This window comes from Bombus vancouverensis, chromosome 14 (genome assembly GCF_051014615.1).
Source record: "Bombus vancouverensis nearcticus chromosome 14, iyBomVanc1_principal, whole genome shotgun sequence".
In the NCBI taxonomy this organism is placed as follows: domain Eukaryota; kingdom Metazoa; phylum Arthropoda; class Insecta; order Hymenoptera; family Apidae; genus Bombus; species Bombus vancouverensis.
Genome location: NC_134924.1, coordinates 10,405,728 through 10,477,816, shown reverse-complemented (window position 1 = coordinate 10,477,816; position 72,089 = coordinate 10,405,728). Strand labels below are relative to the sequence as shown.

General features: G+C 34.2%; 6 protein-coding genes across 11 annotated transcripts; 2 read left to right on the top strand and 4 right to left on the bottom strand.

Annotated features, from left to right (window-relative positions):
* The first annotated feature begins 16,278 nt into the window (after window positions 1-16,278).
* pug (pug C-1-tetrahydrofolate synthase, cytoplasmic) lies at window positions 16,279-23,737 on the top strand. 3 transcript variants are annotated; one of them, XM_033343706.2, is made up of 13 exons: window positions 16,279-16,377; window positions 17,468-17,533; window positions 18,426-18,761; window positions 19,297-19,389; window positions 19,582-19,723; window positions 20,085-20,196; window positions 20,637-21,202; window positions 21,568-21,871; window positions 21,945-22,162; window positions 22,243-22,706; window positions 22,788-23,040; window positions 23,123-23,308; window positions 23,375-23,737. In XM_033343706.2, exons 1-13 carry the CDS (start codon window positions 16,352-16,354, stop codon window positions 23,462-23,464), a joined length of 2,856 nt encoding a protein of 951 aa, XP_033199597.1. In that variant the 5' UTR covers window positions 16,279-16,351; the 3' UTR covers window positions 23,465-23,737. The 3 variants fall into 3 exon arrangements, with proteins under 3 accessions (XP_033199597.1, XP_033199662.1, XP_076480622.1); XM_033343771.2 differs by lacking the exon at window positions 16,279-16,377 and adding an exon at window positions 17,247-17,390; XM_076624507.1 differs by lacking the exons at window positions 16,279-16,377; window positions 17,468-17,533 and adding an exon at window positions 19,155-19,236 and having other exon boundaries at window positions 18,631-18,761.
* Window positions 23,626-24,952, bottom strand: LOC143302387 (putative methyltransferase-like protein 15 homolog). Its single transcript, XM_076624510.1, has one exon. The coding sequence runs from the start codon at window positions 24,950-24,952 to the stop codon at window positions 23,795-23,797; it is 1,158 nt and encodes a 385-aa protein (XP_076480625.1). The 3' UTR covers window positions 23,626-23,794.
* LOC143302400 (ubiquinol-cytochrome-c reductase complex assembly factor 2-like) lies at window positions 24,936-25,943 on the bottom strand. Its single transcript, XM_033343954.2, has 2 exons — window positions 25,456-25,943; window positions 24,936-25,239 (listed from the first exon to the last, which is right to left on the bottom strand). Exons 1-2 carry the CDS (start codon window positions 25,521-25,523, stop codon window positions 24,936-24,938), a joined length of 372 nt encoding a protein of 123 aa, XP_033199845.2. The 5' UTR covers window positions 25,524-25,943.
* A 144-nt stretch (window positions 25,944-26,087) lies between these two features.
* Window positions 26,088-30,070, bottom strand: LOC117162030 (uncharacterized). Its single transcript, XM_033343883.2, has 6 exons — window positions 29,894-30,070; window positions 29,209-29,311; window positions 28,435-28,990; window positions 27,358-28,349; window positions 27,046-27,271; window positions 26,088-26,949 (listed from the first exon to the last, which is right to left on the bottom strand). The coding sequence occupies exons 2-6, from the start codon at window positions 29,301-29,303 to the stop codon at window positions 26,170-26,172; spliced, it is 2,649 nt and encodes an 882-aa protein (XP_033199774.2). The 5' UTR covers window positions 29,304-29,311; window positions 29,894-30,070; the 3' UTR covers window positions 26,088-26,169.
* Window positions 30,071-31,901: 1,831 nt separating this feature from the next.
* Window positions 31,902-42,451, bottom strand: Rme-8 (receptor mediated endocytosis 8). 2 transcript variants are annotated; one of them, XM_033330666.2, is made up of 18 exons: window positions 42,063-42,451; window positions 41,286-41,553; window positions 39,395-40,240; window positions 38,586-39,029; window positions 38,082-38,492; window positions 37,419-37,984; window positions 36,380-37,295; window positions 35,949-36,305; window positions 35,676-35,867; window positions 35,084-35,596; window positions 34,415-34,993; window positions 33,912-34,341; window positions 33,559-33,841; window positions 33,270-33,483; window positions 33,016-33,201; window positions 32,800-32,940; window positions 32,485-32,725; window positions 31,902-32,398 (listed from the first exon to the last, which is right to left on the bottom strand). In XM_033330666.2, the coding sequence occupies exons 1-18, from the start codon at window positions 42,128-42,130 to the stop codon at window positions 32,283-32,285; spliced, it is 6,771 nt and encodes a 2,256-aa protein (XP_033186557.1). In that variant the 5' UTR covers window positions 42,131-42,451; the 3' UTR covers window positions 31,902-32,282. The 2 variants fall into 2 exon arrangements, with proteins under 2 accessions (XP_033186557.1, XP_033186567.1); XM_033330676.2 differs by having other exon boundaries at window positions 38,586-38,954.
* Window positions 42,448-68,893, top strand: LOC117155103 (angiogenic factor with G patch and FHA domains 1). 3 transcript variants are annotated; one of them, XM_033330706.2, is made up of 9 exons: window positions 42,448-42,600; window positions 43,188-43,387; window positions 43,463-43,699; window positions 43,774-43,932; window positions 44,131-44,287; window positions 44,532-44,692; window positions 44,789-45,231; window positions 45,452-45,551; window positions 68,259-68,893. In XM_033330706.2, the coding sequence occupies exons 2-9, from the start codon at window positions 43,205-43,207 to the stop codon at window positions 68,406-68,408; spliced, it is 1,590 nt and encodes a 529-aa protein (XP_033186597.1). In that variant the 5' UTR covers window positions 42,448-42,600; window positions 43,188-43,204; the 3' UTR covers window positions 68,409-68,893. The 3 variants fall into 3 exon arrangements, with proteins under 3 accessions (XP_033186597.1, XP_076480624.1, XP_033186578.1); XM_076624509.1 differs by lacking the exon at window positions 44,131-44,287 and adding an exon at window positions 44,010-44,085 and having other exon boundaries at window positions 42,587-42,711; XM_033330687.2 differs by having other exon boundaries at window positions 42,590-42,711.
* The last annotated feature ends 3,196 nt before the right edge of the window (window positions 68,894-72,089 follow it).

The window sequence follows — 72,089 nt, the reverse complement described above, 5'->3', positions numbered from 1 at the left end:
ACAATAATCTGTGAAAAAGAAACGATTATGGAATCCGCGCGAAATTACTGTTATTAAAATAATTGTTTGATGTAGAAATGAATACATATAACGATATATTAATACCGCATAAAGCTATCGGAAAATTGAACATAAGAATGTAAATTATTCACCGAGCTGTTATTTTCGATAATTTGGTGTGCAAGCAATTGAATGAAAGTGGAAATAATTAAAAGTGGCTGTGTCAACGAAAGGGAAATTAACGCTTTAATTGATGGGACGGTTTTAATAATTTTATGAAGCGCGAGTATCTCGTTCATTCAAACAAACTCAATAGCATTAATGAGCGTGTCGTTCTCTTCAGTGGAAGGTAGTAAAATATTTCGTAGCCGCGAATAAACGTGAAATTTTGCGGTGTACACGTTAAACCCATATCATTGTGCAGAAATTACTTGATCAAAAATTAACGTTTACTTCCGATCATGCAAGCTATAAATTATTTTTGCGTAACAAATTTTGGTTTGATTTTATCACCTCATTTTATCTTTCGCATTACAAACATAATACGTAAACTTCGTGATATTCGATATTCACGCAATCTACACAAATAAACCGCATTTTCTTCTTTTAATTTGTTCATATTTTCCAATATAAACTGCCAATCGTTCTGACAAATATTGACATAAAAATAACACGATTGCGAATAACACAATAAATGTTGCGAAAAAAAAAGAAACGTTTATTCAATACCAACTCGATATCCCTTCAAACTATTTGTTACTTCCACTCCAATATTTTGTTATTTTCCACAAATTAAATATTCCGGATACTCTCAAATAATATCTAACATAATATAGTATCGTACGACGATAGAAGTAATATTTCCTACTTTAAATTAACAAAAATAGACTTGTCATGTTTCCAGTATGATATTCCGGATACTCTCAAATAATATCTAACATAATATAGTATCGCACGACGATAGAAGTAATATTTCCTACTTTAAATTAACAAAAATAGACTTGTCATGTTTCCAGTATGATATTCCGGATACTCTCAAATAATATCTAACATAATATAGTATCGTACGACGATAGAAGTAATATTTCCTACTTTAAATTAACAAAAATAGACTTGTCATTTTTCCAGTATGATCTTCAATTAATAAATAGACACGCATGAAAATAATCAAACTATCCAACACAAAGAATTCCGACGATTCAACCCTCTAAATCCATAGTACTTTTCTAAACTCCACAATCGTATGCTAGACAAACTGCAGCTGGACCAACATCTGCCAGACCGGTTGTTGGTCATCTCGCGCCATGTCCAGTCTGCAACGGAATTTCCTATCTCTCTTTCTTTTTTTATTATTCACCAATGACCGGTCCGTGACCGGTCAGCATCCACCAGGATGCTGGAAGAATCCCTGTACAGTTTTCTGTATCGTGACCAGTCCATCCGGTACTGGCTCGATCGTCCAGCCACCCCTCGACAGAGGGAGAGGACTGGTTTTCGAAAGCTGTGTCTTCTTTGAGTGTCGCATCTTCGCGCGGAATCCACGTGAACAGTTCGCATTGTGCTTGTGAATGGGAACGGTGATGAACATTGTTGGCTGAGGTAAGCAAACTATCATTCATAATCTCCTTATCTTTCCCTGAGTATAAGAGCTTGGAAAATGTTGCTTCTTCTTTCACTGCGAATGAAGATCATAGGAAATAAACGTGTCAGGTCCATTTCTGTAAAAAATTTTTTTGAGTGTAAAAAAAAAAATATTTTTTCGTTTGGAATTCACGAAATTTAATAAAAAAGCGAATTCTAATTCGTTTTGACTTCTGGCGGTACAATCGATATCTCTGAAACGTTCACAAGGATATAAATGAAACAAATTTAATTTCAAAACCAACTAAAAAAAAATGTTCTCTGTATCTTAAAATCGTTATTTTATTTCAAGATTACTCTCGTACAGGAAAAAGACGAAAATTTCTTTCTTCTCTTCAAATAATTTATGCATGCTATCGTTGGTATGCTATGATAAAGTATGACTATTACGATGAAAGGGCGATTTAAAGTTTAATAGTTAAACGATCGATTAAATTATTATATTTGTATAAAAAACGGAAATTCAGGATTTAATAAGTTTCGGATTAGAAAAAAGAAAAAAAAACAAACCTGGAGAGAAATTAGGATGTAAAGTGCGTCTGTATGAACGCGATAGTAGAATATATTAATTTTATCAGAATAATATATTAATCAATACAGTGAGCGTGTTGCATATGTGCATAATTACGAAGAATGATGAATTTCATCTATGAGAGAAACATCGCGTATTTACAGTAATAATATTGGTACTAAATATCTAGCTTACAAAATGCATGAAATTCGTGTATTGATTATTTGAAGTTATTAAAGTATGATGATATTCTTTAATCGTTTCAAGCAATTAACCAGCGATTAGCGATTAATTTGTAGCAAGAGAAAACACGTGTCAATTACCGACAAATTTCTTCAGTAACCAGCCCTTTTGGGAATAATAATCGTAGGAACTTGCTGTGTTCTCGCGTAGGTGGCTCTAGTAAGTCATGGGGTTGGTTTGATCAATAATTTACTTACTCCCACGTACAAGATACTGGCAAAATGGCAGCATACGCCATCTCTTAGAAAACCGGTGGACAGTGTGCTGCTGCTCTTGTTTAACCAACAATTGAACTTTATTTCAACGTTATAGATTATAAGAAAAGATCTCTAACAATGGCTATCGTTCATCAAGCAATTTAAACGTATGAATAGTTTTGTCCGGAAGTGGTAAATAGATAACGATTTCTTCATTTTCATCCAGCAATATTTAGTCTGTACAAGCTTTATTTTAACAAATAGCCATGTAAAAATAGTATTTCAAATATATTATAATTTTTCTACACGGTTTACTAAACTAAGATACTTTTTACTGCATATAGACTCTGAAGATAAAGGAGGCTGATATTAACGTTGCTGACAAATTAATTTACAGACTTATATCGTGTTTTACTGAAACTTTTAACTGCTTTACTAACTGCTTGTAAGTAGCTCGTTAATATTCCTTCATCTTGGAACAAATTTCACTGTTTTCAAATTAATATTCAAATTTCTCAAAATGAGCATTTTCGTTCTACATTGTGTATATTCTTAGCGTTTTTTGATGCAGAAATCATTCTACAATTGCTATGAACGTTTGTTCAATTTGTTACTTGTAAATTCGTTCATCGAACCCTGTTACGTATTGCACTGTTTTGTCGCCAAGTGCTTTTTCACGTTTAAACTGTTTAAAGATAAAATAAAAGAATCATCGTCGATATGTTTAATTTTATATATATTTTTTTTCAAGATTTCCTCCAAGCATTAATAGCATTTAATGGCATTTTCAAAACGCCAAATTAAGCCAAATTAAGATACGAGAGTGGAGAAAGTATTTCAGAGTTAAAATAAAATTTGTATCGGTTTCAAAATTTACTAAATTCATCGATGTAAAACCGTGGATCGATATCACTGAATTCCTGAAATTCCTAAACTCTACAAAATAGACTCATAATCCGACGAAAATTTTCTTTCAGCTCTAATTCAGGGAAAGTGGCGTGGCATAGACGTGGAAATTAATTTAGTTGAAGTCGGTCAATCTTAAGGCGACAGCTGCTGCTGAAGGAATCCATTAGTAGGCTTATGGCGTCGGCATCTTTCCTAGGGTGGTCATCACCACCCCCTCAACGCTGCTAGAACTCTGCTTTTGTTCGAGATAATAAGCCACCATTGTTGAGATAGGTGGATCCGTCCAACGACCTTATTGTCCATCGACCCGCTTTGCTTCGAATATTCGCGATAAGAGTCAAATTCTCGTGAAGTCGTGGACTAACGTATACCCCTCTTCTATCTGACCACTGATTTTCGAGCTGTTACCCGCCATGCGATACAGAAAAGATTCTATTGCTGGATCAACGTGATTCTCGAACTTTGAAAGATTAACAGAGGAACGATGAATCTTCGTATACTGAAGAAATTATGACTTTTGGTTCTTCGTAATAATTTTCATGGTATGCATTGTTCGCTTTTAAAGAATGATTGAAATGTGACGGAATATTGGATAACGATCGTTTAGTTTGTATAGTCGTTGTTTGCAGTTTAAATGAGTTTAATTAACTGATCCTTTGAGTGACAGAATTAAATGACAGTATAGAAATGAAATAAAAATAGATTTGAATCAATCTATATCGAAGTACAAAATAGAACGTCTTTTTTTAATTAAAAAAACAATCATGCAATATATTATATATATGTACAATAACTTTCAACAAACGCAGTTTGCATATTCTTAGTAATAGTATTTTGTCTTTTTAAAGATAAATTTACATTTAGCTATATTACTGGAAGAATGCTATCGTTCTCAAAGATACAAGAAAAACATATTCTCTGAACTTTATTAAATGCTGTTGATTTCAATTCATAAGGGAAATAACTATATCTTCGAGGGAAATAACTATATTTTTCGATCGTCAGTACATAGGTACGGTGTGACATGATTGTTCGTGTGAGAGCTGCAATGTCGAGGCAGAGGGACAATAGACTTGAACGCGTATTAACGTACAATTACAGGATTTTCTAGAAACCCAATTAAGCCAGACAGAGGACGGCTTGTTTAGGATTTTCAAGACCACGTGGATTTGCGGGCTATACATTAAGCACTAAACGTGCATCAGCTCGCGTCGAAGAGATCTCGTTAAATCTTGTAAATGTCTAACAGTAACGGCAGAACTCTAGACAATCAAGCAAAATTCCAAATATGTTTTACATCGTTTTCCTAAGAAAATGATTAAACGTCTCTAAAATATCGCAAACGATTATATATTTATTCCAATTATATACTTCTCTCTTTATGAACGAACTACTTAATTGTCTTAAACAGCTGTTCCTCTTTATTCGCGTTTCTATTCACTAATATGGAAATATCACGCGTTCATCCACGCTGATGAAATATATATTATATTCATTCAAACGTATCAAAATTCAATTAAAAAAAAATAGAGATTTTTTTAACGAATTACATTTGTAATAATTTAATCTATACCGCTTGTATAACTTATTTAACAAAAGTTAGTGAAAGGATAATTTAAAGCTTTCAAATCTTCGCAACACGCTTCTTACATTCTATTTGAATAATGAAAAAAGACATAATTCCCTGTAATATCACGATATAATAATCCCTTTGAAATATCACAATTTCGATCAAAATGATTCTAGGTTTAACCAAAAATTGCAAGAACCGCAACGATGTCTATCGCAAAAGTGCAAACGTTCCGCACTGAGAAAAGCCAACGTCATGCGATAGCTACGAGGCAGCCTTGGCTCGTGGAACGGTACTACACCCCCAGGAACAAAGTTATATCGGCTCGTACTAGAAGCGTGGGGTGAAACGAAAAGGGAGGAAAGGGGGTGGGTGATACGACGTGGCCCGTTCCTGAGGGAGCGGCGAAGTTCGGTGATTACCTAGGACTCTCCTAGGAACTGAGAGTTTCGTACTTCGCTCGCGCTAGCTTCAGCAACCTAACAGTCGAGCAAAGTAACTAAGGTTATTCGGAGGTACGCAGGAAGGTGGATAAGGAGAGAGTTCCGGGTCGGGCCTAAGGGATGCACTGTCGATATCGTGGGCGTCTGCATCAAGATATCCTCAGTTGAGTGATCGTGCCCACGAGATTCCTGGCTGCTCCTGATCGAGCATGCAAACCCCAACCACCTCAAGATTTTCATAATTAGAATCGTGGAGAAGATGCACGATCGCTCGTTTCTACCTTACTTTTGTACAATTTCCTTTCGAAATTATATCGAAAAGAAATTGTTCTACCTTTTAAATCGTCTTCAACTATTCGTTAATTTAAAAAGAATTCAACTGAAGAAACAAAGTTTGCCGCGTCTAATTAAATTGTTTTAATATCTTTGTTAATTACCAACTCCAAAAACTATTTCTTTACTCGATGTTCTAAAAAATCATTCAATTTTCGGTATTACTTGAACGAAGTTAAATTAATCGATTAAGTTAATTTTAACATAACATCCTACTGAAAAATATCTATCTGCCTATGTCTAGTCTTGGTCGCCTGTGTGTTAAACGATCCCTAGTAACCTCGAACAAAAAAGACACGCAACTCTCGTGGGTCCAATTTCCGTGAACTTCAAAGGGGTAGGAAATATCGTAAGGACAGGACGTCGTAATAACCATAATTCAATATGGCTGTTAAGATGGTAGGCACTTCGAAACGGTCTGGGCTGGCGGAGTTGTATGGGGTTGGGAATGGGTTGCAAGACCTTCCTACTCATTCTCTTCTGTACCCCGCGTCCTCGATACAGATGCTATCTAAGAAGAGAATCCGGGGTGTACCATTGTTCTCTGTTCAGAGATCTCGATGCTTCAGCCTCAGTGCACCGATACTCCTTAAACTTTGGACAAACTTTGCCTCGCCGCCAAGTCCTCGTTACAATGAGACATAACCGCATATCGGACGATTGATCCTTCTGAATTGCGCACAATCGGCTCTCGCGTAAGTCAGATACGTGCAAATAAATTTTTCATTGAAACGAATCAATAAGTTTTATTCGATATGAATGAATATCTAAAAATATTTTTAATTATCTTGTTTTCTTTTCCTCGTTCTTAGTTTTATAGGTGGGATATGAGTTTAAGGTGGAAATAATTATCATTTTCCTTGTTGTTATTTAACAAGACATTTGGAGGAAATTATAAATGTTTCTTTTTTAAAAATATTTTTGTCAAATAGTATTGATCAAAGAAAGAATAAAGACTAAAAGAGGATACTCAAGTTGCTGTGGTAAAAACAGAGATAGTAGAAGATAACATTTCGCTATTTATAGATTTATAATACCACGGAGAAGTAATGAACGAGCCATACAGAGCATGAAATTATTCTCAGAAATAAATTTCCCGAGATATGTACGGCAATCAACCTATCTTCCATTTACGTATCGTTACATCTCGTCAAGTCTCTTTTATATAATTCTTAATCTCTAATAAGTAGCCAATCCTTTCCCTAATTTTTTTCATTCACAGGTAATCAATGCCCAGTCAACTCACTGCGCGTACACTAATTTCCTCACATTGTACATAATAAACAAAAATCGAACAAATTACACGTAATTTTGTCCGTATTTGCATTAAATTTACAACCTCTCTGATAACTCGGTAATAAATATCATTAGCCGTCATTCACGATAACGATGTATCGAGAAAGTAAACAATCTACGATTCTCCCAGAAAATACTCTCACAAATAACACTTCATTATTCATCGCCAATTGGTCCAATTAAAAATTGCTACCAGTTTTTACAGACTGTTATAAGAAAAGGCAATCACCGTTCTATCAAGTCGTCAATCCTCTAGGACGTTGGATTTGAACCCTTTGAAACCACGTCTGGTCGGCCATATTTTTACGGTGTGGGCAAACTGGAAGGGGGATGAAATCGTTTTGATCGCAGTGAAAGCAAGATGCTGGATGGAGGGTGATGCTCGAGCAGCGAGCAGAGATGGTGAGGGGTCATCCAATCAACCCCCAGCAAGCCGCGTCTTACCCTCTCTATAAAGTTATCTTTCTTGTCCCTGCCCTGAGCAGAGTTAGAGCACCCTCGAAATTCCCAACTATTGACCGAACCACTCCAGACCATTGCTACGATCAATCGACACTTGTGCTGGTAAGAAAGACGCAATATGAATTTCATGTTTCGATTAATTTTCCCTCGCGAGTGAGAGTTACGGATGAAACTGGACAATTCACGAAAGAGAGTTACGAAGATTCGCAATATTCTTCTCCGCCTAAGATGTTTCTTAAATTTTTGTTTTCCATGATTAAAGTATTTAAGAGAAGATTTAAAATATATCGTATAATATTGGACGAGGAATAGTAACCTTTCATAAGTACTTTCGTATAATTCTAGCGTAATGCTTTCGATTACGAAGCTGTCGAATTTCTACGGCTAATCAACAAGAGTACCTAAGCTCGAAACGATAATACTGTTCCCATTCCAGAAGTCGAATGCAAAGTTATCTCATATAAACTTCTACCGCACCTCGCTCCGATGTACCCGTTGCGTTTTATTAATCTCGTTAAACTTTAAAACTTCTACTATACTGTAGTTCTCGAAGTAAAGTTTTCTATCTTATTTTCTATATTATTTTACCGAATTAAAGTTGTTGCAAATTCAACGACTTTCTTTCCAATGAAATTAGTTTAACAATTACAATTATCTCGCAAATCCAAAAATGTAGTAATATTTATTCCCATTATCTCGTAATAATATTTAGAAAGATAGAAACAAAATCTCAAGAAAATATCTTGTATCGTTCTAAACTTAAATAAAGAAAATATTCCACTCCTCGTAATATTATTTTTTAACGTAAAAAAGAATTTAGATATAGAATCATTCTATTCTTTTCCGTAACCTTTACAATTATGAAAATTATCTAACCACAACAGTGTAATTTGAACAAAATAGTAATCCTTAACAGTAGAACTATCAATCTTTACTATGTCCACCTAAATGTACTATATAATAATATAAAATAAATATATGTCATCGTACATGAGTATATGTATTATATTTATTTATTTTCACCAAACCACTTTAAGTAAGTAGTAATTTATGTATACTATAGTAAAGATATTCAGAAACAAAATAATATTAACTTTCTCAAAAGCAGCTGCATGATTACCGTATACGCAATACACAAATATTGACAAGTATTGAGAATTATTGACAAGTTTGGCAATTCTAGCGTTAAATTACTTCAACATACTCCTACTTAGAAAACTCTCATATTTTAATCAAGATTGGAATCTTCCTCAGAATCAGAGGGATGAAAACGTGACTCTAACGTACACAGCACATATAATCATTGGCAGAACGAAATCTTGATTCGTCGGACCGTCGATAATTTAGGCCTATCTACTAACGTCTCTAATTTCCTTGATATTCACGTCGAAGGGTCCTTACGGTCGAAGAGCCTAAGGATGCCAGAAATACCTATGTGAAGGCAGAAGCGCCTTCCATGACAGGCCTGCAGGATGGAGTTGTATTAATTTCATATCCCTTCCGCCGTCCAACGCGAACGACTACGTTCAATCGTCTATTTATTGCCGACATATCCAATCTCGTACGGTCTCCACGAGGTATCGCCTAGATGCGGAGGAGTGGCAACTGGCTATTAATTTTGATTAGTCTCTTCTAAGGATCCTTGATTGGAAGCAGAATTGCGTTCCACACCTGTATCAGGACACATGTTCTAACTTTACGCAAGAATATACTTGAATTACGCGATAGCTCAGGATTAACAATTTATCTTGTTTGATTGAAAGAAAATCCTTTGTATGTATAATTTAAAACGGATTTCAAAGTGAATAATGTTATGTGTATTTTATTGAAATTGTAAACGTTATGTAAATGTATCATAAAAATATAGAAATGTATTATTAGAATATACCGTTAAAATATCATTCAGATATTATACGTATAATTATACGGTGACGATCTTATTTTTAACTAATACAGTAATACAGTGATAAAAATATATAAGTGAATAAATTATAAAGTAAATAAAATAAAGAACATTTGCTTGAAGAAACATTTGTTTTTCTAACATTGTTCAGAAAATACACTACTGCGATATCTATGAAGATATATATGGAAATTTATAACGTTTAACTATATTTTGTTCCGTTGGAGTAAGAATTAAAATAAGCTTGGCGCGCGTAAAAGATCTTTCTCGATGAAGCAATGTGAATAAAAAAGATTGGAAGTTAAAGCATTGTATAAAATATGAATTTTTACTAAAAATGGGAATTATGAAATGTCGGTGGAAAAGCGTGATAATAGGCTTGTTACATGGCTTGAAATTTAGTCATGTTTAGTCGAGTGGAGCAATTTAAGTGTAAATGTAAATGTTTATGGGGAGATACTAAATGTAGAGTGCAGTAATGGTGGGTTTACGACCGCAGCAGTTTACAAGTGGCTCGCGAAGTCACTTGATTCATCGGGTGATTTGTATCTCCAACTGGTTTGCTTTTTAAGGGAAGTTTAACCGCCACCTTAGCTACGCTTTCCTTCGATAAAATTATTACTTCTTTTATATTTTGCGATATTGTCGACTTCTCCAACTTCTCCTTATCAATACCATATGCCATACTGGCCAAGATCAGTGTTTACCTATCTATATCAAATCTTTTGCTAATTTTGTAATTCATTCGAAATAAATAGCATAGATATCAGTAGTAATTCCCTTATCTCGTTGGATTTCTTGTTAAAACGTGTTCTAAGGTTAAGGAATCTCATGCTAAAACGTTCTCAAACTATTAAATTCTATGGAACACACAATTCAATAATTCTAAATTTTGGTCGGCATATCTAAACATAATTCTATAGTTCTTTGCATCTTTCCTACGCGTTTTTTACCTTTTTTCTCAAAAAATATTGGCAAAATCAAAACCTCTGTTACTTAAGTTACTTAGAGAAATTAACGCGACTCTTATCATCACGAAACGAAGTTAAAACCAGTGAAAGATCCAAAAACATTGAAAAAATTTGTCTCGTTTCTCTTTTTATCTGACTACACGAAATTGCGGTAAGAGTCTGTCCGAGAAACAAGCTAAAAGCCCTTTCGCTATATCCAACAAATAAAATGCACAAGTTAAACGCGACCTATTAACGAAATCGAGTTCGTTCCTAGACTGTAGCCGTGGATGCACTCCACCCTGAACCACGTAAAGGAATTTGCGGTCCAAGTTGCTTTGCTATTCGAGATGGAGAAATCTTCCACCCTATAACACCCAATCCAGCCCCTTTCCTTCGGCCTCACTCCTCTCCCCCTCCCCCTATAGCCTCTCCGCGCCAGTTTACTTCAGCCCTGATCATCCGTGGCCCCAGTCACCCCAAGGCTAGTTTCTCCGTAGAACCCTTAAGCTTAACTATCCGCAGAAGTTGGAATCTGTACGTACCTATTCCACGACGAAGCTACAAACTCACCCCCTCTTCTACCATCAAGCAGCACCCTTCGTTCGAACCTAAACGCTCAACCGGTACCGGTTCGACTTGTATCAGCGTTGGTAGAAGCAACGAAGAAAGCGGGAGATAAAGAAACCGGTCGAGAGATGGAAAGTGAAACGAAAATCAAATCCAAGCCTCTTGGAAAGAGCGTAGGGAGAGCATGGCCTACGAGATGAAGATGCACTGGATAATGGGGATCGATAGAAGAATCGAAGAAGGTTAGTAATGATATTCGTGATTTGAATGTTACTTGTGGAACTTCATTTATATGATTTTATTGGAGGATACTTTAAATTAGAGTGCGTGTAATAAGAATCCACTGATTCTCCCCGCTATATAATATAATAATTTCATATAGTAGAAATTCATATAAATAGATTCACGAACGGCAATTTTAGTTAATTTAATCGAACATTAACTACGTGAAAGGTTTAACAGAGCATACAATCAATGTTTTCGGACGAATTAAGAAGTTAGGTTCGTTTCGGAACGGCTGTTGCAAGAGAGTGAATATGGTAAGTGAAATAATAGTACAATACCTTTTCTCATCGTCTATCGAATTGCTATACATTTCTCTAAATCTTCGCTAGTTAAAGATTAATTCTAAACGTAACACCTTTTTTTTTATTGGGACAATGAGCATATTTGCGGTAAACATAGAGTGAATGAAAGATAAATTTGAGGAAAAATTCTTATATTTTTACCGTACGCGAACGAGAGAATATTAATTTCGTCTAGAATCACAATAATTTTTAGTTGTTAAAACGGTTATTCGAGTTTTAATACGTTATTTCTGATTCAGATTCTGATTAAGATACGTAAAGCTTAAAGATCGAATTACAGGATTACGTTCATATCGCACTCTTTTAATCACACAAATACTTTTTACTATAGTTGTTGCTTTGTTCATTTAAAATAAGAAAATATCATATAGCGATCAATAGAGATACAAAGGAATATCCTAACGTTCACCTTACTCTTCCACATAATGGAGCATTCGATCTATTCCGGTTACTGTTCCGGTGTAACCGGACTAACAAAACCTGTTGGACAAATTTTAAAATCTTTCCTAGTACTTCTTGTCGAAAGAAATATCGTGGAAACCAACGTCGCTTTCAACAAAAGTAATACTTCAATTACGAATCACTGAACCAACGATGTACATTAAAATAATCAATTCACTGTGAATAACAAAATGGGCAAACAATTTCTACAGTATGAAGGGTAAATGGAAGTTAGGGTAATATTGATTTTGCATAAGATTGCCCGAGGCAGATCTTCAGAATCAAGATTGAGTCGTAGGGTCGTATCAGAGAGGAAACGAATCGACAGGTTGGCTAAAAGAAGGAGAAGGAGAACCTCGATAAGTAAATCACATGCGACGATACGAAGACGATAAACAGTTTCATGTAGGAAAAGCATTTAGATTACAGAGTTAACGGAAATCTACATACGGCGAGAAATTGTGGATGCCGATTGCTACATCGATCCAGCAATTTCATAGAGACCGCCAATTTCCACGTGATCTTCGACCCTGCTACCGTCGGTCAAATATTAATTAACTTTAAGCTACGAAGACCCGCGAGATTCGAGACTTGTGCGAGCGTAGATCCTCCGGGAGTTGCCTTGAAAGTGTACTTAAACAGTTAGCGATCCGAACGTTTACATGCATCTAAATTTCATGGAATATTATCAATTAGCAGAAATCCCTATTAAAGTGGTTGCAGTCCACCAAATTTTTATCGACTTATATTAACACTATATGAATATTGTTCAAATATATAAATTAATGACGAATTAATAATTAACGAATTATTACTTAATATATTCTTATGAAATCGACAAATGGGTATGTACTTATATACAGGAATATATATAGGTATATACATCGTATGAAATATAAGTTGTTTATTCAAAACATCGTCAATGATGTATTAAGATAAACTACACGATATTTGGAAGTGTTAACTGATTTTAAATATTATCGCTTCGACAGCCTTTCCATCAGTTTCAAAAAACTTTAATCTTATCTATAGCTTGATGACTAGTCAGCCGAGGATAATGAATGTTAATAACGGAAATGCTCCATTATGTTTGGCTCTTATAGATATGAAATCATTCATTATGTATATACGTATAGTGTTAAAAAGTATTTGCACACCATTGTATTCATTATGACATGTACAAATTAATTAATTAGATCCAAGTATATTAAATTTCATATCATTTGGTAGTATACTTCCATACGATTAAGAAAATTTTATGAGAATAAAATATAGAACCTGAGGAAGAAATACAAATATCTTTTGTAGTCATTGTAATTGTCTGAGCGGTAGTGCAGGTGTTGTTAAAAATTCATGGTATCGCATTAACCAAATCTTTACGAGAACTACCTTTAATTAGAGAAAACGCAATTGAACTCGATGAAGGAGCAATAAAGATGGAAACACAGATCAGGACCGAAGCGTCCAACACAGATTTGTCCGAAGCACAGGGGAAATCTGAAATATCAGAGACGTAGCCACGATTCACGCTTCTTCGTCGGGCTTCCGCCCTTCTGAGAACACGGAAAGCCACGCAGAAGGAGGATCTTGGTTAATCTTACTAATCTTCGCCGTTTGCTCCAACCTCGAATGACGAAATGGCGGAACGGTCAGTTGAAGACCACGGCCTAATGACATTACAGATCCCCCAATCAGCGCGAAGACCGGATAAAGGACGTAGAACATACTACGCTTAATTTCATTGAGCCGTTTGAAGCGAACGTATAGTCTTTTCAAGTTGTCGAGACACTAAGAGGTCTAATCACCGACGAACACTTATTGTACGTGTTTTAATAATACGAATAATGCGACTTAAGCAAGATGCGAATGCAAAGTAACAAATTTAATTAAGTTAAATTATGAATTATTTAGAAAATGTTCGATAGATCAAAGTTTAATATACCAGTCATTTGCCCAATATTAAATAAATGTTATATCGTTTATAGATCGAAAAATACTTGGGTATAGTTCTAATAATACGACGACGAAATTCACCGTCGTAACATCAAGAAGCTTAAATTCAGTTTTTGCTTAGTCTTGGAAAACGTCCGCAGTAAATTAGATGGGTTTATCGACTCGTGGGGTTTTGAAACACAGAACAGAATGAGGAAAGCAAGCTGTTTTTGCACGGTTCTCCACAAAGTTCCGGAGAGTAGTATAATTTGAACTGTTCCCAAAGCTCTGTATAAACAACTTTGAGCCTTTCTATATTTCCTTAATTAAATATGAACATGTATTAACAAACATATATATTATGTGTTCTTTGAAGATTATTCGTTCAAATATAAATATAAAATAAAAATCAATTGTTCTTAGAAGATAAAGCAGTAAGTTAGTAAACAATACAATTCATTACTTATTTGATAAGAAATCAGCTTTTTTTAACGTTTCTAAATTATGTAGCGGCTCATGGCTGTAGAGAAAGTTCCGGAGTTAATGCACAGATGTTGGCCGCATGAGCTGCGAGACGGTGTCCGAGGACAAAATGTCGTAAAAGAATAGACACTGGGACATAGCAACAAACCCATGGGCCTTTGAAAAGAAAATTTGTTGTTTTATTGCTTATGAGTTTTTCCATCCCCATCTCGGGAAAAAGCTTTCCCTTTCGTCGGCACCCGGGAAAAGGGGAAACGAGGAGATGTTCGGGATAGTAGCCAATGGTAGTCGATGGTAGTCATAACTAGTCGTATGGTTAGTCAGTTAAATAAATAGCCATGGTTAGTTCGTATCGAGTCTGTATCGAGGCTGTACGGAGACACTAGCGGTTTAGTTCAGTAAGTATTAAATCTGTATAGTTACCGCTTGAGCTTGACGCGCATCAATTATTTTCAATTTTAATTCATCATAAATATTTTAAACTTTTAGTATAATTATCGTATCTCGTACATTAATTAAAATCATAATACGAATTCGTATTTGAAAAATAAACCAGAATTCACTAATTAAGAGGCACTATATGTATATTCGATTATTCCTGTTCTAAAATTCGTTGATTATATTATAGATACATAGATTTTTAAAATATTAATTAATAGGATATGAAATTCTCGAATTTTGTGTAGTGAATATTGAAAATATTGAAATATGTACTAGTTATATTTCGTTTGACTAGGAAATTAATTATTTTTAGCATCGTATTACAAGAATTTATTACGAAGCTTTGACGTCTATGATAAGATTTAATAAATCATTTAGTTATCAACATATAGTAAGATCTCACAATCAATCATATATCCGTCAGTTATTTATTGAAAACGAATATAAATATATATATACAGTAAATATAGTTGACGTAGAAAGTATTCATGCTCTTTACAACAGAATAACTTTCTTAAAGTTAGATCAAATGATTTGAGTTTTTTAGACAAGTTAGGAGGAGGGTTAGTTTACTAGATGAAGCGTAAAAAGACTTTTGGAAAAGTTGCTATTGTTCGTAATCGCGAAGAAAAAAGAGAAAGCGTTTTACATCTTTTTTATGTTTATAAACAATAAATTTTGAAGATTTATGCCAGTTATATACATGCTGAAAATTTTATTGAAATCGATAAACGTCGTTATGAGCTACAAACGGCTAAAAATAGTGAAAATCGCACTTTTTCACGACTTTCGGTGTATAAACTGTAATAAAGATTTTTGCATTTCTTTGCATTTCTTTCTTTCGATGACTGTCACTTGTTACCACATCAATCGATTTCGATAAAAAAGATACGAAGCGCAACCTTTACTTCTTTCTTCGCAATTCCGAACAATTGCAACTTTTCCAAAAGTCTTTTTACTAGTAAACTAACCTTCCCAACTTCTCGAAATAAATCAAGTTGTTTAGTCCAATTTAAAAAAATTCTATTTTAAAGGCTATACTACTACTTTTTACACCGACTATACGTAACATTTAGATTCATTTTCATATCGACGTACATAAGTATTACGAAAATGCATTCACTTTTATCTCATTCATGTTCAACATTGTAATTCTGTTATATTCAGACAAAAACTTATTATTACGAATACAAAATATCGATAATTTAAGAAGAAATTATTTTACTCGTATATACTCTGCATCTCGTAAAGATAATAATATTGTCTTTATAGATGCATGTCAAATAATGGAGATCAAAGTTTATCAACTACAGTTCCGATATAAATTATCGGTGAACATTATTCTCTTGTTTGTTGCATGTGTTTCCTTACCCCCCATGGAGATCATATTTGTTAATGATTCATTAGTCTCTACCGGATCATCATCTTAATTCCACCAGATGGCACGAATACTGCAAACTTTCAGGTAAGAATAATATTTCTTATAATACTCTTTCAAATTCTTCATACTCTCGTCTTCCTAACCGTCAAGTATATTTTTTTTAAAGATTAAAAAGAATCGTATGCATTCCGATACAATTATCGGGAATTAGTGAAACGTTCTACTACTGTTACATGTGCGTGTGTAATGTGTTAGTGCGTGAGCATTAATAAATCGGAGTTTGTGCAGCAGTTTTTAGTAAGTGGGTTTGTGTGATTGTTTATGTGCTGTGGTGTGTCATGTAGTTTCTTCAACTGTGGGAATTTTTAACACTTTCCTTATATCATCGATTCTGATAAAAGTCAACGCTTTGAGGATGAATCTTAAGATGATAGTTTGGTTTCCATTTTTAAATACATTTATTTACATTATACCTATATTTAGATTTTCTATTTTTTGAAGTCTCACTTGACCACCATACTCCCGATTTGTAATGAATATGTTCATACGTGTTTAATAATGGTTTTATATATTAAGAATTTGTTGTCTCTGCTCAATTCGGAGTTTCTTATTTTAAGCCTAATATATCACACTATACTGATTTTTTAGTAATTTTTATTTGTTTTATTTTCCCTTGAATGTGTTTTCTTCAGTTTGGTTTCTTGTCTAAGTAAAGTCCGAGGTGTCTGACAGAATTTATTTAATTGTGAAGACTGACTTTGGGGGTTGGTTCTTTATTCGGTAAAATAAAGTAATTGTTAGAACAATTATTTGAGTTAATTTTTATCTTATTGCAGATATTAACACACACACGCTTTACATATTATATTTTACTCAAGTTTCGAGTGGGTATAAACGTTTAAATGATCGATTAGGTGCTTCAATGTGTGAACAACTCGCATAACGATATCACTACAAAGATATATACTTATACATGATATATACATGAGTATTCAGGAGTCACGAGTCGAATCGCTTGTAAACCGGTTGCCTGCACTTAAACTGTTCATTCGAACAGTGTCGGTCTTCCAGTAAATTCATGTTGATCGTATCGATCTGTACGTCTTAATTTACACAGCGATTAATTTGTACAGTGAAAAATTAAGTAAAAGTAATTTCTTTTGTGTGATTATAGATTCTTGCACAGAATCATGTCGACAGATGCACGAGGAATTGTGTTATCCGGCACTAAATTGGCAAGGTAAGTTATTAAAAGCTATTAAAAATAAGCTTTAAACAATAAAAAGGGCATACTTAATTCGTATGTAGCTATTCAAATAGAATGTATTACAGCTTTCAGAATAGATCCTCGAAATAATTTATCGATCTGATCTTACACGTGGTTCAAATTTCAAAACAAAAGCTATTCGAATAGAAATTACGATTTAAATTAATTTTCCGAGTGTTTCATAGTTGCATAGAGGTCGATACTATTCATTGTACTGACTTTCCTATCTTTTATAATTTAATTCTTAAACCAGTTCTTAATAATTATATGCTTTATAAAAGTATGCCTCTTTCCCTATGTGAGGTTATGTATATTTTTTGTGACTTGATTACATAATAAAAAAAAAGCGTTCATTACAATACAAATAATTCTTGAAATGAAATCCTTGATATTTAGTAAGACATTTAATTGTATATTACCCTTAGAAAGCATGGATATATATATCTGCATTAAGAAGCGCCAAATTTAAATATTCGTAAGAGATGCATGCGATATCGAAAATGTAGATATACATATGAATATATTAATTTATCTACGTATTTCTAAAAAATATTATCGAATTATATATATATATAATTCGTACATATATATGATATAATTTATATATATATATATATACAAATAGGAAATTTCTACCAATAAAATATTTCAAATTTCTAATTATCAATGTCAATATCAGCAAAATATGTATACGAAATCAATTTAATTTGAAATATATTACAAAAAAGAAATTTGAATAGATACATTCCTAAATTATTAACTTAACAAATTTTAATACTTTATTTTCCTCAAATCATTTTATATAGTTCTAAATATATTATATATTATTGAAAATACATATTATAATGAATTTTTACTTTCCTAGCGAAATTCGTGGAGATCTAAAGAAAGATGTGAGAGCATTGAGTGAGAAATTACCAAATTATGTACCTGGTTTAGCGATCGTTCAAGTAGGCGGCAGAGAAGACTCAAATGTTTATATAAGAATGAAGATAAAAGCGGCAAGTGAAATTGGAATTATCACAGATCATGTCAAATTACCAAATACCGTCACAGAACTAGAATTAATAAACAAAGTAAATAAATTGAACAATGATCCAAACATACACGGTATCATCGTACAAATGCCGCTTGATAGTATCAATAGAATTAATTCTCATATGATTACCGACTTAGTATCGCCCGAAAAGGATGTGGATGGGTAAGTTTTCCAGATTGTCATAATCAATGTAATAATTTTTTTTAATACTGCGCTCAATTTTGAAATACTGTTCGTTTAAACTGAAAAAAAGAAATATAATTAACATCTATTTTAAATATATTTTATGCACCGAGTCACGTATACGAATATGAATTAATCAATGTTTGCAACGAAATTTTCAAAAATTTATTATTGAATGACAAGTTTATTAAGCAAAATGTGTTTTAGGATAACTTAATGTAAGAAATAAATGCTGACACATACAAGAAAACGCGTCAGTAACGTGACCTTTGACACAAAACATCTCGAATTAAATGATAAGAGCGTAGTCGTTAAAAACCTTCCGTTTAAACACTAGCAAACTCGATAACAATTTTTTACTTATTTTGTTAGGGAACGTCACAATATTTCCGTCGATCCAGCGTTATTGGAAAATATTCAAACATTAACCTGTATTTATGACCGAAAATAAGAAGTAATGCCTATTTCCTCTTATGCACAAAATAATGAATATTAAAATACTCTATTTTTTTAGATTAAACACAATTAACGAAGGAAGAGTAGCCATTGGCGATATGTCTGGATTCTTACCATGCACTCCAAACGGATGCATTGAACTTATCAAAAAGTATGTTGAAAATGTTATTTTCTTTTCAGCTAACAATTCCTTATGTTTTCCATTCGAAAAAAGGACAACATGATAATTAAAAAGAAATAACTTTTTAAATAGATAAATATAATGATTACGCATGATAGTTATGTACCTGTATAAAGTATAAGATGATATCTAATGCAAAATAATTGAAATAATGTTTTATAGAAGCGGCGTACCGATCGCTGGTGCTCAAGCTGTAGTTATAGGCAGAAGTAAAATCGTTGGTACACCTATATCTGAATTATTAAAATGGCATAACGCAACTGTAACTATATGCCATTCAAAAACGCGAGATCTTCCACAAATTGTAAGTATTCTATCTCCATTGGATCAATATATTGTCTTCCTTAGTTAATATGATTTATGTATCATTTTGAAATACCTGAGAAGAATTCAATTTTATTATTTCTTGTGTCTTCGTTTTTCTTCGTTCAATTCAAAATATTTGGTCGTCATTTCGTAACAGTTTGTATAATACAACATTGCTTAAAGGGTAAAAAGATAGATAGCTTACAATATTTCAGTATATCTTGAAAAATAAAAAATGCTAGATAAGACATTTTTCACTTATAAGATTAACATTTTAACTATGCTTTTTACGAATTTTTAAACGAAGATATAGAAAATTTTAACTATATTTTACATCGAATATTCGATTATGATTGAAGGTTTCACAAGCTGACATCTTAGTGGTTGGTATTGGTCAACCCCAGATGGTTAAAGGAAGCTGGATTAAACCGGGTGCAGTCGTAATCGATTGCGGAATCAATTCCATTCCAGGTAGACATAATTTCACGTACTGCATTCATTGATATTATTCTCCCATCAATATTATTTCCCTTAAAATTGTGTATTATTAATGTTAAACTTGCAATAATTATTGTACTTAATGTTATAATTCCTAGGCTCATTATCACTGTTATGAAAAGTATATTTAACGCAGGTACCTTCTCTTTATATCAACATAGTTGCGATCCTCAAATTTTGTATTTCGTAATCTTGAAACGAAGAAGATTTTTACTGTCTTAAGAAGAATTGTAATATACAATTAAAACGACGATTCACGAAAATCGGTAGCAATTTTTTTTTTAATGAAATTTTTTAACGATAAAAAAATACGATTCAATCGAAAATAGCGAGAGAGCGCCGGACAATTAAATGCAATAATTATAAAGTCATTGAATTCATTTATAAAATAATAATCTGAAGAATTCTTTCAGATCCTACAAAAAAAAGTGGACAACGTTTGGTGGGCGATGTAGATTATGATGAAGCTGTTAAAGTAGCTTCTTATATCACGCCCGTACCTGGTGGTGTTGGTCCAATGACCGTTGCTATGTTAATGAAAAACACAGTAATATCTGCACAAAGAACAGCAGAGAAAGTATTAAACAAAAAATGGAATTTAAAAATTTTAAAAGTCAATCCCCAAAAGCCGGTACCTAACGACATAACGATTTCAAGAAATCAGGAACCTAAACCAATCACGAGTTTAGCCGAGGAAATTGGTTTACTTCCTAATGAAATTAGTCCTTATGGAAGTACAAAAGCAAAGATCAGCTTGAAAGTTTTAAAACGATTGGAAAACCAACCAAATGGAAAACTCGTGGTAGTTGCCGGTATCACGCCAACACCATTTGGTGAGGGCAAAAGTACAATGTCGTTAGGCTTGGTGCAAGCATTAACAGCGTTCAAAGGAAAGAATTCATTTGCAACTCTAAGACAACCTAGTCAAGGACCTACTTTTGGAGTTAAAGGAGGAGCGGCTGGTGGAGGATATTCACAGGTATTGTCTATTGAAATTAAAAAAATTTTTTAAGTATACAACTTAATCTTACTGCCAATCACGTTAGCATTAACATGTAAAATTTCATTAACCCACTAATTATTAAAAGATGTAAGTAAAAAGAAGACACATATTGTTTTTCAATGCTTTTTCGACGTAAAAGATGTATTAGAATGATAAATACTTTATAAAAACTCATTACACAAATCAGGAACGAAACAAGAGAGATGTTCATCGTCGTACTATAAATATTTTAATTTCTTCATAAAATTGTATGATTTAGATGAAAGAAGAAACAATAATGAAAAAAATATCAAAGCATACTATCAAATAAAAAGATATAAGTAATATAATACAATTTTCAGATCATTCCTATGGAAGAATTTAACTTGCACTTAACTGGTGATATCCACGCCATAAGCGCAGCGAATAATCTATTAGCAGCACAAATTGATACTCGATATTTCCACGAATGTACTCAAAGTGATCAGTCCCTTTACGATCATCTTGTACCAACTATCAAAAATGAAAGGAAATTTTCTAAGATACAATTAAGACGTTTAAAAAAACTAGGTATCACAAAGACCGATCCAAATAGTTTAACGGAAGAAGAAAGGAGGAGATTCGCAAGATTAGATATTGACCCAGAAAACATTACTTGGACTCGAGGTAACATAGAACACATCATGCACAAAAGATTAAAAAAACGATACGGTTTTTTACACAAATCTACTTATTTCAGTGGTCGACACAAACGATCGATATTTACGGAAGATTACCATTGGTCAAAGTCCGACCGAGAAAGGTAGAACGCGAGAAACATCATTCCGCATTTCTGTTGCTTCGGAAATAATGGCAATACTTGCATTGTCAACTAGCGTCGATGATATGAAGCGAAGACTCGGCAATATAGTAGTTGCTTTTAACAAAGATGGAGAACCGTTAACTGCCGAAGATTTCGTTAGTATATCTATTATCCAAATTATGAAATTGCAAATATTTCATTCTAGTGCTCGGTAATAATATATACATACATTTAGGGTGTGACTGGAGCAATGGCAATTTTATTGAAAGATGCTATTGAGCCAACACTCATGCAATCATTGGAAGGAACGCCGGTAATGATTCATGCTGGACCGTTTGCAAATATTGCTCACGGCTGTTCTTCCATCATAGCAGACGCTATTGCATTAAAATTAGTTGGACCGGAAGGTATCGTAGTAACCGAAAGTGGATTCGGTTCTGATATCGGTATGGAGAAATTCTTTGACATTAAATGTCGAACATCTAATCATATACCAAACGCTGTTGTGCTTGTTGTAACTGTTAGAGCATTGAAGATGCATGGTGGAGGGCCTCCGGTAAAGACTGGCGTTCCATTAAAAAAAGAATATCTCGAGGAAAATCTTGATTTAGTTAGGAAAGGTCTTCCGAATCTTCAGAAGCATATCAGTAATGGAATTAAATTTGGTGTTCCAGTTATTGTTGCCATTAATGTTCACAGGTAAATTTTACATAAAGGTAAATAATTTTCCTCGTAAATACTTTTGCGTAGTAAATACAGAATCGTAAAATATTATTTCAGTACTGATACTCAAGCTGAATTAGAATTGGTGAAACGAGCAGCAATAGAAAGTGGTGCTACTAATGCAGCTATATGTAATCATTGGGCAGAGGGTGGTGCTGGTGCCACAGAACTAGCTGATGCAGTCATAGCTGCTACAAATAAAGTTAGTAATTTCAAAGTATTGTATGATCTTAATATTGGTATAGAAGAAAAGATAAATATTATTGCCAAAGAAATGTATGGAGCTGGAGAAGTTGTTCTTGCAGACAAGGTAAGCTCTCAATTTTGTAGAAAATTCTTGTTTGATATAAAATTTACACAATTATGTGTACAATCAATAATTATGAACACAGGTTCAGGAGAAAATAAAGAAGTATAATCAATTAAATTATGATAATTTACCGCTATGCATGGCAAAAACATCAAACTCTTTAACGGGTGATCCATCAATTAAAGGTGCACCTACAGATTTCACACTCAAAATTACTGATATATTTGTGTCAGTAGGAGCAGGCATTATAGTACCAATAGTAGGAGAAGTAAGTACTTCAGATTATTGAATATTACGATATAATATGTAACTATAATATGTATTATATTTCTAGATAATGATGATGCCAGGTCTTTCTACAAGACCAAGCATTTATGACATGGAGTGGAACAGTGAAACAGATGAAATAGAAGGCTTATTTTAAGTATGTTACGTCTACAATGTTATAAACGTTATCATGATTTACAATTAGACTACAGGTTTTTATGCAAATTCATATCTTTGTGAATAAAAATTAAAAAATGGATTCTAAATGGTGATTTGTTTCATGTATGAAGTATTATAAAGTATATTTTACCTTGAATATTTTGTACATTTTTGCATCTCTAAATTGTAACTCTTTATTTCTTTGTTTACACATGATACAATGTACATATATTGTCAAAGATCCAATAAATATTTTGTATTTAAAAAAAGATATGAATGGAAATATTTATTCGTATCTACAGTGTCAACTTTAAAATCTGACAGTAATTTAAGCTATTTTACAGATAGCTCGTAACTTTGCAGAATGTGATCTTGGATTTGCGTTTATTTCTTCCAGTGTAGGTGTTATTACATGTTTATGCAACATTTTCCAAGGTGTTTTATTAAAATCTTCCATTTCAGTTGAACTATAATGTTTACCATAATTTAAATATTTTAATGGTAACACATTAGCTACAGTTTCTGTTATGTTTCCTGACATATGCCTTTTAACGATTGTGTCTTCCAGAGAATGAAAAGATATTGTTATTAAACGACCATTCGTTTTTAAATATGACCCAGCAATAATAATACCATAGTTAATCTCATTTAATTCATTATTTACAAAAATTCTTAATGCTTGAAATGTTTTTGTTGCACAATGAGTATGTCTGCCAAGTTGATCAAATCTTTTTTCAGAAATCACAGATTCAATAAGTTGAGCCAATTCTTGTGTAGTTTTTAAGTTTCTAAAATTATATCGAGCTTCTATAATAGCACGTGCAATTTTTTTAGCATACTTTTCATTACCATAAATTCTTAACACACAAGCTAAGTCTGATTCTGTTATTTGCTCTAAAACTTCACTAGCTGTAGGTTCTGATGGGCATCTAAATCCATCCATTCTCATATCTAAAGGTCCATTTTTTGACACTGAAAATCCTCTTTCAGCAATATCAAATTGCATAGATGAACAACCAAAATCAAACAAGAAGCCATCTATGCTATGTACATTTACCTGATATTTACAAAGCAACTGTGGCAATTCAGAAAATCTCCCCAATAAAGGTATTACTTGTCCAGGATATTTCTCTGACAAAATTTGTGCATATTGATATGCAACAGGGTCTCTATCCAATGCAAATATTTTTACATCAGGTGAAGATTCCAAAATTTTTGTAGAATGTCCACCAGCTCCAAATGTCATATCCACAAAAACTTTTCCTGGTAATGGCTCCAAATAATGTAATACTTCCTTAACCATAACTGGCACATGAGGTATATTTTTAATAGTATTATCAGCTTTGTTTGCTATTTTGCTATATTTTCTACTATTCCTTAAATCTATTGTATCATTATGTGCCCAAAATAAATAATGTACATCCTTTCTTAGATATTTCAAGCCATAATATTTATATACATGAATTATATTACTTATTAGCTTCATTCTTAACAATATTCCTGAACAATCTTGAAAATTTACTCTTAAAAAATCCTCTTCTATTTTCTGAATAGTACTCCTGTGCTTCTGGTGTAAGCAATAAATTACATTGATCTTTTGTTAATCCACTAGCAGTACTTGAAAGTGTACGGCTATACATTTGTCCATAATGATTGGAAGAAAGTCTCTTCAAACTCATGTAATAACGGTCACATTGCTCACGATTTACTTCACTAGCTTCACCCTTTGCAAAAGCAAGTTTTAATTGATCACGAATATGCTGAGCTAAGTCTCTAAAATACATATAAATTATAATTATATTTTATAGCAACAATTACAATAATTAGGTATAAAATTAATAACATATTCAAATACTATAAAACATATAACTAATTGTATACAGTATCAAAGCATTTATAACCATAACTATTTAAAATATTAAATCTAACCTGAATATAGGTTATGAGGAAGGAAAAAATAGTCAAATTTAGTTTATTTAACAAAATTACCTGCCAGGTTTAGAATTATCCACGGGCCATGTTTCTAATAATTTCATATAATTTCTATATGTACCCATAGTAATAACAGAGAGGAAACGAGAATGCTCACGCCTGTAATTCTAGTTATTTCTCAGTACAGGTGCTGCACCATGCGGTCAAGTGCTGAGGTCAACTAAAGTTAGCATATACAAGAACCTATATAATTAGGGATCTGTATTGTTTGATTGCACACTAGCATAGACAAGAACCTATTTAATTGTACGGTTCTACGGAAAAGTTCATATCTATTTTTTTATCTGAGATAGACAAATATGAAACTGGCAAAGTCGCGCAATAATGATTTATGTTAGTAAAAATAGTAATAATAATGTGATAAAGTACCAATTTACAAAAAGTTAGTCACTTTTAAATACATATTACCAACTATCATGAATAAGTGTAACATAAAATAAACCAAACGTATTAAAGGGTTTTGTATCACGTGATCGAGGTAAATCCCTGAGCAAATATACAAATCAATTTTTACTATTTACAAAAATGGTGGTGATTCCCTTACCAACTTCATATCACATGTAACGTTATCGACTCAAGATAAATACGACATTAGCAGCGGTAGTTGAAATTGAAACTAAACGCAGGCGAAATCTGTTAACTAAATTTATGTACCTACATGCACAAATTATCTTAGTACCTAATATTTATATTATCTCATACATAAAAAAATTATTCAAATTCGGAGCATGCTATATCCACACTGTAAGGTTCTATTTCTTGTTGTATCTCTACATACTCCTGAATTATAGGATTATTTTGTTCGTGCAAAGCAATATGCTTTAGGATATCTTTCTTCCTTGTGAAAACTTCATTGCATTGTTCGCAAGACAACGATTTGGCATTATGTGTTTTAGTGTGCTTGATCATATCATTTTTTTGAGAAAATGTTCTACCACACGTTTCGCAAGCAAATGGTTTCTCTCCAGTATGTATTCTCTCATGCACATTTAACGTTCCTCTACGCGTGAAACTTTTATTACAATATATACATATATAAGGCTTAATCCCAGAATGAATTTTTATATGTTGATTAAGATTGCTTGAACATTTGTATTCCATTTTACATATTTTGCAAACGTAAGGACGTTCTCCGGTATGTATTCTTTCGTGTATAAGACGTGATTCTTTGGAAACAAACGATTCTTCACAATATTGACACATATACGGTCTCTCAGAAGAATGAATGGATTTTTTATGATACACCAGAGAATTTTTGCTTGCTAATTTTTTCCCACAAATATTACAATCGATACTTATTTTATCTTCTTTATGTGTACGTTCATGATTTAATAATACCGCTCGAGTTGAAAATATTCGGTCACAACTCTTACATTTCCATGTAGGTTTATCGATATGTTTTTTTTCTATATTTTCTATAGTATCTTGTTCTATATGTTTTTTTCTATGTAACTTTAACTCACTCATTGATTTACATGTGTGTGTGCATATCTAGAAATAAAATGCATATGTTTTTACGTAATACTGAATGCTATGAATTATTAATTTTGAATGCTATTAATTTGTTTCTAATAATGGTATACTTACGCTACATGTATATATACCATTTCCACTGTTATGACGTTTAAGATGTGTATTCATGTTTCCTTTACGATTGAAAGCTGTACCACAAATTGGACAGACATGTTTATTCAAACCATGAGAAAGTTTATGCTGTCTTAGTTGTATTCTTTTGTAAAAAGCTTTGCCACACTTTTCACAGGAGTAAGGTTTATTTCCATTATGTTGATTCATATGTTCTCCCAAATGAAATCTGAATTACATATTTAACAATTATTGAAAAATACAAAATTAATGATTTACTTTATGATATAGTACTTAAAAGTTTTAAAATGCTACCTAGATCTGAATGCATTTCCACAAATGTCACAAATGTGTCGTTTCTTTTTTGAATCATCTAAATGAGTTCTTTTATGACCTCTTAAATTATTGGAATGTTTAAAACTCTTCCCACATAAATCACATAAATAAGGTTTATCTATTCTGTGAGTGGCTTCATGTACATCTAAACTAGACCACTTTTCATAGCTTCTATCACATATGATACATTTAAATAGAAGTTGACCTTCATGACAGTCCATAATATGATTTAATAATTCCTTTTTAGTAATATAAATCAAACCACAATGGCCACATTTTTTATTGGTTTCCATTGATGGATTATTGGTATTGTAGAAATCTTTATGATTATTGCACTGTTCTTTGTTCATAATTATTTTATCAGTAATTTGATAATCTTTTAATTGAAGAAATTTACAATACGAAAGTTTATGTTCAACAAAGTGTTTCTCAGTTTCAAAATTTTCATGACAAACATTACAAGTTTTTGTTATAAATTGAAAGTTCATTATCTTTATATTATTGGATTCTTTATCATTCATATTATTATTAGCTTCTTTTTCCTTCTGTACAACTATTTCTCCTCCATCACACAACATTTTGTGGTTTTCAAACATCTCTTGTGTTTTAAACATACTTTTACAATACAAGCATTGAATTTCATTATTTAATATTTCATTATCTGAATAATTTTTTGTTAGTCTATCTGTACATTCATCTTCTTTAATTTCCTCATTATGTGATGCAATAAAACTATTTAATTCAGATTGCACTTCCTTTCTTATACTATTTTGAAAACTATCTTTTTGCATATTGGTATTTTCCAAGTCACTAAATTCTTTAGAAACTTCCTGATTCATAGAAATTTCATTCATTTTGCTAGAAGATAATTCTACAGGTGTAACATCAGTTGTTTCATTCATAGACATTTCTTCATCTATTTCTAAGGAACACTTTTTTGCTATGGCACTATACTTATGATCATAATTTAGCTGTAAAATAATATATACATTTGATCTTAATATTATGATACATATATAGTAGTTAAATGTTAAGTTATATATACTAGCTACTTACTTCTGCATTAATATTCAAAAATTTTTTCAACCTCATGTCTGTTCTTAAAGATGTTATAACTAACGAATGTGCAACTTCTAATTTATTATAACAATTCATGCACAATTTCTGTGGCATTATATCTTCCATATCAACCATGATTGGTAAATGTAAACTTATTTTTTCTCTTAGCCTTAGATCTATTCCTTTCAGTGAAAATATTTCTATACCATCGAAACATGGTTCTTCACATATTCTACATAAATTTGAAAATTTAATACTGATTTCATGATACTGATCCATTTCAACATCCATATCACAATATGATAACATAACATTATCAGTTATTTCTGTTTGTTCATTTTTATCAAAGACATTTTTTGAATCTTTTCCAGCAATAATATCAGATTCAAATAACGTTGGAATAGCATGTTGATCTACTATCACAGGATCTGTCTTATTTATGAAATAACGATCTTCTATATGATGAGAACATATATAATAATTTGAATACAATTCTTCATTAGATTTCATTAGAAGATCCGTTCTATCACACTGATGTGCCCATATTTTTGAACTGAAAGAAAATAATTTATAACAAGTTATAAAACAAAATATTTAATTTCCAATAAATAAAGAAAGACTACTAATTAAGTATATTATTTTACATAATGATTATTATGATAATGAAAAATATTATTTGTTGCAAATTAAAAATATGTATAACTACGACTAGTATAATGAATGAAATATTATTTTTAAGTAGTGATTAATTTATAATTCGACAAGACTTACGTATCACTGTTCGGAAAGTGAATGAATTTGACATTTGTCGAGTCTTCATTATCCAAAGAGTATTTACAAGTTTTGGCAGCGCAAACTATCTTCATGTTGAACACTTCAATTTAAAAATGATAAATTTTATCTACTTTTCTGCTAATTTCTTCATTAGATCTATAGACTAATCTATTATATTAAATTTATTATCGAGATGTTGTCAGTAGCTGTGTTATTTGATCACAGACAATGATTTCATGTACAGAAATTATAATTCTAGCAATACTTAAAAGATGGCGTTAACTAACTAGGTATTTTCGATTTGTACTGAATACTGATTTTATCTTCCGAGGATTAAATTTCTATTATTACCATAGATGATTATTATCTATATATTTTTACACATAAAACTCTGTTTTACTTTCTACTTATTAATATGATATAAGATTATGCTAATCTGAAGTTGTACTCGGAATGCTAGTTATTTGTGGTATCATTTTTTCAGTATTATATTATTCAGTTTAAGAAATTGTTAAATTTTGGTCGGAATCGGTTGATATGGAAATAATGATGTTACAAAGATGTAAGAATCTTTAGATTTTAGACCAAAAGTCGTGAAAAACTGCGATTTCAACCATTTTTAACCGTTCGTAGCTCATAGTAATGTTAGTACATTTTGATGAAATTTTCGACATATACATACCTGTATAAATCTTTAAAATGTGTGGTTTACATTTTCACCCTAGGCTCAGTTAAAAAAATTGTAAAAAGCGAGTTTCACTCTCTTGCTGGAATGCACAGCTTCACAGTAGACCTATGTTTACTTAATTCAAAAACAGTCTAGACAAATTAATTTCCTATCAGTCCGACAACAAATGCTTAAATATGGACGTATGCATTAACAATAATAACATATGTATATCTAAAAAATGGCAAATTTTCCACAATTCGTTAAAATAGTGTTTACAAACACGACAATGAAATTAGAAAAATCACGTCGTTTTACAGTCGATCGTACCATGTGCAAAATCATTTATTTTCTAATTATACGTACAATAATTTGTGGTATAACTTCTTTCATATATATATATGTATATATATATATATATGTATATATGTATGTGTGTGTGTCTGTCTGTTTATATACAATATCTTATTCTCAATCTTAAGAACTCAGGTGCAAATACATAAAAATGACTAAGGCTCTTCCATATTTGTTCACACCGTTGCTCGACTGTCAGTAACAATATTACACAAAGTACAGCAAGAACATGGCAATCAGTTTTTATACTCTTTTTGTATTTCGTTATGATTAACGTTTCGATCTCTTTATTTTTTATATCACTAATAACTTTGTTTCTTTTCCCATCTGTCTAAAAGAAGATTCGATCGATAAGTCAAGTACACGGTGACGAAAGAATTGTAAATATTTCATAAATTTACAGTTTGCCGGAAACGAAGGTTTGAAGTCTAAAAGGAACTTAGTTGTTCGCCTTTGTTATAGAAGTGCAGGTATAGAAATACTGTTTTATGTCCCGTCCATCAGACACGTGAACATTCCTACATTCATTACATATTACATTCTTGCTATCAGAGGAACTATTACTTTTAGCATTTTTGTGTCTTCGTTACGTAGTTTTGTTGCTTGATTAACGCCGTGAACACTCAACTTATCGATTCAAAGTAGCAAAAGTATATTACAATACTGGTGGATGGCAAGTAAAATACAACGCGTAGCGTGTTTCCTTTTCTTTTACTTTTGTTTTATATTCCTAAGTTCTACGGATGTCCGCCCGTATTTGCTGAATGATCGCTTTGTTAGAATACTAGAAATTGATATGAAAAAGAGGAACTTCCTACTCATGGAATCTAATCCATTCGATAGATCCTCGTTTAGTATCACCGAGAAGTTTTAGCGCTTTTTTTCGGCCTTAAGCTTACATAAAACAAGCTATATGTATAACAAAGTACAATATACGTGTGTGTGTATATATACATATATGTGTAACATTTCAAAAGTAAAGGATATACATTCATATATTGTATATTGAAATAATGAATGAATATCGCTTTAAAATATATAACCGATTTTGTTTTAAGATTATGTATGTTTAAAATTTCTTATAATTGTTTGATTTGTTGTAGACGTTCGATATACGCTCGTAATTGTCGTGTTTTCTTATAAGATTTCTGAAGAAAACAATATAACGTGAAATTACCGTGAAGAAATAATGATAAATCATTTTCATACAGTTACATTTTTGTTACTTTTTAAAATGAATGAAAATAACGCATTTGTGCTTTTATGTGTATTACATACTTAAACGCTCTTGAATTTTTTAATGTATATAAAAAATGAAAGCATTTTGCCATATCAAAAAATGCGATTAGATCGTGAAGATACATTCAACAAATATAAATTTAATGTTTTTATATAATGTTGATGGTAATTTAAACAATAAAATTTTCGTTGATACATGGGACACCGAGCAGTTGAAGTTGGACCAAGTTCATATGTATATATTGTATTTATTAGTAAGTATTTAAAAATCTCTCCAAGTAATATTAATCACATTCAGATACAGCAACAACGCTAAACATCGAACGTATTATTCCTTCATTCGCCAGGAATGTAAGTTCGTTTGTCACAATAAGATGAAAAATCGTGTCAGAAGATTTGCTAAGTACAAAATGAAACGCTGTCTAGAAAATTTTTACAATCGACGAGGGAGATTTTTTATTCGAGGGATATTTTCTAGAAAAATTTGTTTAGTAATAGACTTTCATTGAATACTATCTTTTGCCACACGATGATGTCTCTGTAAAGAATGACATATCTGACATAATTATATAATTTGCCTATATAGCATAATAAAAAGTATCATTGTATTGTGATAATCTTAATATAAATGTAAATTCAACAAAAACATTATTCGTTTGATAAATTCCTTATCTTAAGGAGCCAAAAATCACAGGCAATGTAGTCTTTACATCGGTACCGATTTACCGATTTACCGATAGGAATTTCCAGAAGTGGCATTCTTACTGCCTATTTCCTTCCTTTTTTTTTTTTAATTACGATGCTACCTATATCAGATACTATCATTTCTATTAATTAAACTATCTTCTTTGTCGACTGGGGGTGGGCCGGTGGTTAATGTGGTACTGGGTCCAGCCGTTAAATAACCAGCAGACACCGGCGTTCCAGCTATATATTATATTATTATTACATTCGTATGTGTAAATATATTATATCTAATATAGAAATGAAAATAATTGATATGTATATCGTACCAGTAAGGTAACCAGAATTAGTTGTATTAGAAATAAACAGATCATGTCGCTGATCTTTGTATTCCGCCCAGACACTTGACTTCTCTAGTATCGCATTTACTTTCTCACCCAGCAACAAGCTTCTAGTCATTGCTTTTAAAGCTTTGACTATTTGAGCTTTAGCAGTTGCAGGGTTTTCAATTACATCTAACCGTCCTTCTAGTATATTTAACAAATAAGGTACCATTTCAGCGTCCAGTGCCTATAAGGAACAGTTAACAACAAATCTTGAATTTATAATACTGATAGAAATAATATTTGATGTCTTGTATTTACCTGTTTTATAAGTCTATCCTCGTTAGTCGAAAATAATCTATTCAGCGTTTCGCACGCTATTGCTATCATATCTCGTCTAGATTGCATAGCATGTTTCAGTGGACTTATGCATTCTGTTTGACAAATAGATGATATACAAATCTGTAAGATTATTAATTAGTGTTGTTGATATTAAATACTATTTAATATTTCATAAAGAAAAGTCAACGAACTCACCTCGCTTGCTGCTAATTGATGAAGTATTAATATCGCAGTTTTATATACAGATGGTTGATTGTTTTGCATTGACATTTGTCGGCATAGTCTAGGTATGTGTCCTAATGATGGAACTTGATCTGCTAAACTTGGTTGTGCTTGAAGTAAATTTACTAGCGCTTGTGTTGTTAATTCCAACATATCCGACTATTTAAGGATATTATTAAATTAATCAATATACACATATACTACAACACACCAAAGTGTACACTTACATCAGTTTTCTCCTTGGACATAAGGGCTAACGTCGTATCCATAAGTTCGCTTAAAAATTCCTTAGGTTTCCTAAGAGCCCATGCGGGACTGGCTATAAATAATCTAAGATATACACCTCCGACTGCGGGTTCATTTGTTGCGATATCAATATTACTTTGAGTATCAGGTAACTTTAATATTGCATTGGAATTTCGTCTTTGTAACATGTAATATCTGAAAAAATTTATTTTGCTTTAGAAGAATGTAATTAAACAAGAAAATAAATATTTTTAAAAAATGTTTATGTACTCGTCTTTTAATTCCCCAACGATCCTCGACACTCTAGCTTTGGCATTATCATCCCATATTAATTCAGGATTCTCGTGTTTTGTTTCAAACATATGCACACATTGTTTTGGAGCATCCCTAATAGCTTCACTAAATAATCTGGGTAAAAATCTAGACAAATCTAGTTTTACTTTTGGTCCAGCCAACTTATCAGATGACATTTTGCCAAGCAGTTCTGCGGCTGTTTCGCGTATCTGAGTGTTACTTGAATTACAGAACAGATCAAGAACGTATACAACAGCCCCTAAAATTTTCATAAATTTCGTTTTGAAAAGAAAGGTATAATTTTAGATATGGCTCATGTTTAATTTTACCTTTAGACAGTGCATCTTTTACGATCTTCGTGGAGCTCATCAGAGCATACAAAGTTTCCAATATTAGCAACTGACACTCCTGCAGAGAATTTAAAGCTAATAATAAATGTACTATAACCTCGTTTGCTGCGATATCATCTACACATTCTTGGTTCTTTGTAACATTACTAATAACTTCAAGTGCGTTTTTCTGTATCAACTTAAAGTTATTACAACTCAGAAGTCCAAATAATAATCTGAAGTGCCCTATACATTGTAATTCAATTCCTGGATTATTTTTTATAACATTTTTTAATGCTTCTAAAGACATAACAATATGTTCCAATTTCTCTTGATCCTTCTTAGCTAATGCCATATTGCCCATTGATGTCAAATATTTTGACGATTCAGACAAAAAGTCAAGTACATTAATTGTAAAACTTTTGGGGTTCTGAAAAAATATTTGTTTGTTTTAAGTAAAAATAATTTTTTCATCGGAAAAATATTACATAATGTTAAATTACCTCTATAGGGAAATTGGGTTGTTCATTGTATACTTTTACAAATATTTCTCCAATAATAAGTTCATCGGCATGGACGCTATATTTAAAGTCACTAAAATCATGTTCAAAACTATCATTGCCATTTAATCTCTCTTGTCGTTTAGCTTCCAAGTATTCGTTCAATTCTGCTCTTGTTCCGTTATCCCAAATCAAATATGGATTGGAGCAATTCGAGTTTAGGATTTTTAATATTTCTTCCGGTTTATCCTTTGAGAGTTGACGAGCTAGATAAGGCGTTAATAAACTTTCTAACGCGGCAACAGTAACAGGATTAACAGGTGTTTCATTCTCTCCTGTCATGTAACCACCTAATCTTGCACATGCTCGAACTGCTAATTTCGCTAAATTATTTGCCACTTCCTGACGATTTTCGTCTTGATTTCTTTCAACGCCACCTTCTTCCAACGTGTAATCGTAATTAAACATAAATAATAATAAATGCCATAAAGCACCAGACTGTAAAAGTTGCATTTGTAATGCACTATCCGTGGCAAGGGAAGAAACACATTCTGTTGCCACCGAACATAATTTTGTTAAATGCTGTAAATATATATCATTATAATAATTAAAAAATATATATAATATTAATAGTGATTTTTTAACAATGTTTTCAAAATTGCTAGTACTAACCTTGAAGTGTAATATTCTACAGAGGTCTTTAACTAATTGTGGTAGTTCAATAATCCTATCTTTGCAGCCCCTAAAGGACCCAGCAACCGAGAAGCATCTAGTGATATGCATGCATACCTGCACTGCTATATCATTAAGTTTACTCGATTTATTTAGGACAGAAACACATCGTGTATAAGCTTCTAATAAAACATCTAATCCTCCTTCTCTGCGAAGTTCTTCCGCGTTTAATGCAGAACAGTGTACTGTGTGATATGCAAGTTCGCTAGCGGCTGCCAATAATGGCGCGGATTTTGAGAATAATTGCTCATCGTCTGTTTCTAGTTTGATTGTTTTAATTAACTGCGGGTAACCTGCGTATTTGTAAGGTCTAAGTTCGTCGGAATATCTATGGAAGAGAATGCTCTGTGTTCTTAAAATAAGCACTATGTTATCAGGATTTGGACCGTCAGTCGACCAACAACTTCGGCTACATAAAAATTCGTATGCCTGATTAACAGCTTCGAATTTATCCTATGAACAGAAAACACTTCTATGAAGAATTTAATACGTTTATATGTTGCTAATGTACATAGAATTTGATACAACTTACTCTGCCTTGTGGATTTTTATCAGGGTGATACATTTGCGCAAGTTTATAATATGATTTTCTAACTTCAGCCTCATTATGTTGTTTTCCACTGGACAATTGAAGAGCTTTATAAGCTTCATCCATTGTCATCAGTGGTGGTTTCTTTTCTACTTCTTTCTTCCATGCATCTAACACATCTTTCAATAAATGTACCTAAAAATTATATATTATTATTTTAAATATATTTTAAGAATTAATAAGTAGATATTTTTAAATCATTTACTATTGACTTACCGGTTCAGGAATAGGCCACTGTGGGAATTTTACAGTATCACAAAGATGTCTTAGATAAAATATTTGACAGAATAATTCCTTCTCTAATTGTGGATACCTTATCGCAGGTATAGCAATGTATTGATATCTAGCCATAGTATGGCTTCTTAATTTTGGTGAGAAATCTGCTATATGCGTTGCTATTTTTTCAATAAGCATTCTTCTCATTTCAGCATTCCATATTGCTTCTGGTGTATCGTAATCACCAAGAAATATTTGCGCAAATTTTTCCGCGCCATGATTTTCTAAATAGCTAACCATTGCATCAGGTAAAAGTTGTCCAAGAATACTCCGTTGCATGATGTCTGATGATACATTCTATGATATTAAAATATTATGTGAGACAACTGATCTGTTTTGTCAGTTAGCAAAAATATAAATTTCACACTTACATCATCACTCCTAAATGCCTGTTTCGTATGAGTTAACTGTAAAAATCTCGCTATCGGTAAAACGTTTGAACCAGTGTACATTAATATGAAATAGAAGACACCAGTAAGATAAATTTTTGAAACATCTGCGTTATCTCGCATTATTTCACATAATAAAGTAGCTACTTTTTCAACTAAAACCGGGTCAAACGTTAATAAAAGTTGAACAATATGAGGTAGGCACTGAAGATCCGATAATAACCGCTTCATGCGCGGTAGAGGTCTAATTACCGCGTCATCAACGTCTCTACTTGGAAAATACTCGCACATTTTGATTAAAATATTTAGAATCAATGTTGCTAATTCACTTTCATTTATTACTGGTGTCCCTTTCGCGACTAATGTCCATTTTAATTGCGGAACTTGCGAGATCATTCGCCATCCGTCTAATCCTTGTGCCCAAACTTTCGTTTTGTATGTAATCTGATTTGTATGATACAATTCCTTTAAATCTTTCAAACTTATAGGACCTTTCCGCTGATCTCCGTCATTGTAATACCATTCTTTTTCCATAACCTGTTGTTGCTGTGGTCCTGCTTCTATTACATTAGTTTGTGTAGGTACAACTGCTCTAGATGTGTGTAAATGAGCCAAAGTTAAGAGATCGACTAATGTGCGTACTCCGTTTTGATCCATTATATCTTTTACGTTTCTTCTATGTAATATAAGTTTATTTATGAACATGACTAATCTATCACGTTCCATTCTATCTGTACAACGTTCCAGCATTCCTACAATATATTTTGTATCCGAAAATGGACCAATATCTTCATAGTATCGTTCATATACTATAGTCATTGCTTGCAAGCAAAGGCACTTCATTTCGACTTTTGTTGTTAATATGAATCTATGGTACAAGTCGTTAAAAAATTCATATCTGTGATGAAAATAACAATTTATTACTTCATCTGCACAACATAATACATGTGAGAAAATTTAAGAAATAAATTTAATATAATCTGAATTGTAATCACAACAATTAAAATTCTGTCATACATACGATTTTCTTATTGGACTGTCTGGACTATCTTTTTCCAACAAAAGCCTTAAATAATAATCACCGATTTTCACTTCATCTGACAGGCACTGATACTGTACTTCAAATTCTCTATGATTCCAAGCAATTAGGGTTCCTCCTGCTAAATCTTTGTCAGAACTGAACGCGCGAATTTCATTCTCAAGCGCGGTTCTTAATTCTTCACGTGTTTTATGATTCCAAATTAAATTCGGCAGTGAATGATCCTGATTGAACTTATAATAAAACAAATTCCAATTTGCTTCTGATTTAATTCTTTCTCTGCGTTTTCTTAATACTATCGGACGTTCTTTGATTTTCTCTTTACGTTCGATCCCAATCCTAGCTCCCCAGTGTTGAAGAGCATGTTCTACATGTTTTTCAACTACACGCATTTGACGTTCGATCGCAATCCACTGTGGGCTTTTCTTATTTTTTGATGCGTGATCTATAGCTATCTTTAAATTATCACGATTGTTCAATCGTTCTTTCTCAAGAAACGAATCGGGTACTTTTTCATCGGAGTCTAAGTAATTTAATAAACCAACAGGCTGTATAAATGCATAATGAATACAAACTTAGATACTTCCATTTTTGTAATTAAATGAAAATGATATTATATAAGTTCAGTCAATAATGCTAATTTACCATAATCCTTTTCAACAGTCCCATAGCTGTAGGATGTCCTGTAACCCAAAGTCCTACAAGATGTCTACACAATTGTCTATGTGTCAACAGTCTACCATCAGTACCAACAGTAAAAAGACTATTTAATAGATGTCTCGGTAAAGCTCCTTCCGCAAGAGCAAGTTCTTGCATTTTTGCAGCCACTTCTGGTGCACCTTCTTCGATAATCGCTCTCATTATTAACCCAGCACCTTTAACAATAGCTAGCGACGGATGTTGGAACAGTTTAAAAAGCGATCTTCCTCTTGCAGCGACCATTTCTAGAAGATTATCGAAGTGTTTACCATCGGTCGTTTCACTATACGGTACACACAGAGCAAAAGTTAAGAGGTCAAGCATGGCAGAGACTACCAGAGCACCTGTACCATGATTCTGAAATATTCATAGGAACAATGTTAGCATACTACAGGACAGTAACTACTATTGTTAAGAAAATGAAGATAAGATTAATATTTTCACACTTACTATATGGTTAATCCACATATCAAGTAAATTTTCCAAAAATTTATTACTACTGAGAAGGCTACTTTTATTTAACTGTTCTTGTCTTAAATCACAATCATCATGCATTGGTTGCATGAGAGCACAAATACAATCTATAGCAGCTTGTGTTACACCATAATCTTGTCTTTTCAAAGCTTTCACAACTTTATGTCCAATAGCTTCTCTAAATCCAAGAAGAGTTGTAAATGCAGTAAAACCAATTTTGCTAGCAACCAATCTCCTTATAGCATGGAATTGTGCTTCTATTTCACTGTTTGTTTCTAATTCCTTATTGACCAATGCATTTAAAGCACCAAGAATAATTTTATCTTTATTTTCAGTAAAAAGACCCTGTAAGTAGTTATTCATCAAATGGTATATGTGAAGTTGTAATGTTGTTGCAGTCCATTCAAGCGGTACAACATCCTAGACAAAAAAAGAAAATATCTATTCAGATTACTATATAATCTATTCATCTATACAATATGATCAATATGATCTATTTATTATTGTAAATAAAAAAGAAATAGAAAATACAAAATATTAGAAACAACTTTTTACATAAATATTTATTCAATTTATTCCAATCTGCAAAGATAAGTATAATGTATTATTTTGTATCACACATACATTTTAATAAAATTTAATACGATTTAATTCAAATTTAATAAACTATCACCGCTTTAATGCACTGCACAATATTCATTTTTATATTTGATAATCATATAGAAATTTAATATTATATATATGTATATATATATACAATATTAAATATAGGGAATATGTCTTACATCTTGTGTAACAGAGTAATTAAGACCACTGTAGGGAATATTTGCATTAAATCTTTCCAAAATTTCAGCAAAACTACGTCCACTTGGTGGTTGTTGAAGAAACTTAACATGAGATGTTTCAACTTCTTCATCAACAGGTAAATTAAGAGGTCCAAGTCTTTTGCCCCTAGGTACTGGATACATTCTGACATGAACATCTCTATTACCAGATGCTCTAACTCCATCCAATAAGGAAGCTAACAAAGAATCTCTATCCGTTGCAGTATAACTACGTGTTTGACCATTGAGATACTGTATAGTAAATAATTGTGGATTTTCATTGTCACGAATCAACGCAAAAATATCTGACAGAGGTCTAAGAGTACAAATATTATACGTCTGAGGATCTCTTTCCAATAAACAAGTATCAGAAAGACAAAGAGTTCTTCTCTGAGGATCTATATGTCTAGATGAATACTTATGAACAGTAAATTCTGATACACTTGTTATATGTTCATCAGCACTAAATTTACCCAACCTCTGAGCAACAAAATCATCTAATTTGATTGGTTCTTTCAAAACTTTTATGCTGATACCTAAATTGTTCATAGCTGATTCCAGCAGCTTTTTTTTAATTTCTTCCATGTGTTGAGAAGCAAAAAGATGTAAGCGTCCAAATCCACCACATACAATTACAAATCCATTAGAATAATCTTTCATTGTAAGAATTCCTTCAAAATCTTTATAACAATAACTGGCTAATACCATATTGGTTGCTGGATCTAATTGGTCAAGACTATATGGTGTCACTTCTAACACAACAGGTAATCTTGTATCAGACCAATGATGTTTATAAGCTTGATACCTCTAGAGAAAATGAAAATATTAATTTAATAAATACAGTACACATTGAAAATGGCGAACATAATAGTTTATTTATTGAGCAGTTATATAGAAAAGGGTACATCTCACCAATTTCAATGATTTTCAAATATATGTTATGACCATGATTCTGAACAAGATTTTCCTATAGATATAACCATCGCAGTGCTTTAATTTCCGAAATATTGATAAAAATACTTTTATTTTTTATCTTAATGTGAGTTAGGTTTGGATTAGCTTTATCTATGGATATGATGATATTACATGTGTGTTCGTATATATAGTTACATATAACGCAATTTTTTTGCTACCCAAACTCATTGCAAAAGTGATACTGACCCCTGAAAATTTGGCTATTTTTCGATTTTATATTGTAACTCGCAAACTGCAAGTAAGAAGAAGAAAAAATTTTAGGATAAAAGTTACTGCTTTTAATTAGGGCAGTCAACTGGCAAAAGATTTATCAATTGTTCAATTAGAAAAAGTTACAAAGAAATATTAATAATTTTTCTAAAATTCTTTTTTTTATGTAGAAACCTTAATATTTTTATTCATAAGCTTTCATAATTATACAGTATGTCCATTTTAAATATATACATGTGATTATTTATGCAAGTATGAGAAATATAAAACAGTGTTTTAGATGAAAGTTGCTTGACTTCATGAGAGAAACTTAATAAGATATTTTGATTACTTTTTGCATTTTTATTTACAAAAATTTTAATACTAATGTAACTTTTTTTAATGTACCCTCTTTTATATAATTACCATTTATTGTTTTATTTTGAATATTTTATATAATTACAAAATTCAATAGGATGATTTGATAAAAATATTGAATTACAATTAGTAGATATTATATAGATTGATATAAATGGTATTGCATGTATTAGTTGTACAGATAACTGTAAACAAATATACTACAGACTATCGCATATATATTAACCATATGGCTAGGTTGATAACAGGTTTGATTAAATTTTAATAGCATCTTTTCCAAGAAGTGTTATATAAAGAATATATAACTTACCAAAATTTCTTTAGGTTTCTCAGCAAATTGGTTTCTATATTTCAGAGCTTCAGTTAATAAATGAGCTCTGTATTCTGAACTAAATTTCATATTGTCAATTTTTCGTTCTTTGCGCATTGTTATACTAAATTCATGCAGACCTAATTGATTTCTGTTTGTTGGTTGCACACTTATAAAATCTAAGTATTCCCATTTATTTGTAACTTCTAATGTAGTAGGATTATATGTTGTTATACCCATGGATCCAATAGAAAAGATACGTTTGTACCTGTTGTATAAGCATTAAATAAGATTTTTAATATTTATTTGAGATAAAAATATATTAATTTATATTAGGTTCCATATAATAAAGTGATATGTATGTTAAAAATAAGTAAGCATAGAAATTACTTAATTTCAATATGTTTAATTATATTCTGTTATGATATTGAATGTCAAAATATGTTAGAAATATATTATAATATTAATATGTGTTTATAATATGATAGTATTACAATCTTTTCATTGGAAGATACAAATATATAACATGTGATTCTTATTTAACTATTTTTCCTTGTATTATTGTATCCCAGACAATCCAGCGTTAGGTTCTTGTTTTATTTAAAATATACACAGCAAAAACACATGTACACCATATAATAGCAATTCCATTTTTCATAACTAATTTACGATGCTTTAAATCGTGTGTACTTATTTTATTGCCCATTGTACGTATATTATTATCCATAAAACGGATAGTTTTTGACAAGTAGTAAGAACTAAAAAACGCGAACTTACTTTCCTTTCCATGAATGTTTTGTGACCAGAAAACATGCCACATCCTGGTTATCCTTTATCGGCATCATTGTAACATGTCCTGACAATGCAGCGTGTTTATTATTATAAATAATGCTTTAACAAAACACTGGTTACTGTTTGTGAAAGATGCGTAGCGTAGGAGGGACATTCGCATACGAATTGAAAATGAATCACAGCAGAGTCATTTTCAAAATGACAGATACGAGAAACACAAAGTAAATCTGAATCACGTACGCAATGTTTATGTTTGGCGTATTAGCGAATGATATTTAGGCACTATTTAATCGCATTTTAGCCGACTAATGACATTTTCGACGGCTCCATTGGACTGGGAGCGGCCATGATGCTCGGGGGTGTTAACAAACAGCTGTTTCCAGATGGCAGAATGATCACACTAGGAACTTATTCATTTATTTATATTAGATATATAATCTAAAGTTAATATACTTTCTCTGGAAAAGTTTCTTACGTTTGTCTTCACAAGAAAAGGGATACATATTTTAAAAAGGCGCGAAAGGTAAAGAATTACAGTATTTTAAATGTACAAGTAAAACTATGAATTGATCTCTGTTGACATAACTAAATTAGCACTACGAATTATAAGTTTGTTTATAGATACATCGAATGTGTAGGTATCATGCTTTAATTGAAATTAAAGAACAAGATATATTGTAATTTGTGCATAAATGTAAAACGAAAATGTGAAATAGGAATATTGTATTACAATATTGTATATACATGTTGTATAAATTTATTGTATGAATTTATAATTTATAATTTATAAGTTATAAGTTATAAATAATATTATATAAATTTTATTTATATTGTTATGATCTTATATGTACTATTCTTATTTTTATTCTGTTTCATTTGTATAAGTGAGTTTGATTCTTGATGTTATCTGGATTAGAGGTTATATTTCAAGTCTAGCGTTTTTGTTTATAAGTTGTTGAAGAACATTAAAGCTCAAATTTTTTGTAGAGTCTATTATTTATATGTTTTATCAAAAATTGTAAATAAAATTGTTTAATAAACTACTATTAAACATTTCTTTAATTTAATGGAAATTAAAAATTCAAATAAATTTTATTTTATTGGTTTCAGCATATAAAGCAAACAGAATGATAGAAAATAACATATCTAGTGAAAGTGATGAAGGAGAAATAAAATCAGATTTTGAAGCGGATTTCCAAGAAGAACTACATAATTTTCCCCATATTTTAAGATTTATTCAAAGAATGCGTGATCACATTAAAAAACAAAACAAAAAGATTGCCAAATTACAAAATAAACTCAGTGAACATGTAAGAACTACATCTCTTAAATATAGTTTTTCTGTTATTTCTTATATCTTATTTTATACTTTTATCTGCTCACAGAAAAGTAAAAAATTAATGGAGAAGAAAACCTTGATTGACTATGGAACTCAAACGAATCCATTGGAATATGAAAAAGAATCATGTCAGGATTGGAATGTTAATAATGATAAAACATCAACTAGTATTATACAACAAGTTAAAGAAGTAGCTGAGTCTGCTTTGTTGCAAACTGGTTTTGTCTATGAAGAAACTTCTGGTTTATATTATGATTACAACAGTGGATATTATTATGATGCGGTAAGTATGTATGCAATAACAGTATTAAATTTTCATTGATAATCCTTACATATTATAAAAAAAAACTGTTTTAGAAACAAGGTTTATATTATGATGGTAATACAGGTACATATTACTATTATGATGAAACTAGTGGAACATATCAATTCCATAGTCAAGCACAAGTAACTGTGAATGAAGCAGCTGCACATGTGAAAAGCAAGAAGGAGCAGAAAACTAGAAAGACAACCAAGGTTGAGGTTTAAATTATTATTGTTACATACCACATTTCTAAAGAAAATCTATCACATACAAGCATTTTTTATTCCAGGTTTCAGATGACATACATGAATTAATAAATGGCCTTTCAAACATATCAATTGAAAAATACAGGCGTCAAGCACTAGGTAATTGTCCTATGCTCTTAATATGCACACATGTCTCTCTTGTAGGATGAGAGGAAAAAACGCAAACTTGCGGAAAGAGAAGAACAGTCGGAAGATGAACTTGAGGACGGTGAATGTTCAAGCAATGATAGTGACAGCAATTCTAATGACATTACTCCAGAATTATGTACTAGTAGTGACAGTGACCATGAGGAAGATCAAGGTTTATTTTTAATTATTTTGCACAAAAATAAAAAAATTTTATTAACTAATGATTCATGGATTTTAATTTTCTTGTTTTGATTACACATATAATTGCTATTAGTTACATTTCAGTTATATAATTAATTTCAATTACAATATAATTAATAGAATAGATATACGTTTGCAAATAATACTTGGAATATTTTATGAATGGAAGTACATTCATTAACTTTTTGTTGTAACGATTTGATTTTTTATTTCAGATTTAGCGAAAACCTATCCCCCATGCATGAGAATCATAGTTAAGGAAACCAATCTATCAAAATTAAAAATTGGGAGTCTATTTTTTGTTGCATATACTGGTGGTTCAATTGGTCGTGAAGGTGATCATTCTGTAGTAATACCAGATATAAATATAAGTAAAGTAAGTTAAAAAGATTTTTAAGTTAACAGCAAAAGTTTCTTTACGTACACAATATTATTTGTATAAGATATTAAGTAAAAAACTTCGATGTTTCAGCATCATGCCCGCATTTTATATAATGAAGATAGAAAAATATACGAAGTCATTGATTTAGGATCAAGAAATGGCACGTTCTTGAATGGTAAAAGATTATCTGTGGCTAAGCAAGAATCTGAACCTCATGAAGTTTCACATGGTTCTATTATACAAGTTAGTACTACGAAATTGTTGTGTCACATTCATAATGGAAATGAAACTTGTGGCCACTGTGAGCCAGGACTTGTTCAGCAAAGCATTAACGCAGAAGAGAACAAAGCTTCTAAGAAAGACCAACACAAACAAGAATTGAGACGGCTGAAGCATAAGTTTGGCATAGAAAAAGATAATGTCGCAAGTGCTAGTCAATTAGCATTGGGGTACCAAGACAGAGCGCAAAATCGAAGACAGTGCATTGGTTCTTTGAATCATCATGCTAAAACACAACAAAGTTCAATGGATACGTGAGTAATTTATTTGTTATATTATGCTTTAAAACAATTGCAGTTAAGCAATTAAGATATATTTAAAACATGTTATCAGTGTTTTATTTTATTTTTTCATTTCTTTCCTTGTAATTCCAGATTTGTATTATTTCTTGTTTATTTTGTGAGTCTCCTCATGCAGTGTTTTCACTTACATACATTTCATTTATTATGTATTTGTTACGTATTTTATTTACAGATCTATAGCAAAAGACAACAGGGGATTTAAATTGCTATCAAAAATGGGCTGGTCTGAGGGGCAATCCTTAGGGAAGGAAAGAGATGGACCAACTGAACCGGTAAGTCTTCTTCCTTACAAATTTTTTATTTATTCTAACATGTGATTTTTTTATTATGATATATTATACAGTATAAATGTACCAATATTTTAAATGATAATACTTACATTTATAAACATATAAATTATAGCACCATGAAAGGTAATAGGGATTTTAATAATACTTATGTATTATTATATCATTTTATATTGAATTTTGTTGGAATTAATATATATCTAACTTACGTTAAATGAGTAATACAATTATGTTCCGTACCAAAACGTTGATGTAATTCATAAAATGAGAATTTATGACTATTTTAAATGTTTCAAATATTTCGTCGCTTTATTGTGTTATACATTAACGAAAAGAATTTTGTCCTAATGTAAAAAAAATTCAGCTCATTTCAACGGTTCTTGTAATGGGATACGTAATTTTAAGATATTTAATCGTTTAAATATAACAGAATTTGATTCGTTTGCAGTAAAAAAAGAAAGAACATTCATAAGTTTAACCATTTCTCTTTAAGTATATCCTAAATATTGCATTGAAAATAATTGTATACTTTACAATAAAATAGTTATCTTTTTTCGCAACTTTAGGTATAATTATTACGGTACAATTCTACTTAATTATTCACATGTGAGAAAATAATAGATTAGTTAATTAGAACTACTATTTTACAATTGCAATCGAAAAATTCAGTCTCGACAAACTTTTCGTAACAATTAATTTCAAAGTAAATTGAGTTCATCCTTCTATCGCAAACTATATAACATATTCTTCGCATTCTCTAAAGATCAATATCTAACAATAAGTCAAAGTTGGAATATCTAGACAAGATAGCAACATCTAAATAAGATAGGGTACGTCAATTTTCGCTATTTTCTTGGATTTTTCCCTCTTTGTACACCCTACAAATTTAAATCATATTATACAAAATCAAATAGATTGCAAGCATATTTCTAATACAACATGACAGTTGTTTCTCGACTTAAACAATTCAAAATCTCCAAAATTCTCCTTTAAAAACAGAGTGGCGTCAATCCGAAGACTGACATCTCTCTCGCAGTATGTTCTAAAGTGTCCGCGTCAAATGTCTCGTCTTCGTAGCTCTCAGAAACGTCTTTCCAGACGCCAGATGCCAACGGTATGTAAACGTCGACAGAGAATGTCGTTCTCAGCGCGCGTATTAGCGCCGTCGCGATGCCAATGACGTCAATCGGCAATTGCGATACGTTTCTTATTTCACCTTTCTGTCGGCCTGTAGCATCATGCCAAACGTGGTGTAGCACGTGTGTCCAGTGCAAAAGGTGCATAGAAACGTCGGCCGCTTAGCCGCTCATTAGCTGAACGGGGTCGTGTCGCTGCAATTCGCAATCCGGCCTCGTTCGCCTTTTTCAAGCGAAGTGACGCGACGTGACACGCTAAAAACTGTGGGCTGCCGTTACTGTTGCTCACCCCCTGCGAGTCTTTTCTCTTCCTCTACTGCTTCCACACCGCCGTCACCATCACCATCACCACCCCCTGACTGACCCGCCCGATACACCGTACGATACCAATACACGTGCATCGTATATACGTGTAATACAGACATGGAAGATAGCGTGTGCAAAAGCCAGACAGCAAGCAGGTTCTGGCTGCTGGTGGTGCTGCTTACTCGTCCGGCCGCATCGCGTTTCGACGGCGACGAAACGAGCGCCGACGGTACGAGCAGAGCATTCATATGATAACGAGCGTAACTCTGCGAGACATGAAACGGAATAGTAGAGGGGATCGTCGCGAGGGGCAGAGACGAAAACGGGAGCAGCAGAGAGCGAGAGGGAGCGACAGAAGAGGTGTCCCCGGGTAATGAATGCAAATGTATTGAAATCCAAATCATTATTTTGTCTAGACGCATCGTATGCTCTATTGCACGCTCTGAGCTTAAGGAGAGGGGATGAGGAAAGGCACATAGCGCGTTCCTCTACGGGGGTGGATTAAGGGAGAAAGGAAACCGAGGCAGATGGAGACCGTTGTTTTCTCTCGTCTCTGTGTACCTTGACGCGTGTCTGCTAAATTTGCTTGTACACCTTTATCCTTCTTGATGTCCGACAACCTCCAGTAAATTTATCCGTGTGATGGTCTTCCCTCTCGTTGTAATCCTCGTTCCTCCGTGGACGACGATTTCTCTTCTACAATGTGTTTTTTGCTCGTAAAACACCGTTTGACTTTTGCTATTGTTGCACGATTCACGATGCATACCATGCCTTATGTAGAGACCGAGAGAAGAGTCAGTGCTTCTTTCTACGAGTCTTTAACGAGTGTGAAGTAATTAATATATTTTCATGCATCAGCTGTTTCTGTCCTTACCGCTTGTATAATGTAGGAAACAATTTTACGGATGGTAAATGTATTTTACGGAAATTTGTGATACAGAAAACTAAGTCGACTCGAGATACTGCGGAAATTTCTTCTTCTCTTCGAGTTATTGTAATTTTGTTGCAAAGGGAAATGGTACAGTTTCGAGCGTACATGTATTACGCGATTTAATCGTATACGTATAACTAGCTTTCAAGCAATTAAAGATACGTTAAGATCGCGTGATTTTAAGGGAGAAATATGATTTATGGCTTTATAATTTCGCGAAGATTATTACGATCTATCTTGGGCATGAGATCGCGTGATTTATTTGCGCATACGTATTTCGTTGCACATTTAAAAACGCACTTAATAAGTTGTTTCCTTGTTAAACATTTTTCGTTTAAAATTATGCATCTATTAATAAAACTATGTTAATTGCTATACAGTACATTGACTATTCATAAACACAGGTTCCACTTGTTTAGTTACGCTCATAAAGATATAAATTTGCATAAATTATATTATATTACGCATTTATGTGTCACTATCAAAAAATATCAATATTATGTCTCACAAATTATATTGACAAGTATACGTCTTATTTACCGATGAGATGAAATTCTAAATAAAATTGAAATTAAATTCGCAACTACGTAATACCGCGTTCGTTCTCTTCGTCTAGCCGCTTTACATCGCAACCAGTTGTTACAATTTTATATCGACTATCTCCGTTTTTACGTTGCGTACCTATTTCTGCAGGTTCTCTTTGTCCAACCTATATGACCCACATCGTAAACTGGAAACACGTTCACGGTCGTAGAAAGGGGTGAAAAGGTAGGAGAAGGAAGAGAGAGACGGTTAGCTCTTGGAGGGTGAATCCGCGTGTTCGCTCCGAGAGTTCGTAAACCAGACATTGTAAAGTTCTCGAATGGCGATTGACAGTAAACCACGAGCATGCGATAAAGTATAAAATTGTCCCGTGCTATGAAAGTGCTTTTAACAGGTGTAGGTGGATGCGTGTCCTATCTGACCGAATGAAATCTCGGTAGGTTCGTTTATTTGAGTGCCTTCACTCGCGCAAGGTAAGGCGAGTACTTACTTTTTATTATTGGCTCGCGTAAAAGAGTCGATCTCTAACAAGAGACACTTGAGATAACAGGTCAATGCAAGTTTTATTAGCGTGCTGCTTTGACGTAGAAGGCTGTTGCTTCGGTAACGTGGAGTTAAGAATTAGAATAAAGGACTCGGTTTTTATTCTGCATACTTTAAAAATGTCTTCAGTTGTATGAAGCGAAGTGTTGTTTTGAAACTTTGAAATTTATACGTTGCAGGTTATTGAAATTAAGGAAATTTTTCATGAAAATATATAAGGCTACTTAACGTTCATTTTCGTTGTATTATCTAGCTAGATTTTGTATGTTCAATCCCTTGATTAAACCGCAGATATCTATGTAAGCTAATATTTTTATGAAATAATTATAATGAAAAAGATGGAACTTTGTTATAATAGATCATATTAACAATCGAAATTTAAAATATTATTAGATTGTTGTTTCAAACATTTAATTTTCTTCATTTGGATTATACCGTTTCGCTTATAAATAATACAATAAGCTTCCAATTTATTGGGACTGTATTATACAACGTATTGGTATTGTAAAGTTGAACCGACTTGTAACGTCGATCGTTAAACAATTGCAACTGAAACGCAATAGATGTAACGTGTTACAATTCGCTTCTATATGAGGCAGCCTTAAAGTGCATCCGGAAACTGCAACAATTTCATTTTATGGACTTTCGCGTATACCGGCTGTTGCGAGCCATTTCACGGTTACAGCGTGAATATCCACGGTAGTGCCTTTTACGATTTACATTCATTTCCATATTGCATTTCCTCGCCCTTTACAGTACCAGTGAGGAAAAACCTGATTGATTAATGACGTAATAAATAATCCAACGTAGTCTCGCAAAGGAATGAGGCTCGTGGTGCTTCCATAAAATCTTTCATTGGAAGAGCTTTCTACGATTTCTCTTTGAGAAGCATAATATTGCACGCGCGTTTGAAATTAAAAAGTTTTGTATCGAGACTGTGCATCAAGGAATTGGTTTTTATTATTTTCTCAGTTATATCATTTATCATCCTAATTTTTCAAATACGCCTAACTAGCAAAAAGCAACATAGTTTGATATCCATCGATATTTCTCCTGTGTCAGTGTTTCTTATATCTTGTACTTTCATACATGAATAATTGCAGTACAAATCTCGATAAAATAAATTGATTTGGTGATATTCGTGGGTTTCGTACGAAAATCACCCTTAGTCGCAGCTGATTTTGGCCTGCCATGTCCAAAGCAACTTTCTAAACGTGATCCAAAGATTCAGATCTTACGACGATGGTGCAATAATGCGTGTCATTGATTAATTACGTTTCCTGACTGAAAATTCATAGATTTTTGTCTTTTTATAATTCAAAGGAAATGTACACAACCTGTCTGACAAGTAGCGAGGTTGCCAATATATTAATTTCAACGGAATTCCGAATTCCAATTTCTGAGGATGTTTGGAAAAATCATGCATTTTATTCAAAGTATCTTTCTTAGAGATCGATACCACTCCGAATATGGATACTTTGACGTTATTTCCAATAGATAAATTCATGGGAGCAAGTCGTTTGATTTTTAGAAATTCAACGTTAATTGTGTATTTGGACGACGAAATTGAGAAATTTACAGAAGGAAAATTTGACTTTTTCGAGAGCCTCGAATATCTTCTCGTCCATCCCCTTCATCTCACATTTCTCCGATTCGCTTTCAACTTTCGTCTTTTCCCGGGATAATTGACGGCGCGTCCGAATCGAGAGTGTTTTGATTCGCGCCAGATCCAGCAGCGAGGAGAAAAAAGGAGAACCGGATAAAAGTGAATCGTAGGTCTTGACTCGCGACTCTCCCGGTCTCCTGTTTGTCCGCCAAAACCTGTTGCTGGCGTCCTCCTCCTGCTCGTTTCGCTGCCTTGTGCGCGCCTTCTATTCATCCACCGGTCCCTTTTTCTTCTGGCGAAAGTAAAAATAGTGGTAAGAGAAGAAAAAGGCACGCGGGGCAGAATGCACGAAGTTCGTGCGTTGAACGAAGACGTAAAGGTCGGGCCAGGAAAAAGGAGTAAAAGGGAGGAAGAGAGGCCGAGATAGAGGGAGAAAGAGAAGAGAAGAGAAAAGGAGGGAGAGAGGGTTCTGAGCGGAAGTTGTACACCAAGTGTACGTGTGCAGTCCTGCCGCAGGTGGTACGACGGAACGCAAGGTCGTTTCGATATTATGTAATGCAAAGAGGCAGGAGAGTGCAAGGATACGGAGAGGATCAGCTCTCGACCTCCCTCGGTTGCCCCGGAGGGAACCCATTGTCTTTGGAATTCGGGACAACGTTGGGAGATCATCGTCGAAAACTGAGAAAAAAACCCTTCCTCCCGGCTACATCCAGCGTTTGCCTCTTCCAACCCGCAACTTTCTTTATCCGTAGGGCTTTGATTTTAATGCTTGCATGACGTACCGGGGAAGGTTACAGGAATTCTGGCGTTCGGGGCAGTAGTTATTTTAGAAGGACTTTTTTAGTCAATGTTTTGACTAATTTTTTTTTCAAATCGGGTTGTACGATCTTTATGTTTTAGGGTGGTAATGCGATTTTGATCCTATCTTCGAATGTTATTTTTAGCCTATTTACGTTCTACGGTACAATCTATATTCCGGTACCTATAAATCAATCTGTTTATCAATTACTCACGAGGTGCCTTTTAACGATTTGCAAATCGTTTTATGCTCCATGTTTTTGCGCGTTTATCGTATCGTTCATCGATCCATGTCCATTCAAGTAAATATCTACGTGTCCGAGTATCCATGTCCATATAATACAATGGCTTCTCTTTTGTGACGTCGTCGTCGGTACAGCTTCGTCGGTCACGGCTGAACGATACAAAGTTATGCGAAAAAATGTGCAATCTTTATCTACGATCTTCGTTCATTGCCATGCCGGTTTATGCAGATATGCCGATTTTTGCCGGTTCTGATCGACCAGCTTACATCCACGGCACCGGTGGATTCGCATCTCCATGCTCGAACGATCCTTAAGGGCTCTCTACCCGCAACTTCTTTGGAAAGGGTATCCCCTCGCCCTCTTCACGCTCGTTCACTCACTGGAAATTTTCGTTCACGCATTCGGACACTTTCATTACACCAGCTAATAAACCCTCAGAGCGTGATAGCCTGATGTGCCGGATAAAGCGGCCATGGAGCCTTTCGCGCGATTATAAGTCACAATCGTGAGCAATTAATACATCAGCCACCATAGATTAAGAGTTCAGCCGTGGCATTATGCTATATTACCGGTTATGGCAAAGATCAACGGTGATAAATTCTCATTGTGTTCCGCTAATGCAATTTTCCATTCGCCACTTTTTCAGACGGCTTTTCTAATCTCTTTACGATAGCATGTTATTTTACTCTTTTTATGACGCCTGCTCTGGAGTAATATGTGCACTGGAAAGAGTTCTGTTACGCTAAATGGACGTTAATATATATTGAAACGAAGGGTTGAATAACTGCAGAGAAACGAGTATATCATATACATATAGTTCTATGAGATAAATTGAAATCTTAGTTGAAATTGTAGAAATAAATTAAAGTCGTATTGGTAAAATTACAAAATACACATAATATGTAAAAATACATAAAATAGGGCATAACTTTGGAATCGATTTTTGCTTGCTAGAATTTCTTCGAAATTTGACCCACGAGAAAGACACTGAATCGATGATTATTAGCGAAAGGTGAAAAGGTGAAAAAAAAGGGAACATTTTTTATTAATCTTGTCTCGAAATGTAGGCATCTCGAGGGAAGGTGTACGAGAAAGGACGAACGAAAGACCCGATGCCAGTCACTTAGTGAAATTTATTCGTCGATCTGTGTCCACTCTGTAAATTATGAAAATTACAGGACAAAATTTTTAACGCTCTTCCTTAACTTTAATTCTATATACTTGTGCCTATAAAGTTACTTCGGTACCACTTTTAACGGGTTCATAATTGCGCCCTTTTATATATGCTGTTCCTGGGCGTGTACCGCGTCATATATCTACTGCATTCTTTATATAAACTGGTTTTATTTATTTCGGATCGTTAACATTAAGTATTAACCGAGCCTATTATTTAGCTATCGCTGGCTTTATGCGAGATTTGTCGTGATTATAAATTTAAATCAAAAAGCAACATTTTACGATCGTTATATACACACTGTCGTGATATTTGTTCATAAGTGGTCATTTAGAGCTACTTTAAAAGGAATTTTTATACAATTTATTGGTATTTGATTTACATTGAGGCAGAAAATTGCCGATGTCTATCGTGATCGCGGTAAATGAAACATGTAAATTAAATAATTAAATAACATTATCGTACAAGTTTCCATAATATTCCTCTCGGTAACGTGAGTTTCTTAGAAGCCTTAATTAAATTTAATGCTAAAATATCAGTGTTCACTTTTTCATGTCGGTTTATTACATACATATTATTATTTATATAAGACAAATCTATAAAAATTGCGGTAAATAAATATAAATACAACCGTGTATTAGTTTAATAGAATTTTATTTCTGATTTCTTCGATTAGTCTGGCAAAATCTGTATTCTGTTGTTTCAATTATACTAAACGAATACTAAAACTAAAAAGTTACAAAATTATATTCCCACGGTTTCTCTAACATAACGCTGAAAATATAAATAAATAATCGAGAAAAAGAAACACTATCGCGATTTGTTAGTTCCTCATTAGTATTCATACACAATTTATATCTTAATTATCGACTTATCTATGTATCTAGCATATCAGTTTGAAAGCAGCAACGGATAAATATTAAAGTGCAAGCTGCTTACACTTAAAAACTTCTACTCCTTTTAATTGCAAGATCTCATCTAGTAAACATCATGTACACTTCGAATTGAATTAATATCAAAGAAGATAAAATCGGTAAACATAGAATGTTGGCCAATTACCTTGAGAATTCTATCAGTGAAGAAAGAATCGATTATTCGAGTCCTGACAGATTATAACTACAGTGATATGCAAAAGTCTCTGGCCAGATAAATTTTTCACTTTATGTTTCGAAAGTGATATCTAAAAGAATTTTAGCTAGTATATTGAGTATAAGATCGTTATAAAACGGTACTTATATTTATATTAAATATGAGTTAAAATTATTTAAAATATCACTTTTAAAATACAAAATGAAAAATTTATTTAGCCAACAGTTTTTACACGTCGCTATACATTTCATATGTAAATAGGAGAAATGAGAGGATGAAAGAGGACAAATAGCTATGGCATTGAATTTAGTTTTATGAAATTTTATTACGGTAGACACATTTAACCTGTGCCTGAACACTTCTCTCAAACATAAAGTATCCTTGGCATGCGAGCCTACTTGCATACGCCTGAATACGCGTGAGCCGATAGGATTTTTTATCCGCACACTCATTGCGTACTAATTTATGCATATACCAAGGTATGACATCATCAAAATCAATCTTCCGCTAAGCTAGTGTTGATTGAATGACCACTCTAGCAAGACCGAAGTTATAGATTCATATTTCATCGTACATAGAAAAGGCGTAAGGCGTTTCATGATAATTATAGCCATGACATGGAAGCTTGATGTGGATTCTGTAGTCGTGGTTGTTTTATGAACTTCTTTATTAATCATTGTTAATTTCTGGCACCGAAGAATGATGTTCAAGCTTGACACATTCGGAAAATCAATTATTTATCTGAACATGTAGAATATCGACTGCTTCCTACATATAATATAAGGGCAAGTCTGGTTTCATACAAAAATCTGTCTAACCTATCCAGGTTAAAACATCGTCTGCATTTCTGCATCCTACCTCGTAAGAAGGATCTCGTGAGACCGTCATAGTTCGGTCCACGTGGCTCCATCGTATAGCCATTGGAGAGCAGCAGGAGCCAGATCGGTTCCTCCTCTCTAAATTAAATCCCGCTTCCGACGTGCGTCAGTCAGACGTCGAAATTTCCAAAGTCACTGACGAAGCATTCTTTAATCTCCTTGGGGCGAGTCTTCCCCTCGGCAGTTGCACGATCTACCTCCCTCCCTCCATTCCTCTCTCTCTCTCTCTCTCTTTCTCTCTCTCTGGCAATACGGGCTAATTCTCCGGGGACAGCATGAATGCGTGTTTCACCGTGTGTCAGTTCAACGTGGGCGGCAGGGCAGCGGAGGAGTGAGGAGGAGGAATGGAGGAAGGGAGAGGGTCTGTCCTTCTTTGCGCGCGTTGTTTTGTAACGCGAAGAGGGAATGTTAGGAAGGACTGACTATAGAGTGAATGGAGAACGCATAGGATTTATGGTACGCTAACGGATTGGGAGAACGGAACGGAACTGGAAGAAAGAGGGAGATAGAGCGAATGGGCAAAGAGACAGACAGATGCTGGGAGACTAAGAGAAAGAGGTGGTGGCGAGGACGACAAGGAGGAAGATAAAAAGGGAGGAGAAAGGAAAAAGGGCAAAGAGAGAAGTTGTAGCGGTGCGTTTCGTAAGGGGCGCGGGAGGCAACAGGTGGGAACCCACTGTCACAAATAAATCCAACACAAACGCCGCTGCCGTCTAGACGGCGATCTGCTGACTAACCATGGGTACCAGATTATCGCGCCGCTTACTTTCTCCTTCCTTCTCTCTCTCTCCCTCTCTCTCTGTCGTTTTTTCTCTCTTCTCTACCCCTTCACCGCTCTTCTTTTCTTTTTCTCGGCTTTTGTTTCTCTTTTTACTTCTCTGTGTGTGTACCTCTGAGACAGTAGGCGATGAAGGAAGAGCGAAAATGAGAGAGAAAAACTTTCTGCGGATGATGGTGCATGAACGGACCAGAGAACGTAAGTACATACGGAGAATAGCGATAGCAAGAGAAGAGAAAAGCGTGAGAAAGATAAGAAACCCGGGTAGATAGAGGCAGGCAGAGACGACTCGTACGCACGACAGGATCAGAGATTGTGCAGGTGTCGTTACACACGCTCCCGAGCGTAAACGCGCTTGCACGTAACGCGCCGTTGCGGAGATAGGTGCACCGCTTGGCATGCGGGTGCACCGTCAGATTGGCCAGCCATCGGTGTCCGCACGTTGCTGCCATAGCGCCACAGATTGCCTGTTTACTCGACAGAATCTCTTTTCCCCATTGCCTCTGACAGATACCCGCATATTCGATTGCTCGCGAGTCCGCGCAAATGGTCCGACGTTTTATTAGCTTTTGTTTTGTTCTCGCTTTCGTAATTTTTCATGGTCTTATACTTTTTACGCTTTCGGCTTTCCGCCAGGATTCTAGTGGCATTCTCAGCGTTGTTCAGTTAGAATTGTGAAATTAAGTAGATCATGGTTGTCTGATTAGTTCGATGATGTTGTATGGAATATGTTTATTCGAGTATTTCATAGATTTTATTATTTATCTTACATTTCAAAATTGCATATATAAAAATGGAGTTGTTCGCTTAATATCGTGTTATTAATAAATTTACTATGTATATCCGACTGTATATTCTGTATACTGGACAGGTAACCAGTAACTGTCCTAATATTTATGGCTGGTCCTGTATTATATTTTCGACTGTTTTCAAGTATATAGAATCTTTTCAATCGAGAATTAAATATACTAGAAGATTTATAGCTTAATTTAACTATTTCGCGTATGATTTGTATAACTTAAACATTTCCTGGTTATTGTACTTATTTGAATTCACAGCAGATATCAGAAAGGAGTTTTCCATCTAGACGTGCATCGAATCTGTGCTCGGTACGTGAACGCAATGCAGCCCTAAGTGCTTGTGAAATGAAGGGGATCGTATCGCGTTATAATGCAATATTCTCACGTTGCAAATATTTTAATCGGAGTACTGGAACGATACTGTCGAATGAAACATTCATTACGTTCTGTGAATGGATTATGCCGTGTAGTTCAACGTATTTCCGTTGCAGAACGAAAGTAACCTAACGTAGCAAGAATAAAACATTGATCATGTTTCCGTCACAGAATATACTAAATTTCAATATTTTTATTAAATATTTTCCCATAATTGTGCATAATTATATATAAATATGCTGATAGATCATGAAACAATAAATTTTAAGCAAATAGTTATGTCATAGGTCTGATGATAAATAAAATTCACTCAGTTTCTATTATATGAGATATAGATATATAAATTAAAATAGAATATTCTAAAATTGAGCGATATAACCCAAATTTGTGTATCATCTACGAGCCAACGATACCAATTAAGGTTTATTCTACTTACAATATATAATACAAACATACATTATGTATCAAGGATCAAACTATAGAATCTACTCTATCTGAATAACAGAATGATTAATCAAAGTCGGTCAAAAATCGTTGTTCGAAACGATTCTTTGGCAGGAATCCATTGGATGACGATTCGTGAAGGAAGAAGTCGAGTAGTTCGAGGAGTAGTATGCAGTCAGGATAAAAACCATGAGCTGCCGGAGATTAGCGAAAAATGTGACGGTAAAAAGCGAGTAATAGGCGAGTTGACCGTGGCAGAGTCCGAGAACGGATCCGGCCATGGAGCACGATACCCCAGGGAGACACGTAGAGACGGAACGAAATTAACCGGAGCTCAGCCAGGAGGAACCGGACGCGAGCGCATAATGCTGTGCACACAGGAGGGCCGCACACGTGCGCGCATAACCACGTCGTCAGTTTAACAGTCTGTCCAACTGTGTGTACATCCACGTGTCTACGTGTATACGTGTATACGTGTATACGCGACGGTAATACGTCCGTATGTCGGCTGTCCGTAACGTTAGCCAGACTAGGAATCCGGCAGCCAGAAGCGGTCGATCGGTCTAGACGAGGTGTGCGTCCATGCCGCCGACACACAGGCGTACATTGTCCGAACAATCGACCAGGCCCGACATACAAATATGTACAACGAGAGATCTATTAATTACAACCAGCAGCAGCCGGCTCTGACTCGTATCGACGAGCGCAAACCGACCGTTCTCGGTGAATCCCGTGGAACGGGACGCAACCAGACAGCCCAGAAAGAACATAATTATTGCGCACGATCGGAAGTTCCTTTGGCTCCTTTTGATGAAATAATTGATCAAATGATTAAACGTTGCGACGTTTGCTGAAAGCAATTAAAGAGTGCGTTTTATTAGCGGCCGCTTAAGCGCTTTGACCGAGGCTCGATTGGCCACTAAACAGAATGTTATTTAATTCGCGTTCTTTCCCGCGGTGTATCAACTAAACGTTGAGGGTGTATTCGATAGATTAATCGGAGGATTAAGCCTTATTGACGGTAGATTGTTTCTCCTTTCGTTTTTTCTTTTTTTTTTTTTTTTTTTTTTGGTGAATGAGTAAGAAATATATTTGAAATGGTATTTGTAGTGGGTACAAATTAGTAGATGGGAAATGCGCGGTTTATCCGGATTTCCGTTCATCCGGATCAGACGTGGTCCCATTACATCGCGGATATGAGCTCCCACTGCACATGCAACATGCAATAGGTTTAACGAGCTTCCGTAGTTATATGAAATGCACAGATGATTCTATTTTCAAACGAAAACACTGAAATAACAAATGTCATAACCTTTAATGAATATTCGATAATGAATGGCAACGTGTAAAGTTAGAAATTATGTCGAATTATACCAACTTATATTATTTATTACATACTATATCAAATTCTTATTAAATAGAACCATTGCTATTATAAATAATTTAACTACTACTCACTCACATCTTCTTCTATACACTTACAACTTCCATCCTATCAAGAATAAATTCACATAGACTTAAATGTCGTGTACATTCTCCAATCGACCACGCAAGTTAAATGGCGGATTTTCCCGACATTACTGTTATCTCGCATCTTTTATATCAACAAGCAACCTGAACCACACCATGCCTAATACCCATCATGCATCCGTTTTCTTCGCCGAAGAACATCTCCACAAATTAGCTTGCCGTCAACGTATCCACCTCCCAGAAGGGGTGACGTTAAACGACGTGTACCCGTCGGTGCTTTCCATCGCGCGGGTGATCGTCGCGATCAATCAGATCGGAGGATCGGAAAAAAAGGAGCTGCCCCCGCTCTCGGTGCGAGGTCTGCCGCCGCCGCGATTATTCGCTGGCTAGATACGTTGTTGAAACGCCGTCTCGTCGGAGGTGCATATCCTAGTGGTAGTCGAAGTAGAAGCGACGTATCGCCCGCACACACCGCACGCGATAGGTCGGTCCTCCTATCGCCGCCAGACGGCTTCCGTCTGGGTAAACACACCGACGTGGCGAGCAGCTTGGCTGGCAGGGCTTACCGACTACCTAGGGACATCCATCACAGGATTATCGCGCGACCATGCTCGCGCGCGGTCAGGACGTGCGGCCTCTCCTCTGTGTCTGCTCTCCATAAAGCCGCCAAAGCGTGCATGTGCAAGCGGACCGCATGTAAGACTACGTCTGCCCGCCTGTCTGTACGTCGCCTCGACGATTCATCGACGTGTACGCATTAAACGAGCCTGGAATTGATTGATAAAGTAGTCGAAGAGTGGCTGAAAGAAAAAAAGAAAAAGAACATAGGGTGGAAAGGGGGTGAATTGATACAAGCTGAGGAGATAAAGGGAATTGGGCTGGACGGAATAAAGATGTGATTGAATGTTTAGATCGAGGGAGAAAAGAAGCGAAGGGATGTTTTTTGAGTTCTGTGTCTAGCAATCTGATACAAATTTTGTTGCACTGCTAATTGTTATTGATTATATTATTGCAATGGAGGAATTTAAATTCAGTTATCAGGAATTTCAGGAATTTAAGTTAAGAAATGGTGTTCGATGGTCACAAGAAGTATTTGTATACCATTGTGTTTATTATTGCATTTATGCAGTAGTTAATTAGATATTAAATTCAATTGTAGTAAATTTCGTATTATCTAATAGTTCTTTCATATGATCACCAAAATTTGATACTATGAAATGTCGACTTAATGAAAACACTGAAACAACAAAAAGAAGCTTCATTGAGAAGCAAGGGTGTGTATAAGTTCCTTTTGTAATTACTGTAAGTAGAATAAAGAAGAAGGGAAATTATATTTTAGATTTAGTGGTGTTAGGAGATGTATTGGAGGTAATAGGTAGTTTCATAATTCATGAATGAAATTCTACGAGAACGAAGAGGAAGACATAAATAAAGAAGGAAACGCAATAGTAGAAAATTGTCTGACCACTGTCGTCTGGATCTACTGCGTAACTGGTATGAATTAAACTAGACTCATTGCCTGAATTATAAGTCTGCCATCATAAAAATCGAAGAAAGGCAAGAATAAAGCAAATATAAGGTACAAATATATTTATGAACTAATAATAATAATTAAAAAATTCCAAATATACGTACCTCTATGTTTAATTTCGTATTCGCAAGAAATGATAAAGCAAACATATTTCAGTCCTTCTATAAATATTTTAGACCGACAATGACTTATTAAGATTAACTAAAAATCATTTTTCTGAACTAAATATAATTAATAGCGTTCCATTAAAAAGTTTCTTTTACATTAAATTCCTCTGCACCTTTTTTGCCTTGTTCTATCTTCATAATATAATAGAAAGAAGAAGTAAAATAAGTAAAAAAAGAAGATAAGCAAAGAGTGCAACGTAACAGAATAGATAACGGATGTAGAGTGTACAAGAAAAAAGGAAGAGTAATGAGGAATACGAAGGAGAGACGGAAGGAAAGAGAATAAAAAGGTAATAAGGCAGGACATTGCAGTAACATCGTGTCGAGTTTGGTCAGGATGTGCGGCATCTCTGTGTCTGTCTGCTCTCCATAAAGCCGTCAAAGTGTATGTATACAAGCGTCTGAATGCCGCATGTAAGACTACGTCTGCCCATTTGTCTATATGCTTGTCTAGGACGGATGCACATGCATGTGTATGCATTCTGCGAACGAGACATATGAATGAACAAGCGACTGGCAACGATCTGTTGCCTCGTTTCACGAACGAAAGCTCCGTCTGGTCGTTTGTTCTATGACATTAATTGTCTAGTTTAACATTTTTTATGTATATCCCTCTGTGTTAAACTTATGTAGTATAAGAATTGCTAGTTTAAATCGTATAAAGCGATCCGTAAGATGGATTAAATTAAATAATTTTGTTCAAATATTTTAAAAAATCATACTATATCGCATTCCTAACATTTTTACTTTGGTATTCGTATTGTAATTAAACATTTTATTCATATACGTAATAATATTGGTTAACTAATGTAACGCGTATAAAATTATATTAGTTAATTTAGGTTACCGTATAATAATCTAATCAAGTTAGGTAATCGTAGTTAATTAACGATTAGGAATCTAGGGGGATAAGGCAATTTAGCATTCCATTGCGAATTTATGAAACAAATTACAATCGTTTAAAATTGTAACTGGATGATCGTTTATCGCAAAAGAATTGTGGAATAATTCTATCATTTAAATGAGTCTTGATTCAGAGGCTTGCATCGGTGTATGTTTTACGCAAATTCACACGTATACATAGAGGTAGAAGCGCGACGGGAAGTGGTGATGGTGACGAGGATGAAGGTACCTGCGCCTTAGTTTATCTAGTTTAGTCTAGCAAGTCCAGAGTCTATAGACGACCAAACACTAATTAATTCTGTGCAAACATGCCGCGGCTCAGCGACTAAGAGATCGTTGGCTCCGATGGCTGCGCAAGAACGTTCCTCCAAGAGTGGAGGATTCGTAGAGTTCCTGCAGTTTCATTTTGGACTTGCTTTCGAGTATTTACCAGGGGAAACGTTGACCGAAAGTAATTGGCCCACATTTTCCGAGTACAGGGCTTCCGCTCTTGCTGCTTTAAGTTATTTCAGTGCACGCTTCACGATCACCGTTGCTTTTAATTTGATCTACTAGAGAGGAGGAGAATGTTCTCTTATTTCTTTTGTAGGCAGAGCGCTCCTCTTCGAATTATTCTACAGAAAATAATTTTGGTAAAGCGATGTTTTGGTAATAACGATAAAGAAATGTAACGATTTAGTCGTAGAAGCTCTATTGTGGTATTTATGTGTTTTTATTTTGATGTGAATTATTCGCTTTTATTCTATCTTTATTTTTCTCCTGTAAAACTGTTTTACTGACGGTCTAAGTACATAGCTGTTTAAATCTTTGCTAATATGAAAATAATTTGAAATAATTGTTCTTTTCTTATTGAACATTCTAAGCCTGTACCAATTATACGACTTTATATCGCGAATTTTTATGATATACAAATTTTTGAGCATCTTCGAATATTGGTGTTTAATGGATTAAATGCACATACATTAATAATCTGCTTGTGGCTCAGCAATTAGAAACGAAATACCCGAAACTTCAAGAGACTCGACAAAAGACACAAAATGATTCTTCAAATTACCATTCCCCAAATAACTTTCGACCATCTTCGTCTTTTTACCATCTATTTTCCCAAAGCAATTTCCGAAAAGAACGACGTAATCACAGCATCGTTCCCTAGATCGAATCGCGCTGGCATGTCGTTCATTCAATCTTTGCTTCGACAGCTGCGTATCAGAGAAATAGACTTTGTAGTAGAGAAAGAAAAGCGACATCCTGTGAAAGCCACCGAAGGAAAAGCGCGAAGAGATAGAGAGAGTGCGAGTCGCGACATTTATTTCTACAGGTAACACAGAGCGTCGCCTCCACCACCACCAATTCCATCGTCGACGCCTCTGGCAGACATAGTGGCGACGTTGTAAACGAGCAAAGTTTCGAACCCAATATGCTGTCTCCGCGCTCCGGAGAGCCCATATTCAACCTGTCAAGGTGCTTGGTGCACGTGCGTCCGCGTCTCGCTTCCCGGCATGCCAGACGGGCAAACCGGGACAAACTTTCGAACTGGCACAGACCGTCTGGCACCCTACCACCTACTGCCGGCGAACCCGCGAATTCTCAATATGTTATTGTACTAGCGGCACCGTTTTATCTGTGGATGCCTCTCCCAACTGGCAACGAATGAACGAACGACCGACTGTTGTCGGTGTCTGGCGCTTTCTCGCTTTCTCTCTCTCTCTCTCTTTCTCTCTGTGTTTCTAGCCTCGCAATTTTGCTTCCTCCTCGTCCCGAACCGGGTGGCCTGGAAGTTCAAAGGTGCATATGCACCACGCTGCGTCGATTCCGGCCGAGATGTCTCCTTTCTCTCGTTGGAAATCGTCGGCGCCGGTCGTGTATTGCACCGCTGCGCTGGTGGCCTGACTTCCTCGCCGACACGGAAACCAGCGGAAACAGCCTTGGTCATCGGCGTGATCTTGCGCGATCGAATTTGCTCGCTCGGGAATGAAATTTACTTTCGGGCATTTGGATCGCATCGGTGAAATTCTATGCTTGAGAGATGGGAGAAAGGTTTTTTTTTTTTTGTTAAAGCGCTAAATTTTGTGTAGAATATAAAATAGATATGGAAATGTAATTAATACTTTCTAATTGCCTGTCTTTTATCTTTTCGTACGATGATCGATATTTATTAAATGTTACGATCATTTCGTACGTCGATATACTGTGGATTTGAGAGAGCATTTTTAAAAGCTTCATCAGTGCTAGATATCGTAATAGAAGCTGTTATCTGTAATAGAATAGGAATTGAATAAGATTGCGGAAGGAAAACGCGTGGGTAGGAAAAATGGGTAACAGGCGTGAACATCATCGACGCGGCGACGAGTTTGCATCGTCTAATAGGAAATCACGGTACATTGCCTCCGCTCGCCTGTGTCATTCATCTAGCCAGCTTGGCCTATTTCCCTATTTTCCACCCTTTTAGTTCCCGCTTTGTCTCCGCGCATCAGTTTTCGCGTTTCGTTGCCAGGAGTTCCATGCTTTATTGTCTACTTTACAGCTCTTTTTGGACCAGACTACTATTATATATATATTTCCATAGCTAACACCGAAACCTCGGATAAGATCACCTTTCTGTTGCATATATTTGAACAGAGCTACTGACGAATTGTCAAAACAAATTATAGTAGTTGTAACATAAAAAATTATAAAAAATTTAGAATTTAAAAAAGTTACAAAAAAGTTACGGATTAAAAAGTTTCTTTTTCCTATAAAAATTGAAGCATCTCAAGAATAGTTACAGAAATCAATTACGCAATATAAAGATTTAAAATCATGAAATCCCTAGAAAATCTAAAATAGTTGAAAGATACGTTTCTAATTAATATTTAATTATTATTCGTTTGGGATTGGTTGAATTATTTCGAATCTCACGGCTGGTGTCGTCAAGACCTGGCTAAAGCAATGATTCACACAGATAAAACAAAGAGTTTTCTCATAAAGTAAGTATGATATCTGGGTCGCGACATTAGAGCAACGATCGATCGGACTCGATGGAAATAATTCAATGATCGAACATTGTTCGGTTCACTTGGCTGTCTATAGCTTATATTACGAGCCGCTTCTCCGTTCAGCCATCGATTTATGTCTGTCTGCATCGTACATAAGAAAACGGTCGCGCTGTTCCATCGTCCAACAGACATTTTTAATCCATTTTTAATAAGTAATCCGGGTATCATTGTCTCGTCCATCTGTTCATCGTGAGCAGCTGTGATAAGTTTAGACTTGAACGATCGATGGCCCACGTATTATACTGTCTCTTCTTTAAAAGATCGAATCGAGACGATTGCTCGTGTGGCATCTTGTCATCTTGCAACGAGATCAGTAAGGAATTAATAAAATTAAAAGTTCTACTTTCTTTTTAGTAAGAAAAGATAGCGAGATACTTAATCGTAATAAAAATATTTAATAAGACAGAAAGATAACGTGATACATTTGTTGACCCTTAACTATTTCTGTAGTATATCCTAGTTAGATTTTGTATGTTCAAGTTTTATAATAAATAGAGAAAAACAAAAGGTTTTAAAGGATGTAAATTTCGATATAATTTTATAAACATTTACTGCTCAACACAATTAGAGACTTTTTCTTTCTCTGTTTTCGTCCATAGTAACTACTCTCCTCTTATTTTGAACGTTTTATATTGACACATTTTCTAAAATTTATATAACTCTAAGGGGTTGCACATACGAGATTGATTAAAATTCTATGAAAATGTTTAAATTATCCATATGTAAAAATTCCATTGATAGGTGTACTTTTAATAGGTAGTACGATATGAATAATTATCCTCGGTCCAGTTGCGGTTTAATTATCGCCAATTAAATCTTGTCGTACCTGTCCGCTACAAAAGCAAATGCTTCATTAATTCATTCAGAACCAACGTTGCGTTAACATAATATTCACAATTTTTTTTTCAGTCAGGTTGTATCAACGAATTTTGCCTTCTAACATCGTAATTATAAAAGAAAATCTCATTGATCTACCTAATATTCTTATCATCGTTATTTCTTCATTCGCCTAGTTTCTACGATCTTACGAAGTTCCAAGAAATTAGCAAATAAATTACCTAAATTACATAAAAATTCGGCCGATCTTGAAAGTGAGCAAAAGAACGGAAACTAATGGTGCAAGATTATAGCAGGTGGACTCGTCTATCGAGAGTAATAAAAGGCACGCGACGCGGCGTTACATAAAGGTTAGGTAACCGTTCAAAATTCACCAGGCGATGACTCAACGATGAGCCAACAGAAAAACTAATTCCGTTCCGAGATAACATTTCGGGCCGGGGAGATTAATCATCTTCGTGACATAAATCAGGTAAAATATATATTCGCGATGGTTCCATTGGCTATGACGGAGGAGGGATGAAAAGAGATGGAGACGAAAGAGGAAAGGTCGTCGTGGTGTTCGTCTTTTGCGAGCAGCGAGAGGAGAGAACGGACGAGCGAGCGCCAGTTATAATATATATAAGTGGTCTAGACAGGCCAGACGGATGCATCATCGCCATCATCGTCGAGCGAGAAAGCGAAACTCGAGTCGAGCCGTTTTGCTCCTGAACGTCTCGCGAGCTCGTCAATCGAGTAACGAGCGCTCATTTTACGCGCACGATAACGCGTCTGTCGCTCGATCATGATCCGTTCTCGTCTTTCCTCCGACGATCCTCCCTGTATACCTCCTTTTCGCGAATTTCTACTACCATCTTCGTCCTTTTCTTGCTTCCTTCGAGGAATCGAGTACGAGACACGTTGGCGAGAATGGTACAAGCAGAAAATTTCCATAGTAGAAATTCTTGTTGTTAAATGTTGGCTAAAGTACCGCAAGAATGTGATATTTTTAATAGTTTGGGAAAGAGATCGTGTGAATTAAATATTTTTAGAATGTTTTCTGTATAAATAGCTGGGGAACAGGATGATGCGTTGAGGTTTTAATAGAGCGAGGATTCACAGTCCTATTCCCTTTTATATAAGATCGATGTTGCATATCTATTAGTAGAGTAGTAAATAAGTAACTGCTAAAAATCTTGGTGGTGAAATAGTCTATAAAGATAATTGCAACTAAAAATAATTACGACTCGCAGGGAACACCGTGCAACCCCTTTGATGCTCTTCCTTGATGATCGGTGAACTACAGTTGGAGAATCTGAATGGCGCTTTTATTTTCTTGGAAAGTTTAATCACCTAAGAAATTTCTGTATCATGTTGTAATTAACGATTTTGAAGAGTTGGTTACAAGTTTTTTCTTGTGTACCACGTTTACGTAAGTCTAATTTTACACCGACTGGAAATTAATTCAATGTATGCTTTGAAAAAATTGATCAGTAATTAAAGCGGTATTTTTGCGGTAAGAAAATCGTAAAAATCAATACAGCGACTGAGTATTAATCAAAGCCGTGTTAATTATTATATTTCACTATACCTTAGTTTACCGTTTCTTTAATGAGTTATTTCTGCGACTTGGTGAATTCCACGTAGGCGAAAGTAAGAACACTCGACTCTGTTAAAGCCTAAAAACCATTCGTCTGTATTGCATTTTGCAGCTGCTTCAAACTTATAAACGAGGTTCTTTTAAGTTACAGCGAGTAGGCAAAGAAACTTTATGAAATGGATCTTGAGATTTTTCGAGGCGCTTGACTTTCTGCGAAACGACTCCGAGATTCCTTGTAATTTCTAGTGGTTAATATTTAATAAGATAAATTCAATTCCCATCGTTCTACTAAACCTTTCCCTTTAGCGATTTTTGATTGTTACTCCTTGATTCGCTTATATAGTCGCTGTATAAATAGAAATCATAAATTCAATACAATTATACAAAAATTCTTATTATGTCTGTTTCATCAGATCAGTTTCCATTTCGAATACCAACCATTCTGAACCATCGTAAGAAATTTAACATGTCCCACTTTCTATCTAAAATTTTATCTATGTATATTCTCAATTAATAATTCGAAGCATTTAGAGCTAGTGACTACCGTAAGAAAATAAAATTTTATTTCTCAGAAAAATGTATGAAAATGTTTGTCCCGACTAGAAAGGCGATAGATGCTCCTTTTAATGAAACTGTATATATAGCAAATTTATCTTTATCTCTCTTGTTTATATTGTATCTCAAACTGACAAATTTTCCTCTGATACTTTTATCGTCTTTCTCTGGTCTTATTTTTCAATTTTATTATCATTTCATTCGTCTCCGGCTTTGAGGCACTTTTCTTAGATATTTTTATCTTCAGCCAGATCGGACTTTGTTTTCGTGCTGAAATCCTTTCGTCGTATTTTCTTTCTACGCTCTTTCCATTCTTTCATTTTCGTCTCTTTTCCTTTCAACCAAGTAAGTCAAGTGTCGACGAAGCTAGATAGGGCCTCATTTACAAGCCAGACGGGGGAGGCCACTTGCCCTAAATACGCGTCAAGAGAGGGTATTCTGCCCAGTGGTTGCGACTCGAAACTTAAAATAACCCTTCCCTCGATAACACCCGTCGCTGAATAATCTTTCGTTTCTCCGTTCTTCGATCTCGTTTCTTCTTTACATTTATACTACAGAGATGACGCGAATAAAGCATAGCAAATAATCTACAATTAAGTAAATAGTCAGTTGTGTTTGGTACTTAAATAAGTAGTAGAATTGACCTCTATGGTTTGATTAAATTTTACTTTCTTTCTAAACATTTTATGATACACATATCATAGACGGAAATTCAATGAACGTGGTGATATTTTGCATCACATAGAGGCTGTCCTTGTATCTTTAATATTAAAAAAATAGCCAGCAACTACAGTTAAACTACGGTAAATAATCTATAGTATCCAACCGTAACGTCCGCTTGCTATAATTAAACGATAGGATAAGGAAGAAGAAAAAAATAAAAACGCATTTATGTAAAACAGCGTATGAAACATTATGTGGGAACAATTATCTGCTTATCTCGTATTCATTTATGTTGTTTGCTTGCAGGTACCTTTGACGAATAATCCGAGCAAAACCGGTCTCGGTGCGACCAGCGAATTTCCTACAATCGAGCTAGATTCTACGACGGAAAAGAAGCAGGCGCTGTGGCGAAAGACCCAGCAACGTTACAAAGAAATAACCGACCATGCGAAATAATTGCACCGTGAACGTTTGTCGGGAAAAACGCTTGATTTGCATTGCACGCGCTTTTTCATCGTCTGTCACGGTAAGCGAAGACAATTACGTTCGACCGTAAAAATTCTCATCACCGTCATGTGAAACACGGAATCCCGAAAAATTCTAACGCTCATTGCTAGACGATTTTTGAATCGTATATACATAGAAACAAAAATAGAAACAAAAATAGAAAATCGAGTGGAAAATAGAAGCAAAAGTGTAAAGTATAAATAAGAATATGTTAAGTTGTTAATGTTACATATGAATTTCTCATACATCGATTTATAATTTTTCTCTAGTATGAATTACAAATATTTTTGTAATAAAGAATATTTCTCCTAATATGTTTGCGTGTGTTATGAGTTAGTGGTTATTGAAATATTATTAAAAATTGTCATGTTCCTGTTAGAATATGAGAAAATGATCTCAATTTAAGGATTAATATATATAACAAGAATTATCAATTGTATTGGTTTCTCTATTTATTGATATCCGCTCCGTTATTATTATATTTTTCTAATTAGACGACATATTTATTATTTCATATCTTCTAATCCTCTATCCTAATTTACTTTTTCATGGTACTCCTTATTCTTCTCTTTTTGCAACAAATACGATAGCTACATGTATCTTATATTCCTGTATCTGAATCCACCCTTTTTCTTTTCACGAACAATTTTTATTCATGCAATTGTGCAATCACCGCTTCAGTTTTATTACATTGAAACTGGAAATCTCGTTACAACGATAAGGAAATTTCAAAGAGTTTCGTATACGATACATAATATATCTATTCTAAAAAAATTTCTATGCTAAATATCCGAATACTTTCGTAAGCCACTGTATGAACAATTTTAACGATTCAAAGTTTCCGTCAATCACACAACGGTCCTATTTTTTACCATCATTAAGCTGCTAATATCACCATGAAAAGTAACGAGGGAAACGATGGGGAACAGAGGAAATAATTGCATCTCGCATCGAAAACGCGTACGGATTCGTTGCAATTGAAGCAAAGAGAGTCTTAGACCGTTCATTTCATCCAAGACACGGTTCGTTTCTCTGGACACTCCGGTGCACCGGCGATATTTATAAAGCAAACTTCACGGTGCAAAGACCTCGGCGCAAGTGTACCGAGCCGAGCCGTAAGTTTAGGCCAAGCCCTTAACTCCTTCGGCACATCGTGCGGTTTTCATAATAAACTACTTCCAGCGACGCTCGATCTCCATTATTTTTACGGCGCGCCTCGTGGCCACGACGTTTGTCACGATTTCCAGGCGGTTCGCGACCGGAACCACGACGCTTGCAACTCCGTTTTCTGATCGGTCTATTAAAATTTCTGCATGATTTAAACGCGTTCCCTATACGTGTTTCTAACGGTTTTTTTTTGTTACGAGTTTTGCCACACGACACTTATTTCTTCGATATATTTGAATTAACATATTCGCGATCAATTTCACAAATAGTCGTCTACATGTAAATAAGGAAATGGTTAAGTTTCATTCATTTTTATTGTATCTTGTTATTTCTATGGAAATGGAAAGACTCGAGATTCAGATTCATAAAATCGCATGGAATGCGATGTACAATAAGTTTTTACGTTTACTGTTTCAATTAATAGAAAATATTAGATGAACAGAAATTTTAATTATTAAATTGGACACGTATCGTATGTTTCCTTCTTATCCCAAATACGTGTTATTAAATATGATGAACTTTACGGTGCACTTATACACAGTTCTTTATAGTCTTCAATGAGAGACATTTGTCAAACAGTTTATGTTTCTACATGATTGTATTTAATAAGTTGAATTACTATCTGAAGTTAAGGAAAGTTCAACAGGAAGATCAGTGGAAGGTTCGGTAGAACAACGAGACTGCGGCTCTGTTGCGAAGACAGTAAGACGTCATTCGTTTTATGTTATTCACTTTGTGTCGCTCGTTTTGATCGTTTTGCGGTGCTATTGTTGTCTGCCTCCATCAGTAGACGGACATTCATATTCGTTAGAAGTATTTACGGTGACTCGTTTGATTTAAGTATATCGATGATTATTTTAACATTGTTTGACTTCATAAATTTTGTCTATTGCAGCATTTCTATTACTGTTCTATCGCCTTTCATCAATATATATCGTTATAAATCAGCTATTTTCTCTCTGAAATAAATACGAAGTGCTTACACCAGGAGAACTAAAACTTTGAAAATGATTGCAATTGTTACCCAACAAAAATTCAATGTTCGTTCCAAAACATGTTGCATATTTAATTATAAAGCCAAATGAAAGAACAGTTCTCTGCTATTAAATGCATTAAGTTTTAAAATTCAAGAAACGTACGACATCATTTTTCTCTCTATGATTTTCATCCATCGCGTGTCTCTGTTTCACGCAATTCAACAAAATGTTCATTTCTCCTCTTCTTCGAATTATACTCTCCTCTTCGACCGTAGCTTTATCTCGAATTAACGAACGCAACGTCATGTTGCGACCATTTTCACAGAGACGCTCGTAAACGGGTTCAACCATGAGCAGAGGGACGTCGTAAAACACGGAGACAAGTGGCAGGAAACATGGCGGTGACAAGCGAAGACAACGAATTAGTCTCTTTAATTATCGAACTCGACACGACTTCACGCTTATATTCGTCCTTTTTGCTAAAATAGTTTCCGCTAAGACACGGGACAGTTGGTTATCGATGGAGAGGATCAGCAGCCCGGATTAGGGGAGAACTTACGAGCACGTGAAAGTGCATCTTATACATCTTACGCGAGACATGCTTGTTCAGATTATTTCTTGCAGTCCACGTCGCTTTAGACTCTAAACAAAGAATGACAAGCATATGTGTTTCGCTAGTTGTGAATTCTTCGTTTTATTTCTCAGAAACTGCTCTTCAGCCCTCTAATTGCATCGTGCTTTTCTACGAGCTTTCATATGTTTTCTTGCACTGAAACGAGCCACGTGATTCCTTCGTGAGATTAGACGAGATACAAAGTGAACGTTGTTAACCCTTTTACGGTCCAAGTCGCATTCGATGTTTTATCCCAATTGATTCGTTCTCGATGAGTCACTTTTAATGTACTCGGATTTTCATGGATTCGTAAATAGCGATATCCGTGTTAGCGTATCAACAGGAATTTGTTAATTGCTCGATAGGGACGAAAAAGAAGAAATTTTTTTAATTATATTAGAATATCGAGTTGTTTGCTAGCGTTCGCTAGTCTGACATTTCTTGCAATATTCCCGATTTACGAGAGAAAACGAAATAAAGAATAATAGGTATATTTTGCCGATTAAATGAAATCTTAGTGGAACAAATGTTTCCTACATATATTGATAGTGGAAGATCAGCGATTCATTCAGAAGAGCATGGCAAAGAACCGCAAGGGGTTAATAGTCCTTCAGCTGGGTGTTTAAATAATTTACAGATATAGGACATGGTTGGTTCGATCGTTAGACTGGCAATTAGCGAGGAAGAATTCATTGCTGGCCTGGATAGCTCAATTGGTTAGATCGATCATTGGACCATAAAAGATCTCTGCTCGTGTCCTGCTTCGGTAAATCTAATCGGTCGATTCTATCCGTTTCTATAATTTTAAATAATGATTTTTCATTCCTACGATTCAATTATTAACGTCGAATATTTTTTCGGTGCTGCTTGGCT

Coding starts and splice junctions, on each gene's coding strand:
- LOC143302400 (XM_033343954.2), bottom strand. CDS start 25,523: ATGGGTACATATAGAAATTATATGAAATTATTAGAAACATGGCCCGTG. Junction 25,240..25,455: donor GATAATTCTAAACCTGGCAG/GTAATTTTGTTA, acceptor TATGTATTTTAG/AGACTTAGCTCAGCATATTC.
- LOC117162030 (XM_033343883.2), bottom strand. CDS start 29,303: ATGAAGATAGTTTGCGCTGCCAAAACTTGTAAATACTCTTTGGATAAT. Junction 28,991..29,208: donor CACTTTCCGAACAGTGATAC/GTAAGTCTTGTC, acceptor ATTTTCTTTCAG/TTCAAAAATATGGGCACATC. Junction 27,272..27,357: donor GGAAATGCATTCAGATCTAG/GTAGCATTTTAA, acceptor TATGTAATTCAG/ATTTCATTTGGGAGAACATA.
- LOC117155103 (XM_033330687.2), top strand. Junction 44,288..44,531: donor TGACCATGAGGAAGATCAAG/GTTTATTTTTAA, acceptor TTTTTATTTCAG/ATTTAGCGAAAACCTATCCC. Junction 44,693..44,788: donor CAGATATAAATATAAGTAAA/GTAAGTTAAAAA, acceptor TCGATGTTTCAG/CATCATGCCCGCATTTTATA.
- LOC143302387 (XM_076624510.1), bottom strand. CDS start 24,952: ATGAAGCTAATAAGTAATATAATTCATGTATATAAATATTATGGCTTG.
- Rme-8 (XM_033330666.2), bottom strand. CDS start 42,130: ATGATGCCGATAAAGGATAACCAGGATGTGGCATGTTTTCTGGTCACA. Junction 40,241..41,285: donor AGAAACCTAAAGAAATTTTG/GTAAGTTATATA, acceptor CATTTTCTCTAG/AGGTATCAAGCTTATAAACA. Junction 32,399..32,484: donor TAATTCTGGTTACCTTACTG/GTACGATATACA, acceptor TATAATATATAG/CTGGAACGCCGGTGTCTGCT.
- pug (XM_033343706.2), top strand. CDS start 16,352: ATGGCACGAATACTGCAAACTTTCAG. Junction 16,378..17,467: donor CGAATACTGCAAACTTTCAG/GTAAGAATAATA, acceptor GTGTGATTATAG/ATTCTTGCACAGAATCATGT. Junction 23,309..23,374: donor TAGTACCAATAGTAGGAGAA/GTAAGTACTTCA, acceptor TTATATTTCTAG/ATAATGATGATGCCAGGTCT.